Source organism: Staurois parvus, unplaced genomic scaffold (assembly GCF_062004578.1).
Source record: "Staurois parvus isolate SC_StPar_1 unplaced genomic scaffold, SC_StPar_1.0 ptg000574l, whole genome shotgun sequence".
Classification (NCBI taxonomy): Eukaryota; Metazoa; Chordata; class Amphibia; order Anura; family Ranidae; genus Staurois; species Staurois parvus.
Window position 1 is genome coordinate 4,958,727 of NW_028318370.1, and position 72,089 is coordinate 5,030,815.

Below are 72,089 nucleotides of genomic sequence, written 5' to 3' on the forward strand. Positions count from 1 at the left end.
CATGCGACAATTGCAGCAACATCACACTGCATTCGGGGCGCCATGTTGATGGTGAACGTCTCTTTGGTGCCTCTTCAGACATCTCCATAGAGGACGTCACTGGCAGGAAGGGTTCTCATTGGTCCCAGCAGAAAAGGCCTGAAGCTGGAAAGACTCCTCCCACTTCTGAAGCCAATCAGAGTTCCTTTCTTTTCTCCCAAGCTTCATCCTCCAAGAGCAGACCTAAGCCAGGGGCCCAGGTCAGTCACAATCCTGGGGCCCCTAATCCCCAAACCTGCAGACTAGTCCTATTAAACCTCCTGAAGGGATTTCCCTACTTTCTAAAGTGGGGGGACGTCTGTTGGCCTTTGGGGTCACCTGGTCAGCAGACATCTCAGAAGCTCAGGTAAGAGACGTGGTGTCCAGGGGCTACAGACTAGAGTTCATCTCCCTGCCCCCACCCCGCTTCGTGTTGTCCAACCTGCCGGTGTCCCCGCAGGGACTAGCGATCCTCCATGCTGCTCCTGCAGATCTGCTGACCCAAGGAGATCTCCCCATTGGACCAACAGCAGAATAGTTCCCGGTTTTTAGGCCACATTCACAGGGGACATACCAATGTGTACCGCCGTGGGGGGCCGTGTTTATTTGCAGGGGATGTACCGGTGTTCATGCATCCCTGTGCAGGCAGTTCCATTGATGTCAGTTGGGACGTAGTGGTAACATGGACACAGATGCTGATCCCAATCTGACATCCGTATGGATGCATGGCCCTGAACGCACACTATCTGTGTTCACAGCTGTTCACCCGCACAGATGTTACATTGGGAGCAGTGTCTGTATCCATGCAGCCGCTGCATCCCAACTGACATCAATGAACCTGCCTGCACAGGGATGCATGAACACCGGTACATCCCCCAAGTAAACACGGCCCCCCACGGCCCCCCACGGCTGTACGTATTAGTACGCCCCCTGTGACCGGGGCCTTACTCCAACCTTTTCCCTGTTCTAAAGCCTCCCAGCCGGTTCACACTATGTGGTGCGGGACACTGCATGGAGTCTGCACAGGAATCACACCGCATTCCTCTGCGCATTCCATGCACATGTCTGTGCGCTGCGATTTGGGCCATACACTTCCTATGGCTCAAATCACATCGCATCCGCACCACAAAGGTGCAGGACTGTCTTTAGATCCGCACCTGAATCACATGGTATGGGTCTTCTCACCCATGTCATGTGATTTCTGGCAATCACATCGCGTCTTGCCATCTGTTTCGGGTGTCAATAATTTATTACTGACTCCCGCACCAGATCGCATGAACGTGATGCGATTGCAATGCGGTGCGGGAAACGTACAGGATTCGCAGCGTTTCCCGCACCTCATTGGTGTGAACCCGAGCACATAGGCTGCATTCACTCGGGGGATTAGGGGCATACAGGGGATTCCTGCGGATGGGATCACTGTGAACAGTGGGGGATGGGAAGTCTGTACAAAGCAATGACAGGCTGACAGGAGCCGCGACCATTCCCATGTATCCGCACATCCATCGGTCATCTACGGTTAGGGCCAGGATCGCTCATCCTTCCCTGACCACAGATGACCGATGGATGTGCGGATACATGGGAATGGTCGCGGCTCCTGTCAGCCTGTCATTGCTTTGTACAGACTTCCCATCCCCCACTGTTCACAGTGATCCCAGCCCCAGGAATCCCCTGTATGCCCCCTAATCCCCCCAGTGAATGCAGCCTATGTCCTCCTTGAGGCTTTAGAACAAGGAAACGGTTGGAGTAAAAACCCGGAAACCTTTCTGCTGTTGGTCCAATGGGGAGATCTCCTTGGGTCAGCAGATCTGCAGGAGCAGCATGGAGGACCGCTAGTCCCTGCGGGGACACCGGCAGGTTGGACAACACGAAGCGGGGTGGGGGCAGGGAGATGAACTCTAGCCTGTAGCCCCTGGACACCACGTCTCTTACCTGAGCTTCTGAGATGTCTGCTGACCAGGTGACCCCAAAGGCCAACAGACGTCCCCCCACTTTAGGAAATGGGGACTTCCCTTCAGGAGGTTTTATAGGGCTTGTCTGAAGGTTTAGGGATTAGGGGCCCCAGGATTGTGACTGAACTGGGCCCCTGGCTTAGGTCTGGTCTTGGAGGATGGAGCTTGGGAGAAAAGAAAGGAACTCTGATTGGCTTCCGAAGTGGGAGGAGTCTTTCCAGCTGGAGGCCTTTTCTGCTGGGGCCAATGAGAACCCTTCCTGCCAGTGACGTCCTTTATGGAGATGTCTGAAGAGGCACCAAAGAGACGTTCACCATCAACATGGCGCCCCCGAATGCAGTGTGATGTTGCTGCAATTGTCGCATGGCAAGACGCATGAGAATTGCGGGATGACGTGTGTTACATCGCACCTGGCTGAAGGCACCAAAGAGACGTCCACCATCAGAAGACATATATACAATGTTCTCTCTATATTGGGGTGTCCCCCCTCCCCCATCATATCTGTATATACAATGTTCTCTCTATATTGGGGTGTCACCCCTCCCCCATCATATCTGTATATACAATGTTCTCTCTATATTGGGGTGTCACCCCTCCCCCATCATATCTGTATATACAATGTTCTCTCTATATTGGGGTGTCACCCCTCCCCCATCATATCTGTATATACAATGTTCTCTCTATATTGGGGTGTCACCCCTCCCCCATCATATCTGTATATACAATGTTCTCTCTATATTGGGGTGTCACCCCTCCCATCATATCTGTATATACAATGTTCTCTCTATATTGGGGTGTCACCCCTCCCCCATCATCTCTGTATATACAATGTTCTCTCTATATTGGGGTGTCACCCCTCCCCCATCATCTCTGTGTATACAATGTTCTCTCTATATTGGGGTGTCACCCCCCCCCCCCATCATATCTGTGTATACAATGTTCTCTCTATATTGGGGTGTCACCCCCCCCATCATATCTGTGTATACAATGTTCTCTCTATATTGGGGTGTCACCCCTCCCCCATCATATCTGTATATACAATGTTCTCTCTATATTGGGGTGTCACCCCTCCCCCATCATCTCTGTATATACAATGTTCTCTCTATATTGGGGTGTCACCCCTCCCCCATCATATCTGTATATACAATGTTCTCTCTATATTGGGGTGTCACCCCTCCCATCATATCTGTATATACAATGTTCTCTCTATATTGGGGTGTCACCCCTCCCCCATCATCTCTGTATATACAATGTTCTCTCTATATTGGGGTTTCACCCCTCCCCCATCATCTCTGTATATACAATGTTCTCTCTATATTGGGGTGTCACCCCTCCCCCATCATATCTGTATATACAATGTTCTCTCTATATTGGGGTGTCCCCCCTCCCCCATCATATCTGTATATACAATGTTCTCTCTATATTGGGGTGTCCCCCCTCCCCCATCATATCTGTATATACAATGTTCTCTCTATATTGGGGTGTCCCCCCTCCCCCATCATATCTGTATATACAATGTTCTCTCTATATTGGGGTGTCACCCCTCCCCCATCATATCTGTATATACAATGTTCTCTCTATATTGGGGTGTCACCCCTCCCCCATCATATCTGTATATACAATGTTCTCTCTATATTGGGGTGTCTCCCTCCCCCATCATATCTGTATATGCAATGTTCTCTCTATATTGGGGTGTCACCCCCCCCCCCATCATATCTGTATATACAATGGAGAGAAGGGTTGGGATTGGTGGGTCGGAGGCACGGAGGAGACCTTCGCCATCAGAAGACATGGAACCTCGCGTTGGTGGTGTAGTGGTTAGCATGGCTGCTTTCCCAGCAGCTGACTCGGGTTCAATTCCCGGCCAACGCAATATCCAACATGGCTGCCTCCCCTCCTAGGTGATCGGAGTCCCCCGGGGGAAAAGGCCGATGCAAATCCAGTGTGGAGGATATATTACTGGTGGGATCAAATACAAACCAAAACCAATGAAGGGGATGTGTCGTCTGATTGGACAGATTTCATTACACACCCTCCAATAGCAGACTTCCTGCAGATGGATCGCATTGTTCTGTGTTCTCCATTCCAGCCAGTAGGTGGAGAACTCCGCCCCTTTTCTAGTATCTTCTAGGCCAGGGGGGGCCAAACTTTCCAGTACGGGGGCCGAAAAAATAACCCCCCCCAGCAACATAACACTTCTTCCCCCAAGCAAAAATAGACCCCTCCCTCAACAATAGATTCCTCCCACTGCATTAATAAATCCTCCAGCAACCAGTACCAATAGACCCCTCCCACAACCATAGATCCCCCCAGCAATAACCAACCCCCTGAGCAACATAAGACCTCCCACACCATGCAACAATAGACCCCTCCCACAACCATAGATCCCCCCAGCAATAACCGACCCCCTGAGCAACATAAGACTTCCCACACCAGTACCAATAGACCCCTCCCACAACCATAGATCCCCCCAGTAATAACCGACCCCCTGAGACACATAAGACTTCCCATACCATGCAATAATAGGCTCCTCCCACAACCATAGATCCCCCCAGCAATAACCGACCCCCTGAGCAACATAAGACTTCCCACACCATGCAACAATAGACCCCTCCCTCAACAATAGACCCCTTCCTCAAGATTAAATCCCCATCAGCAACGATAGATCCCCCAGCAGTCGGGATCATTGGACCCTTCAGCACCACTTGCCATTACATACATTTTGAACAGGGAAAAAAAAATCTCTGGTCACATGACCACTGATCCTTCCCAGCCCCGGGTGTTCTGAACTGTTTAAAGGGATGGCGGGGGCGGGAAGGGGTTCAAACAGGGGCGGACTGACCATTTGGAAACTCGGGCACTGCTCGAGGACCCGGGGGAAGGAGGGGGCCCCATGAGATGCCCCTGGTACCTTTTTCATAGGCTTTTTTGAGTTTGGGCAAGGACACAGGGGCCCCATGATCTCCTATTGGCCAGGGGCCCCATGAGTCGTTAGTCCGCCCCTGGGTTCAAATCACAAGGATACGAGAGATGGAGATCATCAATAGTGTGCTTCTTCTGCTGTGTGACGGCTGCCTGCCCACCCACATGCAGGAGAAGAACGCACCCCAGGCTGAGGCATTCATGCTTCCGGTTACACAAAAACATTTGAGGGATTATGCTGAGTATTAGAAGCTGCTTCTGCGGAGCGCCCCCACAGGTGAATGGCGGTATGGTGCTCAGTGCTCCGCCCCCTAATTAATCAGAATACATTGTGAGTCGTTATTAAAAAAATTTTTTAAAAAAAGTCCCGACTCTGAGCTCCACAATCTGGGCGTCCATTCTCCTCACCCCCTCCCACCCCCAAACCCCCCCCCCCCCTAATTGGCAGCATTTTCCTGTGAAATCTGTAGTTAAACACTTCATTGTTCAATATTGTATTAGTGCGTTCCGCGCATAATGAGCCCCCCATCCCCTCCCCCGCTCCCCCATCCCGTCCTGACTTTAAATCGCCTTGTGGAAGAAATTCTAAGTGAATTCCTCTGGGATTTAATGGACCTATTACCTGTCAGCGCATATTTAATGTCACCGCCGCCGCCGAATCCTAATAACATCCTCACTAATTGGCGGGTCATTCCTACGGAAGAGCCGCCGCGCTCCTCGCGGGAAACCAACTGAAAGAAAACACGATTATATAATAACGCTGTAATTTCACCATTAACCTTTTTATCTTTTACAAAGTTTCAGGCGGCTTGTGGGGGGAGGGGGAGGGGGAGGGGGAGAGGGGGAGGGGGTGGTCGTAGCCTCCCTAGCGGTCTGATGATGTCAGGATTTCTGTGCTCAAAGCGGTACATTTTTTGGCACGGAAATATGGTGTTTTTTTATTGCCGGCCTGTAATTTTTAGGAATAACTCCCTGAAATCTGTCCGGACAAGAGTCTAGTAACCATCCCGGGGAGGAGAAAACTTGAAACACGAAATCATAAAAAATAATAATATAATAATAAATGTAATTCAATAATATAATCAAACCGAAAACACTGATGGGGCACTACTCCTCCCACTGACACCAATCATGGGACACTACTCCTCCCACTGACACCAATCATGGGACACTACTCCTCCCACTGACACCAATCATGGGACACTACTCCTCCCACTGACACCAATGATGGGGCACTACTCCTCCCACTGACACCAATCATGGAGCACAACTCCTCCCAGTGACACCAATGATGGGGCACTACTCCTCCTACTGACACCAATGATGGGGCACTACTCCTCCCACTGCCACCAATGATGGGGCACTACTCCTCCCACTGCCACCAATGATGGGGCACTACTCCTCCCACTGACACCAATCATGGTGCACTACTCCTCCCACTGACACCAATGATGGGGCACTACTCCTCCCACTGACACCAAGGATGGGGCACTATTCCTCCCACTGACACCAATGATGGGGCACTATTCCTCCCACTGACACCAATGATGGGGCACTATTCCTCCCACTGACACCAATGATGGGGCACTACTCCTCCCACTGACACCAATGATGGGACACTACTCCTCCCACTGACACCAATGATGGGGCACTATTCCTCTCACTGACACCAATGATGGGGCACTATTCCTCCCACTGACACCAATGATGGGGCACTATTCCTCCCACTGACACCAATGTTGGGGCACTATTCCTCCCACTGACACCAATGATGGTGCACTATTCCTCCCACTGATACCAATGATGGGGCACTATTCCCCCCACTGACACCAATGATGGGGCACTATTCCTCCCACTGACACCAATGATGGGGCACTATTCCTCCCTCTGACACCAATGATGGGGCACTATTCCTCCCTCTGACACCAATGATGGGGCACTATTCCTCCTATACTACCCCATACCAGCGTCCTGATCACCCCCATACCCCATACCAGCGTCCTGATCACCGCCATACCCCATACCAGCGTCCTGATCACCGCCATACCCCATACCAGCGTCCTGATCACCCCCATACCAGCGTCCTGATCACCTCCATACCCCATACCAGCATCCTGATCACCCCCATACCAGCATCCTGATCACCTCCATACCCCATACCAGCATCCTGATCACCGCCATACCCCATACCAGCATCCTGATCACCACCATACCCCATACCAGCATGCTGATCACCTCCATACCCCATACCAGCATGCTGATCACCGCCATACCCCATACCAGCATCCTGATCACCACCATACCCCATACCAGCATCCTGATCACCACCATACCCCATACCACCGTCCTGATCACCCACATACCCCATACCAGCATTCTGATCACCCCCATACCAGCATGCTGATCACCGCCATACCCCATACCAGCGTCCTGATCACCGCCATACCCCATACCAGCATCCTGATCACCGCCATACCCCATACCAGCGTCCTGATCACCTCCGTACCCCATACCAGCGTCCTGATCACCCCCATACCCCATACCAGCATCCTGATCACCCCCATACCCCATACCAGCGTCCTGATCACCCCCATACCCCATACCAGCATCCTGATCACCCCCATACCCCATACCAGCGTCCTGATCACCTCCGTACCCCATACCAGCGTCCTGATCACCTCCATACCCCATACCAGCATCCTGATCACCGCCATACCCCATACCAGCGTCCTGATCACCATCATACCCCATACCAGCGTCCTGATCACCGCCATACCCCATACCAGCATCCTGATCACCATCATACCCCATACCAGCATCCTGATCACCGCCATACCCCATACCAGCGTCCTGATCACCATCATACCCCATACCAGCGTCCTGATCACCGCCATACCCCATATCATCGTCCTGATCACAGCAGAAAAAATGCAGCATGTTCTACTTTTTTCTTCTGCATCCGGAACGCACTGGAACTGCAAGTGCTAACGTGAACTATGACACTTGACAACCATATCATCTACTTTCTGTGCATTTTGGATGCAGAAAAAAAACGCACTGAAATGCATGTAGTGTGAACTGGCCCTGAAAAGGAACACCAGGGCGGGCGGGCAAGGGCTGATATAAATACAAATACAAATACAGTCCCTTCACGTGATGAATGTAGAACAAATGTGAAAGGGTAATTGTTAATGTGATGCAATAAATAATCTGCATGGCGGCAATAATATCGCATTGGGCGTTCGTCGAGTGACTTCACATACACAGGACATTCCAATGTAGCGCTGCGACAGGAAGACATCAATTGCAGGAACATTTCAACTGTAAGGCTAAAGGTGCATTCTATAAATGAAGATGAAAAGCCTTCTGCATTCCGCTGCCCCCCAGCCCCCCAAAACCACCTGAGCCCACCCCCCAGCCCCCCAATACCACCTGAGCCCACCCCCTAGACCCCCAGATCCAGCAATGTGCAAGAGAGTCTCAGCTTGTCAAGGACTCTCTCTCTTCATTGGTAGAGGCAGCAGAGGGACCCATTGGCCGTCAATCATAGCCAGTGAGCCAATGAGCAGAGGAAAAGGGTGGGGCTGAGCCGCGGCTTTGTGTGCGAATGGACATGGCTGTGGGCTCGCTGTGGGGGCACTTGACAGTGGGGGGGGGGCCAGAACAACTGGTCGGGAACCCCAAAGACGAAGATCGGGACTGTTCTGTGCAAAACACACTCAGCCATTAATAGAGAAGAAATAAACGCCGCAGTGGTGCAGGACCATAAAACTTCTCATATATATATATATATATACACACATATATATATACACACACACACATATATATATACACACACACACACATATATATATACACACACACACACACATATATATATATATATATATACACACACACACATATATATATATATATATACACACACACACATATATATATACAGTCATGGCCGAAATTGTTGGCACCCTTGATATTTCTCCAGGAAATCATGTATTTCTCACGAAACGTATTGCATTAACACATGTTTTGCTATACACATGTTTATTCCCTTTGTGTGTATTGGGACAAAACAAAAAAAGGGAGGAAAGAAAGCAAATTCGACATAATGTCACACAAACCTCCAAAAATGGGCTGGACAAAAGTATTGGCACCCTTTCACAACTGCGGATAAATAAGAATGTTACAAGCATGTGATGCTCCTGTAAACTCACCTGGGGCAAGTAACAGGTGTGGGCAATATAGAAATCACACCTGAAAGCAGATAAAAAGGAGAGACGTTCACTTAACCTTTGCATTGTGTGTCTGTCTGTGCCACACTAAGCATGGACAACAGAAAGAGGAGACGAGAACTGTCTGAGGACCTGAGAACCAAAATTGTGGCAAAATATCAACAATCTCAAGGTTACAAGTCCATCTCCAGAGAACTAGATTTGCCTTTGTCCACAGTGCGCAACATTATCAAGAAGTTTGCAACCCATGGCACTGTAGCTAATCTCCCTGGTCGTGGACGGATGAGGAAAATTGATGAAAGATTGCAACGCAGAATAGTCCGGATGGTGGATAAGCAGCCCCAAACATGTTCCAAAGACATTCAAGCTGTCCTGCAGGCTCAGGGAGCATCAGTGTCAGCGCGAACTATCCGTCGACATTTAAATGAAATGAAACGCTATGGCAGGAGACCCAGGAGGACCCCACTGCTGACACAGAGACATAAAAAAGCAAGACTACAGTTTGCCAAAATGTACTTGAGTAAGCCAAAAGCCTTCTGGGAAAACGTCTTGTGGACAGATGAGACCAAGATAGAGCTTTTCGGTAAAGCACATCATTCTACTGTTTACCGAAAACGGAATGAGGCCTACAAAGAACAAAACACAGTACCTACGGTAAAATATGGTGGAGGTTCAATGATGTTTTGGGGTTGTTTTGCTGCCTCTGGCACTGGGTGCCTTGACTGTGTGCAAGGCATCATGAAATCTGAGGATTACCAAAGGATTTTGGGTCGCACTGTAGGGCCCAGTGTCAGAAAGCTGGGTTTGCGTCCAAGATCCTGGGTCTTCCAGCAGGACAATGACCCCAAACATACGTCAAAAAGCACTCAGAAATGGATGGCAAAGAAGCGCTGGAGAGTTCTGAAGTGGCCAGCAATGAGCCCAGATCTAAATCCCATTGAACACCTGTGGAGAGATCTTAAAATTGCTGTTGGGAAAAGGTGTCCTTCCAATAAGAGAGACCTGGAGCTGTTTGCAAAGGAAGAGTGGTCCAAAATTCCGGGTGAGAGGTGTCAGAAGCTTATTGATGGTTATAGGAAGCGACTGATTTCAGTTATGTTTTCCAAAGGGTGTGCAACCAAATATTAAGTTAAGGGTGCCAATACTTTTGTCCAGCCCATTTTTGGGGTTTTGTGTGACATTATGTCATATTTGCTTTTCTGCCTCTGTTTTATATTTGTTCCAATACATACAAAGGGAATAAACATGTGTATAGCAAAACATGTGTTAATGCAATACCTTTTTTGTGTGAAATACTTGATTTTCAGGAAAAATATCAAGGGTGCCAACAATTTCGGCCATGACTGTATATATATATACACACACACACATATATATATATATATATACACACACACACATATATATATATATATATATACACACACACACATATATATATACACACACACACACATATATATACACACACACACACACACATATATATATTGTGGGAACTCGCTTCAAAGTGGTAGAGCTTTTCATTTAAAGCACACAGCGACTCGCTTCTTTAAGGGCCTTTTTGCCCAATTTTATTTAAACAAATGTCCCATAACAAAGCTTCCCACGCAGGGGTATCCACCATCAAACAAAACAACGATTCAGCCTCTTGGCTTACACTCAGCTTGATGTCTGTCTCCTGCAGACTTCTTCAGGAATTATGGCTCTTGCACACAGCTAGTCTCTAGCAGCTCCTTGCTGCTTTTGGCTTCCACCTCTCCTAGGTGAAGCCCACCTGACTCCTGTCTTCCAGGTGAAGCCCTCCTGACTCCTGTCTGCCGGGGTGGAGCCCTCCTGACTCCTGTCTGCCGGGGTGGAGCCCTCCTGACTCCTGTCTTCCAGGTGGAGCACTCCTGACTCCTGTCTGCCGGGGTGAAGCCCTCCTGACTTCCAGGTGGAGCCCTCCTGACTCCTGTCTTCCAGGTGAAGCCCTCCTGACTCCTATCTGCCGGGGTGGAGCCCTCCTGACTCCTGTCTTCCAGGTGAAGCCCTCCTGACTCCTATCTGCCGGGGTGGAGCCCTCCTGACTCCTATCTGCCGGGGTGGAGCCCTCCTGACTCCTGTCTTCCAGGTGGAGCCCTCCTGACTCCTGTCTTCCAGGTGGAGCCCTCCTGACTCCTGTCTTCCAGGTGGAGCCCTCCTGACTCCTATCTGCCGGGGTGGAGCCCTCCTGACTCCTGTCTTCCAGGTGGAGCCCTCCTGACTCCTGTCTTCCAGGTGGAGCCCTCCTGACTCCTGTCTTCCAGGTGAAGCCCACCTGACTCCTGTCTTCCAGGTGGAGCCCTCCTGACTCCTGTCTTCCAGGTGGAGCCCACCTGACTCCTGTCTTCCAGGTGAAGCCCTCCTGACTCCTGTCTTCCAGGTGAAGCCCTCCTGACTCCTGTCTTCCAGGTGAAGCCCACCTGACTCCTGTCTTCCAGGTGGAGCCCTCCTGACTCCCGTCTGCCGGGGTGGAGCCCAGAACCCTGATCCTGACTCTCTGAAAAGACCTGCACACACCTGTGCAATCAGTCTCCTGGCCATTCCCAAAACCTGGTCCCAAGATTGGAGATTTCATCCCTCCCAGATCTCTTTGAAATCTCCAGGCTCCAGATCCCAGAACAGACATTACAAAAGGAGGAAAGTGAAAAGCCACTTTCCTCCGTATCAAAAACTTACCCTGGAGCCCCTCAACCTGCCTTGTTGAGAATCCTGGGTGACAGATCGTCACACTGTCACAATATATACACACACACACACATACACTCATACATACATATATATATATACAGTGGGGCAAAAAGTATTTAGTCAGCCACCAATGGTACAAGTTCTCCCACTTACAAAGATGAGAGAGGCCTGTAATTGGCATCATAGGGAGACCTCAACTATGAGAGACAAAATGAGAAAACAAATCCGACAATCACATTGGCTGATCTGGAAAGAATTTATTTGCAAATTATGGTGGAAAATAAGTATTTGGTCGCCTACAAACAAGCAAGATTTCTGGCTCTCACAGACCTGTACCTTCTTCTTTAAGAGGCTCCTCTGTCCTGCACTCATTACCTGTATCAATGGCACCTGTTTGAACTTGTTATTTATTTATTTATTTATCGAGTTTATATAGCGCCAAAGGGTTTGCTCAGCGCTGTACAATAGAGGGGGGGACAATACATGAAACAGTACAGTAACATCAAACAGCACACAAGGGGTTAGAGGGCCCTACTCTTTCGAGCTTACAATCTAGGAGGGAGGGGGTAGAGGCACAGGAGGAAACAGCTGTGGGGGATGGAGTGGTAGGAGGAGGGAAGGGCAGCGGCTGTTAGGTGAGGGTGGGGCAGGCTTCCCTGAAGAGGTGGGTTTTCAGGGAGCGCCTGAAGGTGAGGAGGGAAGGTGACAGTCTGATGGATTGGGGTAGTGAGTTCCAGAGGATGGGGGAGGACCTGGAGAAGTCTTGCAGTCGTACGTGGGAGGAGGAGACCAGGGAGCAAGATAGGAGGTCCTGTGAAGAGCGAAGGGTACGGGTAGGGTGGTACCTGGGAATCAGGTCGGTGAGATAGTTAGGGGCAGTCTTGTGAATGGCCTTATAGGTCAGGGTGAGCAATTTGAATTTAATGCGTTGGGCAATGGGGAGCCAGTGGAGGGAGAGGCAGAGGGGGGTGGCAGAGGTGGAGCGGCTGGTGAGGTGGATGAGTCTGGCAGCTGAGTTCAGGATGGTCTGAAGCGGGGAGAGTTTGCACTGGGGTAGGCCGGTGAGGAGGGAGTTGCAGTAGTCCAGGCGTGAGATAATCAGGGAGTGTACGAGTAGTTTAGTGGTGTCTGGGGTAAGGAACGTACGTATCTTGGCGATGTTCCGGAGGTGGAGCCTGCATGTGTTTGTAAATGATTTGATATGAGGTTGAAAGGAAAGGTTTGAGTCCAGAATGACGCCAAGGACTTTGGCTTGCTGGGCGGGATTGATGGTGGTGGTGTCGGTAGTGATGGAAAGGATGGGGGGGGGGGCGCGGGCTGGGGGGAAGACGAGAAGCTCGGTTTTGGAGAGGTTGAGTAGGAGGAAATGGAGCGACATCCAGTCAGAGATGTCGTTTAGGAGGTGAGTGATGCGGGCGGAGAATGTGGGGGTGAGGTGAGGGGTGGATAGGTAGATTTGAGTATCATCAGTGTAGTGGTGGTAGTTGAAGCCGTGGGAGTGTATGAGTTGGCCAAGGGAGGAGGTGTAGATGGAGAAGAGAAGGGGTCCAAGGACAGAGCCCTGGGGGACCCCAACAGAGAGGGGGAGGGAAGGGGAGGTGGCATCGTTGTAGGAAACGCTGAAGGAGCGTCGGGATAGATAGGACGAGAACCAAGAGAGAGCGGTGTCTCTGATGCCAAGGGAGAGTAGTTTATGAAGGAGGAGGGGGTGGTCGACTGTGTCAAAGGCCGCGGAGAGGTCTAGGAGGAGGAGGACAGAGTAGTCGCCTTTGGCTTTGCGGTTAGTAGATCGTTGGTGATTTTGAGGAGGGCAGTTTCGGTGGAGTGTAGGGGACGGAAGCTGGACTGTAGTGGGTCAAGGAGGTTGCTGTCAGTTAGGTGGGCGCTTAGGCGATCAAAGACCAAGCGCTCAAGGAGCTTGGAAGTGAGTGGCAGCAGGGAAATTGGTCTGAGGTTGTTGAGGTCAGTGGGGTCCAGGGAGGGCTTTTTGAGTATGGGGGTGATGTGCGCATGTTTTAGGGGGGAGGGAAAGACGCCAGTAGAGAGGGAGAGATTGAAGATGTGGGTAAGGGAGCGGATGAGGGAAGAGGGGGGTGACCGGAGGAGTTGAGAGGGGATAGGGTCCAGGGGGCAGGTAGTGAGGCGGGCTTCTGAGAAGACTCTGGTGACTTCCTCAGTGGTAGTAGGGCTGAAGGAGTGCAGTGATGGGGGGGTTACGGTAGGCAGGGCCTTGGGTGTGGTGGGGGTCAGTGCCGTTGCGAGGTCAGAGGAGGGGAGAGATGAGGGGGTGATGGGGGGGGGAGGCTAGGTGGGGAGGTAGATTGCAAGTTGACTACGTCCTTGCGAATTGCGTCAATCTTGTTGTGGAGATGAGTGGCAATCTCGTGGGCGGTAAGTGAGGTACTGAGTGGAGGAGGGGGGGAGAGAGCAGGGAGTTGAAGGTGGAGAAGAGTCGGCGAGGGCAGGTGGAGAGGGTGTTGATCAGGTTAACGAAGTAAGCCTGCTTGGCGGCGAGGAGGGAGGAGGTGTAGGTGAGGAAGGCAGATTTGTAGAGGGAGAATGCATGAGGGGACCTGGTTTTGCGCCATAGTCTCTCCAGCGCACGACTGCGACGTTTGAGGCATTTAGTATGGTCGTTCTGCCATGGTTGGAGCGGTCTGGGTTGGATGTTGCGTGTGGTTAGGGGTGCCAGAGAGTCTAGGGTAGCTGATAGTGAGTCATTGTACGTGTTAGTGGCTAGGTCAGGACATGACAGTGGAAGGATGCTGTCGTGTAAGCGGTCGGCAGCCGAGTGGAGGGGGGCCGGGTGCAGGTTGCGGCTGGTGATGGTTTGGCGCACTGGGGGGGGGGAGTTAGGGGAAGGGGAGGTGGAGAACGTGAGGAGGTGGTGGTCGGAGAGAGGGAAGGGGGTGTTAGTGAAGTGGTTGAGGGTACAGAGGTGGGAGAAGACGAGGTCCAGGGTGTTCCCATTGATGTGGGTGGAGGATTGAGTGTGCTGTGTGAGCGCGAAGGAGGAGGTTAGGTGGAGGAGTTGGGAGGTAGCTGGGGTGTTGTCGTTGATGGGGATATTGAAGTCCCCGAGGATGATGGTCGGTAGCTCAGAGGAGAGGAAGAAGGGAAGCCAGGCGGCGAAGTCATCCAGGAAGCGGGCTATGGATCCGGGGGGCCTGTAGATCACTGCGATCCTTAGGGGGGTGGGGGTGAAGAGCCGGATGCAGTGAGCCTCGAAGGAGGAGAAGGTTAGGGAGGGGGGGTTAGGGAGGACCTGGAAGGTGCTCAGCGGTGATAGGAGCAGGCCGACCCCACCACATTTGTGACCGCTCAGTCTTGGTGAATGGGACCAGACGAGACCTCCATGGGAGAGTGCCGCAGGGGAGGTAGTGTCAGTGGCCTGTACCCAGGTTTCGGTGATGGCTAGGAGGTTGAGGGAGCGGGAGATGAAGAGGTCATGGATGGCAGTTAGTTTGTTGCAAACCGAACGGGCGTTCAGAAGTGCAACCGAGAGAGGGGGGATGGATGCGGGGAGGAGGTGCACAGGTATGAGGTTGAGGGGGTTGCGGCGGCTGGCGGGAGCAGGGGGGTCCCTGGAGGGGGGGTTCCTGGAGGGGGGGAGAGGTGGTGAGGGGCCAGGGTTCGGGGAGATGTCCCCAGCGGATAGAAGGAGAAGGGTGAGGAGGGTGGCATGGGAATGGGAGGTTTAGGAGCGTGTGGGTCTGGTAGTGGTGGCACGTGGGTCGACCGGGGAGTGGAGTACCAGGAGGAGGTGGTGAGTGCCGTAGTGGGGAGAGGGCAGAAGTGAAGGGGCAATGTAGAGCTGTTTTGGGGGGGGGGCGGGTAGAGGGAGGCGATTTTTGGGATGGAGGAGAGGAAAACGAGGAGGAGAAGTGCAGGTGGCATGCTGGGGTGAGTGCAGTGCCGTTCGGGTCAGGGGAGGTGAAGGGATACGGGTCAGGGCGAGGTGATGTGGAGAGTCTGTATCACCGTGGAGGAGTCCACTAGAGTCCTTCTGTAGCTGCAATCTGTGGGTGCAGTATGCTGGCGTCCAAGGGGTCTTCAGTGGGTCCGGTGGATCGGCGAGTGGAGGGGTCGTAGGGTGCGATGTCTGGGGATGTTGGTAGGCACGGCGTCTGGTGATGCTGGCGGCTCGGTGACTGGAGATTGTATGTTATCAGTATAAAAGACACCTGTCCACAACCTCAAACAGTCACACTCCAAACTCCACTATGGTGAAGACCAAAGAGCTGTCGAAGGACACCAGAAACAAAATTGTAGACCTGCACCAGGCTGGGAAGACTGAATCTGCAATAGGCAAGCAGCTTGGTGTGAACAAATCAACTGTGGGAGCGATAATTAGAAAATGGAAGACATACAAGACCACTGATAATCTCCCTCCATCTGGGGCTCCACACAAGATCTCACCCCGTGGGGTCAAAATGATCACAAGAACGGTGAGCAAAAATCCCAGGACCACACGGGGGGGACCTAGTGAATGACCTGCAGAGAGCTGGGACCAACGTAACAAAGGCTACCATCAGTAACACACTACGCCGCCAGGGACTCAGATCCTGCAGTGCCAGACGTGTCCCCCTGCTTAAGCCAGTACATGTCCGGGGCCCGTCTGAAGTTTGCTAGAGAGCATTTGGATGATCCAGAAGAGGACTGGGAGAATGTCATATGGTCAGATGAAACCAAAATAGAACTGTTTGGTAGAAACACAACTCGTCGTGTTTGGAGGAGAGAGAATGCTGAGTTGCATCCTACTACTAACATCACCACCATCAATCCCGCCCCGCAAGCCAAAGTCCTTGGAGTCATTCTGGACTCTAACCTCTCCTTCCTCCCTCATGTCAAATCACTTACAAACACATGCAGGCTCCGCCTCCGCAACATCGCCAAAATACGCTCCTTCCTTACCCCAGACACCGCTAAACTACTTGTACACTCCCTGATTATCTCACGCCTTGACTACTGCAACTCCCTCCTCACCGACCTACCCCAGTGCAGGCTCTCCCCGCTTCAGACCATCCTGAACTCAGCGGCCAGACTCATCCACCTCACCAACCGCTCCACCTCTGCCACCCCCCTCTGCCTATCCCTCCACTGGCTCCACCCCCCTCTGCCTATCCCTCCACTGGCTCCACCCCCCTCTGCCTCTCCTTCCACTGGCTCCCCATTGCCCAACGCATTACATTCAAATTGCTCACCCTGACCTACAAAGCCGTTCACAACACTGCCCCTAACTACATAACCAACCTGATTCCCAAGTACCACCCTACCCGTACCCTTCGCTCTTCACAGGACCTCCTTCTATCTTGCTCCCTGGTCTCCTCCTCACACGCACGTCTGCAAGACTTCTCCAGGTCCTCCCCCATCCTCTGGAACTCACTACCCCAATCCATCAGACTGTCACCTTCCCTCCTCACCTTCAGGCGCTCCCTGAAAACCCACCTCTTCAGGGAAGCCTACCCCACCCTCACCTAACTGCTGCTCTCCTTCATTCCTCCTACCACTCCATCCCCCACAGCCACTTCCTCCTGTGCCACTACCCCCTCCCTCCTAGATTGTAAGCTCGAAAGAGTAGGGCCCTCTAACCCCTCGTGTGCTGTTTATAGTTGCTGTAATGTTTCATGTATTGTCCCCCCCCCTATTGTACAGCGCTGAGCAAACCCTTTGGCGCTATATAAACTCAATGTAATGTAATAATGTAATGTAATGCTGAGTTGCATCCAAAGAACACCACACCTACTGTGAAGCATGGGGGTGGCAACATCATGCTTTGGGGCTGTTTCTCCGCAAAGGGACCAGGACGACTGATCCATGTACAGGACAGAATGAATGGGGCCATGTATCGTGAGATTTTGAGTGCAAACCTCCATCCATCAGCAAGGACATTGAAGATGAAACGTGGCCGGGTCTTCCAACATGACAATGATCCCAAACATACTGCCCGGGCAACGAAGGAGTGGCTTCGTAAGAAGCATTTCAAGGTCCTGGAGTGGCCTAGCCAGTCTCCAGATCTCAACCCCATAGAAAACCTTTGGAGGGAGTTGAAAGTCCGTGTTGCCCAGGGACAGCCCCAAAACATCACTGCTCTAGAGGAGACCTGCATGGAGGAGGAGATCTGCATGGAGGATGGGCCAACATACCAGCAACAGTGTGTGCCAACCTTGTGAAGACACAGGAAACGTCTGACCTCTGTCATTGCCAACAAAGGATATATAACAAAGGATTGAGAGGAACTTTTCATATTCACCAAATACTTATTTTCCACCATAATTTGCAAATAAATTCTTTCCATATCAGCCAATGTGATTGTCTGGATTTGTTTTCTCATTTTGTCTCTCATAGTTGAGGTCTCCCTATGATGCCAATTACAGGCCTCTCTCATCTTTGTAAGTGGGAGAACTTGTACAATTGGTGGGGACTAAATACTTTTTTGCCCCACTGTATATACAGTGGGGATCGAAAGTTTGGGCACCCCAGCTAAAAATGTGTATTAATGTGCATAAAGAAGCCAAGGAAAGATGGAAAAATCTCCAAAAGGCATCAAATTACAGATTAGACATTCTTATAATATGTCAACAAAAGTTAGATTTTATTTCCATCATTTACACTTTCAAAATAACAGAAAACAAAAAAATGGCGTCTGCAAAAGTTTGGGCCCCCTGCAGAGTTAATATCTTGTACTGCCCCCTTTGGCAAGTATCACAGCTTGTAAACGCTTTTTGTAGCCAGCCAAGAGTCTTTCAATTCTTCTTTGAGGTATCTTTGCCCATTCTTCCTTACAAAAGTCTTCCAGTTCTTTGAGATTTCTGAGCTGTCTGTCACGCACGGCTCTTTTAAGGTCTATCCATAGATTTTCAATTATGTTGAGGTCAGGAGATTGTGAAGGCCATGGCAAAACCTTCAGTTTACGCCTCTTGATGTAATCCCCCGTGGATTTCGAGCTGTGTTTAGGATCATTATCCATTTGTAGAAGCCATCCTCTCTTTAACTTCAGTTTTTTCACAGATGGCATCAAGTTACCATCTAAAATTTGCTGAAATTTTATTGAATCCATTTTTCCTTCTACTCGTGAGATGTTCCCTGTGCCACTGGCTGCAACACAACCCCAAAGCATGATTGATCCAACCCCATGCTTCACAGTTGGACAGAGGGTCTTTTCATTAAATTCTGTGCCCCTTCTTCTCCAAACGTACCTTTGCTCATTCCGGCTAAAAAGTTCAATTTTAACCTCATCGGTCCACAGAACTTGTTTCCAAAATGCATCAGGCTTGTCTATATGTTCATTTGCAAAGTTCAAATGATAATTTTTGTGGTGAGGACGTAGAAGAGGTTTTCTTCTGATGACTCTTCCATGAAGACCATATTTGTACAAGTATCTCTTTATAGTGGAATAGTGACCACAACTCCAGTGTCTGCCAGATCTTTCTGGAGGGATCGTGCAGTCAAACGTGGGTTTTGAATTGTTTTTCTTACAATCCTGCGAGCTGTTCTGTCTGATATTTTTCTTGGTCTTCCAGATCTTGCTTTAACTCCCACTGTTCCTGATGACTGCCATTTCTTAATTACATTCCGAACAGAGGATATTGACATCTGAAAACGCTTTGCTATCTTCTTATAGCCTTCTCTAGCTTTGTGAGCGTCAACTATTTTCAGTTTCAGTTTTCTAGACAACTGCTTAGAAGAACCCATGGTGCTGATTGTTGGGGCAAGGTCAGATGAGTCGGGGCATTTAAAACCTTTGAGATTGACATCACCTGGTCTTCCCAGACGATGATTGAGAACAATCCATGACACTGGCAGGTCTCAGCTTGGCAAAGGGGGCAGTGCATGCCTTTAAATTCTGCAGGGTGCCCAAACTTTTGCAGACGCCATTTTTTTGTTTTCTGTTATTTTGAAAGTGTAAATGATGGAAATAAAATCTAACTTTTGTTGACATATTATAAGAATGTCTAATCTGTAATTTGATGCCTTTTGGAGATTTTTCCATCTTTCCTTGGCTTCTTTATGCACATTAATACAAATTTTTAGCTGGGGTGCCCAAACTTTCGATCCCCACTGTATATATATATATATATATATATATATATACACACACACAAACACATATATATATTTAGATGTTATAAATATATAACCCCTCGCCCTCCAGAGGATTCCCTCCCCCCCCCCTTTCTGACCAGGCAATTTTTCCCGTTACAGCGCTGCGTTAATTTAACTGACAATTGCGCGGTCATGCAATACTGCACCCAAATGAAATTTACGTCCTTTTTTTCCCACAAATAGAAATTTCTTTCGGTGGTATCTGAATGACTGTGCGTGTTTTATTTTTTGTGCTATAAACAAAAAAAGACCGGCAATTTTGAAAAAAAGAAAATATTTTTTGCTATAAAAAACATGTCCAGAAAAAACGTAACCACTTTGTACCGGCGCTTCCCGACCCTTTAATCACTTCCAGTCCGGACACTTCCCCCCCTTCCAGTCCGGACACTCCTCTCCCCTTCCAGTCCGGACACTTTCCCCCCGTTCCAGTCCGGACACTCCCCTCCCCTCCCCTTCCAGTCCAGAACCTTTCCCCTCCTTCCAGTCCGGACACTCCCCTCCCCTTCCAGTCCGGACACTTCCCCCCCTTCCAGTCCGGACAGTTTCCCCCCATTCCAGTCCGGACACTTTCCCCCCTTCTAGTCCGGATACCCCCCCCCTTCCAGTCTGGACACTTTCCCCCCTTCCGGTCCGGACACTTTCACCCCCTTCCAGTTCGGACACTTTCCCCCCCTTCCAGTATGGACACTTTCCCCCCCTTCCAGTCCGGACACTTTCCCCCCTTCCAGTCCGGACACTTTCCCCCCCCCCCTCCTTGCCCCCCAGGCCAATTTTCAGCTTTCAGTGCTATCACACTTTGAATGACAATTGCGCGGTCATGCAACACTGCACCCATATGAATTTTTTAGCATTTTTTTGAGACAGATAAAGCTTTATTTTGGTGGTATTTATTCCCCGCTGGGATTTTTATTTTTTTTGCTATGTAAATGAAAATGTCCAAAAATTTTGAAAAAAAGTGTTTTTCTTACAAAATTTTGCAAATAAATAATATTTCATCATAAATCTTGGCCAAAATGTATTCAGTTATCTTTTTAGTAAAAAAAAAACCAAAAACCCAAATTAGTTTATAACCAAAAATTATAATTTTTAAACATTTTTTTTAAATTTTTATTTTATTTTTTATTATTATTTTTTTTTTTCTATCTACTGTCACCCTAGGAGTGCGGTGTTACCATGGTGACACTGTCCTACTTGTCGGGGGTGAGGAAGATTTTTTTTTTTTTACACGGATTGCTTTTACACCCATAAAGGCTGTAAGAGGAATCATTTCTCCTTCTCTCTGGCTGCATTCCTGCAGCCATTGAGAACTACTGTGTGAGCTGTGATTGGTCACAGCTTGTCACATGGTACAAGGCTGTTGTCAATAGCCCTGTACCATGTGATCTCTGTGATCATTCACAGATTTCACACGTAGCAAGCAATGTTGTCAGAAGTGACATCTTGATTACTACTGTTCATGTGATCACTGATTGGCCAATCAGTGATCACATGATCGGGACCTCGCACAGAGGTCCCGTCCGACGATCGGTGTTCCACTGTGTCCTGTGTCCCAGGGAGCACGCACAAGCAGGGGGCGGGGAGGTCGATTATAAACGTCCACCCGCCCCTGCACTGCCACCCTCTGGCCGTTAATATACAACATCCGGAGGGGAGGTGGTTATGAGTTTCAGAAGCCGGGAGGCGTTTTAGGGTCATGTGACCGCCGTGATTCGCCGTCATGGCGGTCACATGTTCGGAAAAGGTCCCGATCGAAAGGGGAAATCGGGACCTTTCCGTGAGTCGTGGACATGTGTTGGGAGTGTGCAGGGCGCGCGCTCTCAGCACATATGTATTTTCTAATTGAACGCAGATATGCGGCCACTCGCCGTCAAGGGGTTAAAAAATTTAGTCATAGATTTCGGCCAAAATGTATTCCGCTCCGTGTCTTCGCTGGAAAAAAATCCCGATACGTGTAAATTAATTGGTTTACGTAAAGTTATAGCGTCTACAAATGGCGGGATAGATACTGGAAATTGTTTTTTTTTGTATACTAGTAATGGCGGCGATCAGCGACTTATAGCGGGACTGCAGTTGGCATTCTGAAACGAGGGGGGGGGGGAACTAACTTGGTGTCACTGACATCCCCAGTGACACCAATACAGTGATCAGTGCTAATAAAAAACACTGACACTGTACTAATGGCACTGGGCAGGAAGGGGTTAACATGAGGAGTGATCAAAGGGTTAACTGTGTGCTGGGTAACCAGTTAGACATGCTGTGCAGAGAGATACAAAGCAGCATGTCCTTGCTGACAGGGGAGAGACCTGTGTTGTTTGCATACAGACCTTTCTCCTGTCAGCTTTCCCCAACAATCACCTAGTGCCAGATGGGAATCGCCAGCCGGGATCCGGTGATTGACATTTGTAGCAGCCAATAGTGATGCAGGTAGGGCAGCACAAGAGCGCCCCCTACCCGGAAATAAAAGTCACGTATGTATATGTGATTTTGTGCAGCCCTGCCACCCTGTAGCAGTACTTCTACTATAGGGCGGCGGGGAAGCAGATAATATACATTTATATATATATGTATTAAAAATCCACTGCTAAAGATAAAACCAATTCAGCAAATAAAATATACCGCCTCCGGGTCTCCTGAGGAAGTCCCGCATCACAGGGACGAAACGCGCTGAGGTCACGGGGCACACCCCTTTAGGCTCATGGGCGTGGAGTGTACGCCAGCCTGCGGTGGTATTTCCAGCCTCTCTGGCACACGCCAACAGGACTTTGTAACCCCCCCAAACACGGTCAGTGAGGAAGGCCTTCACCCCTGGTGCCAGGAGCGGGTGAGGCGGCATTCGTTCTTTCAGAAGTGAGGTGCGGACTGCTGACCGTCTCCGCGGTGCAGCTGAGCCCGGAGCTATTGGCTGGCATGAGATCCCAGTGGACGGCGCTACATGTGACTTCACTGATGATTGGGTCAGTACACAACACCCAACTCCAGGGTATTAGCACCCCCTCTTCACACCCCCATCACCCCCTCAAATGCCCATTGCACTTACCTGGAGCTGCAGTCACATGACCGTCCTGTCTTCTGTTTATTTCTTGGGGTCCTTCTTCAGGTGTCCATGCAACGCCTGAATATTTAAAAAAAAAAATGTGTTTAATAAACATTCTGTCCCTTGCCCCGCCCCCTTCATCCATTTGATTTCAGTTCTTTCGATCGTGGAGGCCCAGCATCATCTCACCCTTTTTTCCCCATCCTGAACGTCCCTAGCCCCGCCCCTTTCATTAACTGGATTTCAGTTCTTTCAATCCTGGGGGCTCGGTGTCATCTCACCCTTTCCTCCCCATCCTGTCCCTGGCCCCGCCCCCTTCATCCGTTTGATTTCAGTTCTTTCGATCATTTTGTGATATGTTACACCCTGAGTATGGGTGTAACATGTAACATATCCTTGAAGGTACACACCACCATACAGAGCCCGGCACCGCAGAGAGCCCGGCACCGCACACACCCCGGCACCGCAGAGAGCCCGGCACCGCACACACCCCGGCACCGCACACACCCCGGCACCGCACAGACCCCGGCACCGCACAGAGCCCGGCACCGCACAGAGCCCGGCACCGCACAGACCCCCGCACCGCACAGAGCCCGGCACCGCACAGAACCCGGCACCACACAGACCCCCGCACCGCACAGACCCCCGCACCGCACACACCCCGACACCGCACAGACCCCGGCACCGCACAGACCCCCGCACCGCACAGACCCCCGCACCGCACAGACCCCCGCACCGCACAGACCCCCGCACCGCACACGCCCCGGCACCGCACACGCCCCGGCACCACACACGCCCCGGCACCACACAGATCCCGGCACCACACACACCCCGGCACCACACAGATCCCGGCACCACACAGACCCCGGCACCACACAGATCCCGGCACCACACACACCCCGGCACCACACAGACCCCCGCACCACACAGACCCCCGCACCACACAGACCCCCGCACCACACACACCCCGGCACCACACACACCCCGGCACCAAACACACCCCGGCACCACACAGACCCCGGCACCACACAGACCCCGGCACCACACAGATCCCGGCACCACACACCCCGGCACCACACACACCCCGGCACCACACAGACCCCGGCACCACACAGATCCCGGCACCACACACACCCCGGCACCACACAGACCCCCGCACCACACAGACCCCCGCACCACACAGACCCCCGCACCACACACACCCCGGCACCACACACACCCCGGCACCAAACACACCCCGGCACCACACAGACCCCGGCACCACACAGATCCCGGCACCACACACCCCGGCACCACACACACCCCGGCACCACACACACCCCGGCACCACACAGACCCCGGCACCACACAGACCCCGGCACCACACAGACCCCGGCACCACACACACCCCGGCACCACACACACCCCGGCACCACACAGACCCCGGCACCACACAGACCCCGGCACCACACAGACCCCCGCACCACACAGCCTAAAAACCGGGAACTATTCTGCTGTTGGTCAAATGGGGAGATCTCCTTGGGTCAGCAGATCTGCAGGAGCAGCATGGAGGATCGCTAGTCCCTGCGGGGACACCGGCAGGTTGGACAACACGAAGCGGGGTGGGGGCAGGGAGATGACCTCTAGCCTGTAGCCTCTGGACACCACGTCTCTTACCTGAGCTTCTGAGATGTCTGCTGACCAGGTGACCCCAAAGGCCAACAGACGTCCCCCCACTTTAGGAAATGGGGGCTTCCCTTCAGGAGGTTTTATAGGGCTTGTCTGAAGGTTTAGGGATTAGGGGCCCCAGGATTGTGACTGAACTGGGCCCCTGGCTTAGGTCTGGTCATGGAGGATGAAGCTTGGGAGAAAAGAAAGAAACTCTGATTGGCTTCAGAAGTAGGAGGAGTCTTTCCAGCTTGAGGCCTTTTCTGCTGGGACCAATGAGAACCCTTCCTGCCAGTGACGTCTTTTATGGAGATGTCTGAAGAGGCACCAAAGAGACGTTCACCATCAACATGGCGCCCCGAATGCAGTGTGATGTTGCTGCAATTGTCGCATGGCAAGACGCATGAGAATTGCGGGATGACGTGTGTTACATCGCACCTGGCTGAAGGCACCAAAGAGATGTCCACCATCAGAAGACATATATACAATGTTCTCTCTATATTGGGGTGTCACCCCTCCCCCATCATATCTGTATATACAATGTTCTCTCTATATTGGGGTGTCATCCCTCCCCCATCATATCTGTATATACAATGTTCTCTCTATATTGGGGTGTCCCCCCTCCCCCATCATATCTGTATATACAATGTTCTCTCTATATTGGGGTGTCACCCCTCCCCCATCATATCTGTATATACAATGTTCTCTCTACAGTTGTGACCAAAATTATTCAACCCCCAATGCTGTAAAGGGGTTTAGGGACTATAGTGTACATTTGGAATTGTATTCAGAATCAAATCCTACAAGGACGTTGTAACTACCCAAATGCAACTAAAATGACATCAATTGTTTATGTAATACAGTAGTAAATGGTTCTTATGTGGTTTCTTCATTGCCACAATTATTCAACCCCTTAAAGACTACCACTCTGAAGAACAGAGGTTCATACAGGTGCTTTCCATCAGGTATTGAAAACACCTGTGGATGTCACCGAGCAGCAATCAAGCATAATAAGCACCAATTAGGCAGCTTTAAAATGACTGTGATACTCAGCTCCTTCTAGACATTTACTGGTGTGGTTACAAACATGGTGAAGGCAAGAGAATGGTCCAGGAAGACAAGAGAAGAGGTGATTTCTCTTCACAGGAAGGGCAATGGCTATAAGAAGATTGCAAAGATGTTAAACATACCAAGAGACACCTTAGGAAGCATCATTCGCAAATTCAAGGCAAAGGGCACTGTTGAAACGCTACCTGGTCGTGGCAGAAAGAAGATGCTGACTTCGACTGCTGTGCGCTACCTGAAGCGTAGAGTGGAGAGAAGTCCCCGTGTGACTGCTGAGGAACTGAGAAAAGATTTGTCAGATGTGGGTACAGAAGTTTCAGCCCAGACAATAAGACGCACACTGCGTAATGAAGGCCTCCGTGCCAGAACTCCCAGGCGTACCCCCTTGCTGTCTCCAAAGAATAAGAAGAGTCGACTGCAGTATGCCAAAAGCCATGTGGACAAACCACAAAAGTTGTGGGATAGTGTTCTGTGGACTGATGAAACAAAATTAGAACTGTTTGGGCCCATGGATCAACGCTATGTTTGGAGGAGGAAGAACAAGGCCTATGATGAAAAGAACACCTTGCCTACTGTGAAGCATGGTGGAGGGTCAATCATGCTTTGGGGCTGTTTTGCTTCTGCAGGTACAGGGAAGCTTCAGCGTGTGCAAGGTACCATGAATTCTCTTCAGTACCAGGAGATATTGGATGGAAACGTGATGCAGTCCGTCACACACCTGAGGCTTGGGAGACGTTGGACCTTTCAACAGGACAATGATCCCAAGCATACCTCCAAGTCCACTAGAGCATGGTTGCAGAGGAAAGGCTGGAACATTTTGGAGTGGCCATCGCAGTCACCAGACTTAAATCCGATTGAGAACCTCTGGTGGGACTTAAAGAAAGCAGTTGCAGTGCGCAAGCCTAAGAATGTGACTGAACTGGAGGCCTTTGCCCATGAAGAATGGGCGAAGATACCCGTAGATCGCTGCAAGACACTTGTGTCAAGCTATGCTTCACGTTTAAAAGCTGTTATAACTGTAAAAGGATGCTGTACTAAGTACTAAGATTGAATGTCACTTGGGGGTTGAATAAAACTGATAATGCTGTGAGCACAGAAAAGACATTTGTGGTTATTTCATTATAACTGTTATGTTATATTTGTCTGACCTACAAGTGCCTCTTTAATGTAAATGTAAGCAAGATGACTGAATGATCAAAAGCAATGTCAAACTGGCCAAAACACTCAATTTCAGTGGGGGTTGAATAATTTTGGTCACAACTGTATATTGGGGTGTCATCCCTCCCCCATCATATCTGTATATACAATGTTCTCTCTATATTGGGGTGTCACCCCTCCCCCATCCCCCAAAGAAGAACAAAAAGATCTGCAGGAGCAGCATGGAGGACCAGTAGTCTATGCGGGGACAAAGGCAGACTGGAACTCCAGCCTGTAGCCTCTGGGCACCACGTCTCTTACCGGAGCATCTGAGATGTCTGCTGACCCTGAACAGGTGACCCCAAAGGCCAACAGACGTCCCCCCACATTGGGAAATGGTGGCTTCCCCTTAGGATGTTTATTAGAACTTGTCTGTAGGTTTGGGGATTAGGGGCCCCAGGATTGTGACTGAACTGGGCCCCTGGCTTAAGTCTGGCCTTGGAGGTTAAAGTCTCAGAGAAATGTCAGGAACGCTTCTTGGCTTCAGAAGTGGGAGGAGTCGTCATCCCAGCTTGAGGCCTTTTCTGCTGGGGCCAATGAGAACTCTGACTACCAGCGACGTCCTATATGAGGTTGTCTAAGGGTCAGGTTGGGGGCACAGAGGAGACCTTCACCATCAGAAGACATGAGCACGAAGCGTTCTTCACATGGCCGCTCCACAGACCAACATCTCACACAAAGAGTTCTCCTCATGTTCACAGACAGGACACTCATGTGGGAAATAAGATGGACGACATCCCCGAACCCGTCCAGCCAATAATGTACAGCTGAAGACATCATCTCTAATCTCTACTGGACATCACTGATTTACCCCGCTCAGCGGGGGCGGGCCTTATACATCAGAGGCCAAAATATGGGCAGCACAGAGGCTTATTGGTTAGCCTTGCAGCACTGGGGTCCTTGGTTGAAATCCTGACCAGGACCCTATCTGCATGGAGTTTGCATGTTCTCCCTGTGCCTGCGTGGGTTTCCTCCGGGTACTCCGGTTTTCTCCCACATTCTAAAAACATGCAACCTCGTGTTGGTGGTGTAGTGGTTAGCATAGCCGCTTTCCAAGCAGCTGACCTGGGTTCGATTCCCAGCCAACGCAATATCCAAGATGGCTGCTTCGCCTCCTTAGTATTGACGTGATAATATTAATAATAGAAAAAATATTTATAATGATAATTATCCGAATAATAATGGCAATAATAGGATTAGAAGTGGAAAAAATATTTTTTTTTTATTTGTAGGTGAGAAGCAAATACAATAAAACATAGAATTCTTTGATCCCTGTCTCCTTCAGCCACAGCTGATCATATGTCCAAGAAAAGTGCCAATGAGAGCAGCCTTTTACCATGTGGTCAGCTGTGCCCAATCACAGCCGATCAGTGTAAATCAGAAATGCTGGATATCGGCAGTCCTCTCCTCCCGCTCACAGCACATGAGGAGAGGAGAGCTGGGAAGCGGCATTTCTCAGAGGGGACAAATACACTGATCATCAGGGCACTTATCAGTGTAGCCCCATCAGTGCTTTGTATCGGTGCCATCAGTGCACGCTATCAGTGCTTATAAGTGTTGAATTTAAGGTCCCATCAGTGCATCATATTGGTGTAGCCTCAACACGGCCTCCTCATCAATACCCATCAGTGCTGACTATCAGTGTCTCCTCAGTGCTGGATGTCAGTACCCATCAGTCCCTCCAATAAATGCCCATCAGGGCCGCTTGTCTGTGCCCATCAGTGCTACCTATCAGTGCCCAGCAGTGCCGTCTATCAGTTCTGCATATTGGTGCAGCCTCAACAGTGCCTCCTGATCAATACCCATCAGTGCTGACTATCAGTGCCTTCTCAGTGCTGGCTGTCAGTGCCCATCAGTCCCACCAATCAATGCCCATCAGTGCTGGCTCTCAGTGCCAATCAGTGCAGCCTCATCTGCACACATCATTGAAGGAGAAACATCACCTATTTACAAAACTTTAGAGAAAATATATATTTTTTTCATAATGTTTGGTCTTTCTTTTGTTTAGCACAAAATAACCCCCCCTTCCCCCCCCCCCCCCCCAGTGATGATTAAATAGCAAAAAAAAGCTCTATTTGTAAAAAAAAAAGCTATAAATTTAGTTTGGAAGCAATGTTGCATGACCGTGCGATTGTTATTCAAAGTGTGACATCTGGCCTGGGCAGGAAGGGGGTAAAAGTGCCCGGTAGGCAAGTGGTTGATGTCACTTTAAAGCGGAATTTCCCCTTTTTGGTGGAGTTGCGCTTTAGTAAAAGGTCTGCATGCTGCATTATTTCCTCTATAACTCGCTGGCTTTAGATCTGTAAGTGTATGGTAATCCTTCCCTTCCTAACCAAACCGTTTATACAAAAAGAGCCGCAGAGGAGGCGGGGCTATAAAGAGAACCTGTTACAAAGTGACAGCTTTTCCCTTTCCCTGAATACTTGAGGCAGAATGAAGCAGAAGACTGAAATCAGGGACTTACATCTCCTCCGCTGTCCTTCATCCCGATGATGTCTGGGGGCGGAGCCAAAGTAACTACGGCGCCCGCAGGTAAGTGCACCCCAGTACTGGCGGGCACGCTGGACGAGATGACGGCGACTGGAGAGGCATCAGCAACCTGGAGGAGAATGTGCAAAATTGTATAACAGAACAAAGAAAACGGTTTGGTTTTTTTTCCCCAATCTTTTTAGCACAAAAAGAAAACAACCCAGTGGGGGCCCATTGGTGGATGTGGGGAGGGAAGTCTCATTGGTGGATGTGAGGAGGAAAGTCTCATTGATGGAGGTGGGGAGGGAAGTCTCATTGATGGAGGTGGGGAGGGAAGTCTCATTGATGGAGGTGGGGAGGGAAGTCTCATTGATGGAGGTGGGGAGGGAAGTCTGGCCTGTTTAGCCAAATCCAAAAACTGACAGGTGGACCTGATTGGAACGGTTATGTGAAAGAGGCCAGAACCAATCACATGGGCAAAAACCACCACAAATTCTATCTATTCCTATTGGTTCCCTCTGATGCTCCTCCATCTCCCAGCCTGAGCTCTGCTGTACAGGAGATTATGAGGATTCATTGATGTTCTTTTCATACCTGGAGTCCAGCTTCAAAGGAGAATCTATAATGTGTATTTCATCCTGAGCTCTAGGTGACAGAGTGCATGTATGTATTACATGTGCTGTAGACTGGGGGCTAGCGTGGCTGACAGCACGCCCCTCTATCCCCCCCCCACCGCTGTCTGACCGTGATGTTTTGAAGAAGAATGGATGAGAGTTGATGGATGGCGCTGATTTTAGCACCAGGCGCTTGCCCAAGACCGATGCCATCCTACATACATGGGGGGGGGGGGACATATCATAGCAGAGGGGGTAGAAGATAGTCAGCTCACCGTGAGCTCCACAATACAAATGCAGTGCAGAGGGTGTATGAACACCGTACCCCCCCCCCCAGGTCCCTCTGTACTTACTTCTGGCCATCCTGAGTTGTCAGGGTTTCTTCAGCAGGTCCAGTGGTCAGGGAATTGGAAATATCCGCTCTTTTCTGTGCAGCGCTCACAAGACGGACCAGATAGACTCCCTGTGACAGCGCCGAGCAATCAGAATCCATCTGCTCCTTCCAGGAAGTGCTGCCCAGAGAATCCCTGGACTACTGGGTCACCTGTGGGAGCCCTGACAGCTCCCACCCCAAAGGTAAGTACAGCAGGTATCGGGGGATGGGAGGGGGGGTTGTACACCTTTACATTTATCCTTTAAAGTTGAAGTAACATTTGATAAACATTTACTGGACGTACACTATCCGGGGGCACTCTCATCCTTGGACACTTTTCTGGGGACCCTCAGGGATACCCCACATTACAGAGCTGCCTCTCTTCATCAAATCTGTTTTCCCATTTGGGATCCAGGCCTCCTAACACGCTATTAGTAATACAGAGAAGAACTGGCCGGGGCTGACAACACTGCTTGGGATTTCAGTGCAGCAGAGACAGTGTTGTCAGCTCAGTGATGAAGGGCATTCCCCATGTGAACTCACCATTGGCTGTCAGAGAAGACAGGGGGCACGCCATCATCCCTTCGCCTACACTGGGGTCTGTCGCCCTCTTCTGAACGCCCCCTTTTATTAATGTTGGGGAGTCAGCAAGGAATGTGTCCGGGAATATTTCCTGATCTTCTAGAAGAATAAAACGGATGGTTAGTTCACAATGGTGACCCATCATAATCACAAACCAAATCATCACAACTCAAAGAAACCTTTTACCAGCATAGAAGATACAAATGCAAACTGACAGCCAGAGAAATATTCTCCAACAATAGAAGTTCACCTTAAAAAACAATGAAATAAATAAATAAATGCCGTGTTTTGCAGGTAAAAAAAATGTGTATTTATAATTGTTTTATTAGCAGCTTGTAAAGCATTGCATCCGCCATCCGTCCTGATTACCCCGGTAAAGGTCATACAGGGGGTCCCAAACATGGGGGGGGGGGTGTACAGCCATGGTGGGGGGGTAGTGTACAGTGATGATGGGGGGGGGTGTACAGCAATGATGGTGGGGGGTGTACAGCGATGATGGGGGGGTGTACAGCGATGATGGGGGGGAGTACAGCGATGATGGGGGGGTGTACAGCGATGATGGTGGGGGGGGGGTGTACAGCGATGATGGTGGGGGGGGGGTGTACAGCGATGATGGGGGGTGTACAGCGGTGATGGGGGGGTATAGCGATGATGGTGGGGTATAGCGATGATGGGGGGGGGTATAGCAGTGATGGGGGGGGTATAGCGATGATGGGGGGGGTATAGTGATGATGGGGGGGTATAGTGATGATGGGGGGGTATAGCGATGATGGGGGGGGTATAGCGATGATGGGGGGGGTATAGTGATGATGGGGGGAATATAGCAGTGATGGGGGGGTACAGCGATGATGATGGGGGGGTATAGTGATGATGGGGGGGGATGTACAGCGATGATGGTGGGGTGTACAGCGATGATGGTGGGGGGGGGGGTGTACAGCGATGACGGTGGGGGGGGGTGTACAGCGATGATGGGGGGTGTACAGCGATGATGGTGGGGTATAGCGATGATGGGGGGTATAGAGATGATGGGGGGGGTATAGCAGTGATGGGGGGGTACAGCGATGATGGGGGGGGGTATAGCCATGATGGGGGGGTATAGTGATGATGGGGGGGGTATAGCGATGATGGGGGGGGGGTATAGCGATGATGGGGGGGTATAGTGATGATGGGGGGGGGTATAGAAATGATGGGGGGGTATAGCGGTGATGGGGGGGGTATAGCGATGATGGGGGGTATAGCGATGATGGGGGGAATATAGCAGTGATGGGGGGGGGTACAGCGATGATGGGGGGGGGTATAGCGATGATGGGGGGGTATAGCGATGATGGGGGGGGGTATAGCGATGATGGGGGGTATAGCGATGATGGGGGGAATATAGCAGTGATGGGGGGGGGGTACAGCGATGATGATGGGGGGTATAGTGATGATGGGGGGGGTATAGTGATGATGGGGGGGGGTATAGCGGTGATGGTTAATGATAACAATAAGTGTGACTATCAGAGGAGTTATGACGATGTATCACTATAACATTATATATGATTACACATCTTATTACCCATAATAATAATGGGGGCTGACCCCCCCCCCCCCCAGTGTCTCCCTTCCCCCAGTGTCTCCCTTCCCCCAGCACTTCCCCTTCCCGGCCACCCCGGGGCGCAGCTTCCCCAACTTCCCCTCCAGACACCATGAAAACACCGATCACTTCCTGCCTGGTCTCCATGGTGATGGGTCTTCCAGGAGGAAATCTATGGTGATGGGACACTACAGGAGGAGCTGAGTGTTGCTGCCCTCTAGCGGCTCCTGTGTGCATTACATCAGGGAAATGTCAGCACAGAGAATGGCCAGGAGATTTCTGTCATCCAAATACACAGAACAGCTTTATTGTATTATAATTATTGGGATTATTAATATTACACCCATTATTGTTTATATTACAATTCATATCAATCATTACAATCCTAATAATACAGTAAAATAAATAAAATGACATTATAATAACATTGTATGAATATAAACAGAGGCGTCTATATTATAAATACAGGGAAATGGTATCAATGTTATATAATAGGATCCAATCCAGATCTGCTCTACATCCCAACATCCAATCCAAAGCCACCTGAGCTGGATCCCAAATGAGCCAATCAGAGTAAAGCAGGCTGAACAGAGGCTGCTGATTGGTCACACATAAACCCCGCCCCCCTCACTGTGACTTTGCACTGTAAACAGACTGGATCCCAGATGAGCCAATCAGAGTAAAGCAGGCTGAACAGAGGCTGCTGATTGGTCACACATAAACCCCGCCCCCCTCACTGTGGTCACATGACCTCCCTCACTGTGAGTCCTCAGTTGCTGTTTTCTCTCACCAGAGACAGCTGCTTCCTTACAGAGCTCCTGTTTTTTTTCTAAAAAAAACAAACAAAAATGTGCAGAATCTTTGCCGCGATTGTTATCCTGTTGCTCCCTTGGGGAGTACATAGGAAGGACATCAAAGACTCCACAAAGACCGGCATGGACAAGGACAATGATATGAAGATTATGGAGGAACAAAGAAATTTCATCAAAGACTCCCCAGATATCCGCATGGAGGGGGGGAGCATGAAGATGATGGAGGAACACCGATATTTCATCAAAGACTCCCCAGATATACGCATGGAGGAGGGGAGGACCATGAAGATGATGGAAGAACTGGAGCAGGAAAAGGTCAGAGAATTGGAAAATGAGTCCCCAGGACCCATCAGTTGGTTTTCACTACTGGCCACCATTCCATTCTGGTATAAGGGGACAGTCCTGATAAGTGTTCTCATTCTGAGGTACATCCTGCGCAGGAATCATCTGGCCACAATATTAGCACAATATTTGATGTTCCTGGAGCTGATTGAATTCTTTTCTCAACTACTCGATGTCTGGTACAGCGAGGGGCCAACCTCAGAGAACACAGCCCCACCCATGCTTATAAATGCCACTGACTGCTACCAATGGATGTTTGCTGGGCTCCAGTCAGTCTGGTCCAATGGGTGGGCGGCCTTAGGGAACACAATCCCACCCATGCTTATAAATGCCACTGACTGCTACCAATGGATGGTTGCTGGGCTCCAGTCAGTCTGGTCCAATGGGTGGGCGGCCTTAGGGAACACAGTGCTACCCATGCTTATAAATACTGTTGCTGAGCACCAATCAGAATGCTTGTTGGGACTTATCATCTTGCTGCTGGTAATGTTCCTAAAATATTTCAAGCCATTTCACCAATGGATCCAACCAACGAAAAGCAACATCAACCCACCGACGATTGACATCAATCTAACAACAGACATCACTATGGACCAGGCTGACTTTCGTACTCCCATCCTCACACCTCCTAGCAATGACGTCCGTGCTCACATAACGGATTTACTCCGGGAAATGAGGAGGAGCGAGCGAAACAAGCGGCTCAGGAACATTAACATCTTCCCATCAACAAGTGAAAGTGTGGACAGTGCTATGGAAGAGACTGACCTTCCCATTCCCAGCGTCGCACCTCCCAGGGATGACATCCGTGCTCACCTACGGGATCTATGCCGGCCAATGGGGAGGCGCAGGCCAACCAAGGAGTTCAGGCACCGCAAGCTCAATCTACCAGAGAGTGACCACATACCACCAAAAGATGAATATGCGGACAGTGCTACGGGAGATTCTGACTTTCCCATTCCCAGCGTCGCACCTCCCAGGGATCCCATCCGTGTTCATCCTTCCAGCACATCAACAAGAGGTTTACTCTTTCCAGCATTAGATAACACTTTACCATCAACGACTTCTGGCGTCTTTCCAACAAAAGACATGATCCTACGATCGAGTTCTGGCAATAGGCGAGAATGGACAACCATGACTGTCCATCCCAGTGTCCAATCCAGAGGTGAAATTCCTAGCGATACCGCCCGTTTTATCCTACGGGATTTATGCCGGGCAATGAAGAGGCGCTGGACAACCACAGAGTTCAGTTATGGCAAAATGTTCTCATCAATGAGTGACGTCATTCCACAGGACGATGATACCGTCCCATTACTGAGTGATGTCATTCTACAGGTTGATGATACCGTCCCATCAACGAGTGATGTCATTCCACAGGGTGATGATGCCGTCCCATCAACGCATGACATCATTCCTAAGAGATATTCTACCATGTCATCAATCAGTGACATCATCCAACCACCAAGCGATGACATTAGTTCTGGGACTGACCAACCGACTGGCCATCCCAGCGGTGCATCTCCTAGTGATGGCACCCGCTTTAATCCACGCAATTTATTCCAGCGAAAGAAGAAGCACAAGCGACGTAAGGTGAAAAATCTCAACAATCCCACCTCATACCAGGTCGCCGTCATCTTGTGCGGGAGACATCCAATTATATGTCCAGCAGACTGTTTCATCTTCGACTGTGTCACCTCCTAAATATCGCAGCCGTATTCACCTATTGTCAGGGGTCGGGTGTTCTGCCGCGATACGCCGGGTGGCGCATGCACAGAACACCGACACGCTCTAGCCAGTGGGCCCTGGGCGATCGTGGCGGCGGCGACGGCCGCGCATGCGCACTCCCGATCGCGGACAGGCGCCTGGCACCAATGACAGCGCAGGGCGCGCTATTTAAACAGGACAGGAGGTATGTCTTATTATCCTGTTCCTGTCATCTGGTTTGTGAAGTTTCCTGTTGCCGACCTCTGCTTGATCCTGACCCTGCTGGTTGTCTCCTGCTTGACCCCTGGCTTGACCTGACCATTCTCTGCCTGCTCCTCTGGTACCTCGCTGCCCGCACGTTGCTGAACCCGGCTCGTGACCCTGACCATTCTCTGCCTGCTCCTCCGGTACCTCGCTGCCCGCACGTTGCTGAACCCGGCTCGTGACCCTGACCATTCTCTGCCTGCTCATCCGGTACCTCGCTGCCCGCACGTTGCTGAACCCGGCTCGTGACCCTGACCATTCTCTGCCTGCTCCTCCGGTACCTCGCTGCCCGCACGTTGCTGAACCCGGCTCGTGACCCTGACCATTCTCTGCCTGCTCCTCCGGTACCTCGCTGCCCGCACGTTGCTGAACCCGGCTCGTGACCCTGACCATTCTCTGCCTGCTCCTCCGGTACCTCGCTGCCCGCACGTTGCTGAACCCGGCTCGTGACCCTGACCATTCTCTGCCTGCTCCTCCGGTACCTCGCTGCCCGCACGTTGCTGACCCGGCCTGCCTGACTACGACTTACGTCACGCTGACTGTCCATCCATCCATCCCGCAAGGATCAGTCCCTGCTGCAAGGCCTACCAGCCTCTTCTCGTCAGGCTCTATTTCCCGCAACACCTCTGACGGTACTCTCTACCACTGCTGGACATACTCAGGGGTCGCGCCCTGGTCTCGGTCTGCTCCAAGTCCATCCCCACCATCAGGGGCCCTGGTGCATAAGCAGATTGGGACTTAGACCCCGCGTGCTGAGGAACCCCGCACTGTGGGCCGCTAGAGATACCGTCAGGTGGTGTCTGACACCTATAGAATGTATTGCGGCTAAAGAAGAAGCGCGGGCCAACCGAAGCCATTGGTATGTCCCCAGGCCTTTTCTGCTGGGACCAATGAGAACCCTTCCTGCCAGTGACGTCCTCTATGGAGATGTCTGAAGAGGCACCAAAGAGACGTTCACCATCAACATGGCGCCTCGAATGCAGTGTGATGTTGCTGCAATTGTCGCATGGCAAGACGCATGAGAATTGCGGGATGACGTGTGTGTTACATCGCACCTGGCTGAAGGCACCAAAGAGATGTCCACCATCAGAAGACATATATACAATGTTCTCTCTATATTGGGGTGTCCCCCCCCCATCATATCTGTATATACAATGTTCTCTCTATATTGGGGTCCCCCCCCATCATATCTGTATATACAATGTTCTCTCTATATTGGGGTGTCACCCCTCCCCCATCATATCTGTATATACAATGTTCTCTCTATATTGGGGTGTCACCCCTCCCCCATCATATCTGTATATACAATGTTCTCTCTATATTGGGGTGTCCCCCCCCATCATATCTGTATATACAATGTTCTCTCTATATTGGGGTGTCACCCCTCCCCCATCATATCTGTATATACAATGTTCTCTCTATATTGGGGTGTCCCCCCTCCCCCCATCATATCTGTATATGCAATGTTCTCTCTATATTGGGGTGTCACCCCTCCCCCATCATATCTGTATATACAATGGAGAGAAGGGTTGGGATTGGTGGGTCGGAGGCACGGAGGAGACCTTCGCCATCAGAAGACATGGAACCTCGCGTTGGTGGTGTAGTGGTTAGCATGGCTGCTTTCCCAGCAGCTGACTCGGGTTCAATTCCCGGCCAACACAATATCCAACATGGCTGCCTCCCCTCCTAGGTGATCGGAGTCCCCCGGGGGAAAAGGCCGATACAAATCCAGTGTGGAGGATATATTACTGGTGGGATCAAATACAAACCAAAACCAATGAAGGGGATGTGTCGTCTGATTGGACAGATTTCATTACACACCCTCCAATAGCAGACTTCCTGCAGATGGATCGCATTGTTCTGTGTTCTCCATTCCAGCCAGTAGGTGGAGAACTCCGCCCCTTTTCTAGTATCTTCTAGGCCAGGGGGGGCCAAACTTTCCAGTACGGGGGCCGAAAAAATAACCCCCCCCAGCAACATAACACCTCTTCCCCCAAGCAAAAATAGACCCCTCCCTCAACAATAGATTCCTCCCACTGCATTAATAAATTCTCCAGCAACCAGTACCAATAGACCCCTCCCACAACCATAGATCCCCCCAGCAATAACCAACCCCCTGAGCAACATAAGACCTCCCACACCATGCAACAATAGACCCCTCCCACAACCATAGATCCCCCCAGCAATAACCGACCCCCTGAGCAACATAAGACTTCCCACACCAGTACCAATAGACCCCTCCCACAACCATAGATCCCCCCAGTAATAACCGACCCCCTGAGACACATAAGACTTCCCATACCATGCAATAATAGGCTCCTCCCACAACCATAGATCCCCCCAGCAATAACCGACCCCCTGAGCAACATAAGACTTCCCACACCATGCAACAATAGACCCCTCCCTCAACAATAGACCCCTCCCTCAAGATGAAATCCCCATCAGCAACGATAGATCCCCCAGCAGTCGGGATCATTGGACCCTTCAGCACCACTTGCCATTACATACATTTTGAACAGGGAAAAAAAAATCTCTGGTCACATGACCACTGATCCTTCCCAGCCCCGGGTGTTCTGAACTGTTTAAAGGGATGGCGGGGGCGGGAAGGGGTTCAAACAGGGGCGGACTGACCATTTGGAAACTCGGGCACTGCTCGAGGACCCGGGGGAAGGAGGGGGCCCCATGAGATGCCCCTGGTACCTTTTTCATAGGCTTTTTTGAGTTTGGGCAAGGACACAGGGGCCCCATGATCTCCTATTGGCCAGGGGCCCCATGAGTCGTTAGTCCGCCCCTGGGTTCAAATCACAAGGATACGAGAGATGGAGATCATCAATAGTGTGCTTCTTCTGCTGTGTGACGGCTGCCTGCCCACCCACATGCAGGAGAAGAACGCACCCCAGGCTGAGGCATTCATGCTTCCGGTTACACAAAAACATTTGAGGGATTATGCTGAGTATTAGAAGCTGCTTCTGCGGAGCGCCCCCACAGGTGAATGGCGGTATGGTGCTCAGTGCTCCGCCCCCTAATTAATCAGAATACATTGTGAGTCGTTATTAAAAATTTTTTTTAAAAAAAGTCCCGACTCTGAGCTCCACAATCTGGGCGTCCATTCTCCTCACCCCCTCCCACCCCCAAACCCCCCCCCCCCTAATTGGCAGCATTTTCCTGTGAAATCTGTAGTTAAACGCTTCATTGTTCAATATTGTATTAGTGCGTTCCGCGCATAATGAGCCCCCCATCCCCTCCCCCGCTCCCCCATCCCGTCCTGACTTTAAATCGCCTTGTGGAAGAAATTCTAAGTGAATTCCTCTGGGATTTAATGGACCTATTACCTGTCAGCGCATATTTAATGTCACCGCCGCCGCCGAATCCTAATAACATCCTCACTAATTGGCGGGTCATTCCTACGGAAGAGCCGCCGCGCTCCTCGCGGGAAACCAACTGAAAGAAAACACGATTATATAATAACGCTGTAATTTCACCATTCACCTTTTTATCTTTTACAAAGTTTCAGGCGGCTTGTGGGGGGAGGGGGAGGGGGAGAGGGGGAGAGGGGGAGGGGGTGGTCGTAGCCTCCCTAGCGGTCTGATGATGTCAGGATTTCTGTGCTCAAAGCGGTACATTTTTTGGCACGGAAATATGGTGTTTTTTTATTGCCGGCCTGTAATTTTTAGGAATAACTCCCTGAAATCTGTCCGGACAAGAGTCTAGTAACCATCCCGGGGAGGAGAAAACTTGAAACACGAAATCATAAAAAATAATAATATAATAATAAATGTAATTCAATAATATAATCAAACCGAAAACACTGATGGGGCACTACTCCTCCCACTGACACCAATCATGGGACACTACTCCTCCCACTGACACCAATCATGGGACACTACTCCTCCCACTGACACCAATCATGGGACACTACTCCTCCCACTGACACCAATCATGGGACACTACTCCTCCCACTGACACCAATCATGGGACACTACTCCTCCCACTGACACCAATGATGGGGCACTACTCCTCCCACTGACACCAATCATGGAGCACAACTCCTCCCAGTGACACCAATGATGGGGCACTACTCCTCCTACTGACACCAATGATGGGGCACTACTCCCACTGACACCAATGATGGGGCACTACTCCTCCCACTGCCACCAATGATGGGGCACTACTCCTCCCACTGACACCAATCATGGTGCACTACTCCTCCCACTGACACCAAGGATGGGGCACTATTCCTCCCACTGACACCAATGATGGGGCACTATTCCTCCCACTGACACCAATGATGGGGCACTACTCCTCCCACTGACACCAATGATGGGACACTACTCCTCCCACTGACACCAATGATGGGGCACTATTCCTCTCACTGACACCAATGATGGGGCACTATTCCTCCCACTGACACCAATGATGGGGCACTATTCCTCCCACTGACACCAATGTTGGGGCACTATTCCTCCCACTGACACCAATGATGGGGCACTATTCCTCCCACTGATACCAATGATGGGGCACTATTCCCCCCACTGACACCAATGATGGGGCACTATTCCTCCCACTGACACCAATGATGGGGCACTATTCCTCCCTCTGACACCAATGATGGGGCACTATTCCTCCCTCTGACACCAATGATGGGGCACTTTTCCTCCTATACTACCCCATACCAGCGTCCTGATCACCCCCATACCCCATACCAGCGTCCTGATCACCGCCATACCCCATACCAGCGTCCTGATCACCGCCATACCCCATACCAGCGTCCTGATCACCCCCATACCAGCGTCCTGATCACCTCCATACCCCATACCAGCATCCTGATCACCCCCATACCAGCATCCTGATCACCTCCATACCCCATACCAGCATCCTGATCACCGCCATACCCCATACCAGCATCCTGATCACCACCATACCCCATACCAGCATCCTGATCACCACCATACCCCATACCACCGTCCTGATCACCCACATACCCCATACCAGCATTCTGATCACCCCCATACCCCATACCAGCATGCTGATCACCGCCATACCCCATACCAGCGTCCTGATCACCACCATACCCCATACCAGCATCCTGAACACCGCAATACCCCATACCAGCGTCCTGATCACCACCATACCCCATACCAGCGTCCTGATCACCGCCATACCCCATACCAGCATCCTGATCACCGCCATACCCCATACCAGCGTCCTGATCACCTCCGTACCCCATACCAGCGTCCTGATCACCTCCATACCCCATACCAGCATCCTGATCACCGCCATACCCCATACCAGCATCCTGATCACCGCCATACCCCATACCAGCGTCCTGATCACCATCATACCCCATACCAGCGTCCTGACCACCGCCATACCCCATACCAGCATCCTGATCACCATCATACCCCATACCAGCATCCTGATCACCGCCATACCCCATACCAGCGTCCTGATCACCATCATACCCCATACCAGCGTCCTGATCACCGCCATACCCCATATCATCGTCCTGATCACAGCAGAAAAAATGCAGCATGTTCTACTTTTTTCTTCTGCATCCGGAACGCACTGGAACTGCAAGTGCTAACGTGAACTATGACACTTGACAACCATATCATCTACTTTCTGTGCATTTTGGATGCAGAAAAAAAACGCACTGAAATGCATGTAGTGTGAACTGGCCCTGAAAAGGAACACCAGGGCGGGCGGGCAAGGGCTGATATAAATACAAATACAAATACAGTCCCTTCACGTGATGAATGTAGAACAAATGTGAAAGGGTAATTGTTAATGTGATGCAATAAATAATCTGCATGGCGGCAATAATATCGCATTGGGCGTTCGTCGAGTGACTTCACATACACAGGACATTCCAATGTAGCGCTGCGACAGGAAGACATCAATTGCAGGAACATTTCAACTGTAAGGCTAAAGGTGCATTCTATAAATGAAGATGAAAAACCTTCTGCATTCCGCTGCCCCCCAGCCCCCCAAAACCACCTGAGCCCACCCCCCAGCCCCCCAATACCACCTGAGCCCACCCCCTAGACCCCCAGATCCAGCAATGTGCAAGAGAGTCTCAGCTTGTCAAGGACTCTCTCTCTTCATTGGTAGAGGCAGCAGAGGGACCCATTGGCCGTCAATCATAGCCAGTGAGCCAATGAGCAGAGGAAAAGGGTGGGGCTGAGCCGCGGCTTTGTGTGCGAATGGACATGGCTGTGGGCTCGCTGTGGGGGCACTTGACAGTGGGGGGGGGCCAGAACAACTGGTCGGGAACCCCAAAGACGAAGATCGGGACTGTTCTGTGCAAAACACACTCAGCCATTAATAGAGAAGAAATAAACGCCGCAGTGGTGCAGGACCATAAAACTTCTCATATATATATATATATATATATACACACATATATATATACACACACACACATATATATATATATATACACACACACACATATATATATACACACACACACACACACACACATATATATACACACACACACACACACATATATATATACACACACACACATATATATATATATATACACACACACACATATATATATACACACACACACACACACATATATATATACACACACACACACACATATATACACACACACACACACACATATATATACACACACACACACATATATATATTGTGGGAACTCGCTTCAAAGTGGTAGAGCTTTTCATTTAAAGCACACAGCGACTCGCTTCTTTAAGGGCCTTTTTGCCCAATTTTATTTAAACAAATGTCCCATAACAAAGTTTCCCACGCAGGGGTATCCACCATCAAACAAAACAACGATTCAGCCTCTTGGCTTACACTCAGCTTGATGTCTGTCTCCTGCAGACTTCTTCAGGAATTATGGCTCTTGCACACAGCTAGTCTCTAGCAGCTCCTTGCTGCTTTTGGCTTCCACCTCTCCTAGGTGAAGCCCACCTGACTCCTGTCTTCCAGGTGAAGCCCTCCTGACTCCTGTCTGCCGGGGTGGAGCCCTCCTGACTCCTGTCTGCCGGGGTGGAGCCCTCCTGACTCCTGTCTTCCAGGTGGAGCACTCCTGACTCCTGTCTGCCGGGGTGAAGCCCTCCTGACTTCCAGGTGGAGCCCTCCTGACTCCTGTCTTCCAGGTGAAGCCCTCCTGACTCCTATCTGCCGGGGTGGAGCCCTCCTGACTCCTGTCTTCCAGGTGAAGCCCTCCTGACTCCTATCTGCCGGGGTGGAGCCCTCCTGACTCCTATCTGCCGGGGTGGAGCCCTCCTGACTCCTGTCTTCCAGGTGGAGCCCTCCTGACTCCTGTCTTCCAGGTGGAGCCCTCCTGACTCCTGTCTTCCAGGTGGAGCCCTCCTGACTCCTATCTGCCGGGGTGGAGCCCTCCTGACTCCTGTCTTCCAGGTGGAGCCCTCCTGACTCCTGTCTTCCAGGTGGAGCCCTCCTGACTCCTGTCTTCCAGGTGAAGCCCACCTGACTCCTGTCTTCCAGATGGAGCCCTCCTGACTCCTGTCTTCCAGGTGGAGCCCACCTGACTCCTGTCTTCCAGGTGAAGCCCTCCTGACTCCTGTCTTCCAGGTGAAGCCCTCCTGACTCCTGTCTTCCAGGTGAAGCCCACCTGACTCCTGTCTTCCAGGTGGAGCCCTCCTGACTCCCGTCTGCCGGGGTGGAGCCCAGAACCCTGATCCTGACTCTCTGAAAAGACCTGCACACACCTGTGCAATCAGTCTCCTGGCCATTCCCAAAACCTGGTCCCAAGATTGGAGATTTCATCCCTCCCAGATCTCTTTGAAATCTCCAGGCTCCAGATCCCAGAACAGACATTACAAAAGGAGGAAAGTGAAAAGCCACTTTCCTCCGTATCAAAAACTTACCCTGGAGCCCCTCAACCTGCCTTGTTGAGAATCCTGGGTGACAGGTCGTCACACTGTCACAATATATACACACACACACACATACACTCATACATACATATATATATATACAGTGGGGCAAAAAGTATTTAGTCAGCCACCAATGGTACAAGTTCTCCCACTTACAAAGATGAGAGAGGCCTGTAATTGGCATCATAGGGAGACCTCAACTATGAGAGACAAAATGAGAAAACAAATCCAGACAATCACATTGGCTGATCTGGAAAGAATTTATTTGCAAATTATGGTGGAAAATAAGTATTTGGTCGCCTACAAACAAGCAAGATTTCTGGCTCTCACAGACCTGTACCTTCTTCTTTAAGAGGCTCCTCTGTCCTGCACTCATTACCTGTATCAATGGCACCTGTTTGAACTTGTTATTTATTTATTTATTTATTTATCGAGTTTATATAGCGCCAAAGGGTTTGCTCAGCGCTGTACAATAGAGGGGGGGACAATACATGAAACAGTACAGTAACATCAAACAGCACACAAGGGGTTAGAGGGCCCTACTCTTTCGAGCTTACAATCTAGGAGGGAGGGGGTAGAGGCACAGGAGGAAACAGCTGTGGGGGATGGAGTGGTAGGAGGAGGGAAGGGCAGTGGCTGTTAGGTGAGGGTGGGGCAGGCTTCCCTGAAGAGGTGGGTTTTCAGGGAGCGCCTGAAGGTGAGGAGGGAAGGTGACAGTCTGATGGATTGGGGTAGTGAGTTCCAGAGGATGGGGGAGGACCTGGAGAAGTCTTGCAGTCGTACGTGGGAGGAGGAGACCAGGGAGCAAGATAGGAGGTCCTGTGAAGAGCGAAGGGTACGGGTAGGGTGGTACCTGGGAATCAGGTCGGTGAGATAGTTAGGGGCAGTCTTGTGAATGGCCTTATAGGTCAGGGTGAGCAATTTGAATTTAATGCGTTGGGCAATGGGGAGCCAGTGGAGGGAGAGGCAGAGGGGGGTGGCAGAGGTGGAGCGGCTGGTGAGGTGGATGAGTCTGGCAGCTGAGTTCAGGATGGTCTGAAGCGGGGAGAGTTTGCACTGGGGTAGGCCGGTGAGGAGGGAGTTGCAGTAGTCCAGGCGTGAGATAATCAGGGAGTGTACGAGTAGTTTAGTGGTGTCTGGGGTAAGGAACGTACGTATCTTGGCGATGTTCCGGAGGTGGAGCCTGCATGTGTTTGTAAATGATTTGATATGAGGTTGAAAGGAAAGGTTTGAGTCCAGAATGACGCCAAGGACTTTGGCTTGCTGGGCGGGATTGATGGTGGTGGTGTTGGTAGTGATGGAAAGGATGGGGGGGGGGCGCGGGCTGGGGGGAAGACGAGAAGCTCGGTTTTGGAGAGGTTGAGTAGGAGGAAATGGAGCGACATCCAGTCAGAGATGTCGTTTAGGAGGTGAGTGATGCGGGCGGAGAATGTGGGGGTGAGGTGAGGGGTGGATAGGTAGATTTGAGTATCATCAGTGTAGTGGTGGTAGTTGAAGCCGTGGGAGTGTATGAGTTGGCCAAGGGAGGAGGTGTAGATGGAGAAGAGAAGGGGTCCAAGGACAGAGCCCTGGGGGACCCCAACAGAGAGGGGGAGGGAAGGGGAGGTGGCATCGTTGTAGGAAACGCTGAAGGAGCGTCGGGATAGATAGGACGAGAACCAAGAGAGAGCGGTGTCTCTGATGCCAAGGGAGAGTAGTTTATGAAGGAGGAGGGGGTGGTCGACTGTGTCAAAGGCCGCGGAGAGGTCTAGGAGGAGGAGGACAGAGTAGTCGCCTTTGGCTTTGCGGTTAGTAGATCGTTGGTGATTTTGAGGAGGGCAGTTTCGGTGGAGTGCAGGGGACGGAAGCTGGACTGTAGTGGGTCAAGGAGGTTGCTGTCAGTTAGGTGGGCGCTTAGGCGATCAAAGACCAAGCGCTCAAGGAGCTTGGAAGTGAGTGGCAGCAGGGAAATTGGTCTGAGGTTGTTGAGGTCAGTGGGGTCCAGGGAGGGCTTTTTGAGTATGGGGGTGATGTGCGCATGTTTTAGGGGGGAGGGAAAGACGCCAGTAGAGAGGGAGAGATTGAAGATGTGGGTAAGGGAGCGGATGAGGGAAGAGGGGGGTGACCGGAGGAGTTGAGAGGGGATAGGGTCCAGGGGGCAGGTAGTGAGGTGGGCTTCTGAGAAGACTCTGGTGACTTCCTCAGTGGTAGTAGGGCTGAAGGAGTGCAGTAATGGGGGGGTTACGGTAGGCAGGGCCTTGGGTGTGGTGGGGGTCAGTGCCGTTGCGAGGTCAGAGGAGGGGAGAGATGAGGGGGTGATGGGGGGGGGGGAGGCTAGGTGGGGAGGTAGATTGCAAGTTGACTACGTCCTTGCGAATTGCGTCAATCTTGTTGTGGAGATGAGTGGCAATCTCGTGGGCGGTAAGTGAGGTACTGAGTGGAGGAGGGGGGGAGAGAGCAGGGAGTTGAAGGTGGAGAAGAGTCGGCGAGGGCAGGTGGAGAGGGTGTTGATCAGGTTAACGAAGTAAGCCTGCTTGGCGGCGAGGAGGGAGGAGGTGTAGGTGTGGAAGGCAGATTTGTAGAGGGAGAATGCATGAGGGGACCTGGTTTTGCGCCATAGTCTCTCCAGCGCACGACTGCGACTTTTGAGGCATTTAGTATGGTCGTTCTGCCATGGTTGGAGCGGTCTGGGTTGGATGTTGCGTGTGGTTAGGGGTGCCAGAGAGTCTAGGGTAGCTGATAGTGAGTCATTGTACGTGTTAGTGGCTAGGTCAGGACATGACAGTGGAAGGATGCTGTCGTGTAAGCGGTCGGCAGCCGAGTGGAGGGGGGCCGGGTGCAGGTTGCGGCTGGTGATGGTTTGGCGCACTGGGGGGGGGGAGTTAGGGGAAGGGGAGGTGGAGAACGTGAGGAGGTGGTGGTCGGAGAGAGGGAAGGGGGTGTTAGTGAAGTGGTTGAGGGTACAGAGGTGGGAGAAGACGAGGTCCAGGGTGTTCCCATTGATGTGGGTGGAGGATTGAGTGTGCTGTGTGAGCGCGAAGGAGGAGGTTAGGTGGAGGAGTTGGGAGGTAGCTGGGGTGTTGTCGTTGATGGGGATATTGAAGTCCCCGAGGATGATGGTCGGTAGCTCAGAGGAGAGGAAGAAGGGAAGCCAGGCGGCGAAGTCATCCAGGAAGCGGGCTATGGATCCGGGGGGCCTGTAGATCACTGCGATCCTTAGGGGGGTGGGGGTGAAGAGCCGGATGCAGTGAGCCTCGAAGGAGGAGAAGGTTAGGGAGGGGGGGTTAGGGAGGACCTGGAAGGTGCTCAGCGGTGATAGGAGCAGGCCGACCCCACCACATTTGTGACCGCTCAGTCTTGGTGAATGGGACCAGACGAGACCTCCATGGGAGAGTGCCGCAGGGGAGGTAGTGTCAGTGGCCTGTACCCAGGTTTCGGTGATGGCTAGGAGGTTGAGGGAGCGGGAGATGAAGAGGTCATGGATGGCAGTTAGTTTGTTGCAAACCGAACGGGCGTTCAGAAGTGCAACCGAGAGAGGGGGGATGGATGCGGGGAGGAGGTGCACAGGTATGAGGTTGAGGGGGTTGCGGCGGCTGGCGGGAGCAGGGGGGTCCCTGGAGGGGGGGTTCCTGGAGGGGGGGAGAGGTGGTGAGGGGCCAGGGTTCGGGGAGATGTCCCCAGCGGATAGAAGGAGAAGGGTGAGGAGGGTGGCATGGGAATGGGAGGTTTAGGAGCGTGTGGGTCTGGTAGTGGTGGCACGTGGGTCGACCGGGGAGTGGAGTACCAGGAGGAGGTGGTGAGTGCCGTAGTGGGGAGAGGGCAGAAGTGAAGGGGCAATGTAGAGCTGTTTTGGGGGGGGGGCGGGTAGAGGGAGGCGATTTTTGGGATGGAGGAGAGGAAAACGAGGAGGAGAAGTGCAGGTGGCATGCTGGGGTGAGTGCAGTGCCGTTCGGGTCAGGGGAGGTGAAGGGATACGGGTCAGGGCGAGGTGATGTGGAGAGTCTGTATCACCGTGGAGGAGTCCACTAGAGTCCTTCTGTAGCTGCAATCTGTGGGTGCAGTATGCTGGCGTCCAAGGGGTCTTCAGTGGGTCCGGTGGATCGGCGAGTGGAGGGGTCGTAGGGTGCGATGTCTGGGGGTGTTGGTAGGCACGGCGTCTGGTGATGCTGGCGGCTCGGTGACTGGAGATTGTATGTTATCAGTATAAAAGACACCTGTCCACAACCTCAAACAGTCACACTCCAAACTCCACTATGGTGAAGACCAAAGAGCTGTCGAAGGACACCAGAAACAAAATTGTAGACCTGCACCAGGCTGGGAAGACTGAATCTGCAATAGGCAAGCAGCTTGGTGTGAACAAATCAACTGTGGGAGCGATAATTAGAAAATGGAAGACATACAAGACCACTGATAATCTCCCTCCATCTGGGGCTCCACACAAGATCTCACCCCGTGGGGTCAAAATGATCACAAGAACGGTGAGCAAAAATCCCAGGACCACACGGGGGGGACCTAGTGAATGACCTGCAGAGAGCTGGGACCAACGTAACAAAGGCTACCATCAGTAACACACTACGCCGCCAGGGACTCAGATCCTGCAGTGCCAGACGTGTCCCCCTGCTTAAGCCAGTACATGTCCGGGGCCCGTCTGAAGTTTGCTAGAGAGCATTTGGATGATCCAGAAGAGGACTGGGAGAATGTCATATGGTCAGATGAAACCAAAATAGAACTGTTTGGTAGAAACACAACTCGTCGTGTTTGGAGGAGAGAGAATGCTGAGTTGCATCCTACTACTAACATCACCACCATCAATCCCGCCCCGCAAGCCAAAGTCCTTGGAGTCATTCTGGACTCTAACCTCTCCTTCCTCCCTCATGTCAAATCACTTACAAACACATGCAGGCTCCGCCTCCGCAACATCGCCAAAATACGCTCCTTCCTTACCCCAGACACCGCTAAACTACTTGTACACTCCCTGATTATCTCACGCCTTGACTACTGCAACTCCCTCCTCACCGACCTACCCCAGTGCAGGCTCTCCCCGCTTCAGACCATCCTGAACTCAGCGGCCAGACTCATCCACCTCACCAACCGCTCCACCTCTGCCACCCCCCTCTGCCTATCCCTCCACTGGCTCAACCCCCCTCTGCCTATCCCTCCACTGGCTCCACCCCCCTCTGCCTCTCCCTCCACTGGCTCCCCATTGCCCAACGCATTACATTCAAATTGCTCACCCTGACCTACAAAGCCATTCACAACACTGCCCCTAACTACATAACCAACCTGATTCCCAAGTACCACCCTACCCGTACCCTTCGCTCTTCACAGGACCTCCTTCTATCTTGCTCCCTGGTCTCCTCCTCACACGCACGTCTGCAAGACTTCTCCAGGTCCTCCCCCATCCTCTGGAACTCACTACCCCAATCCATCAGACTGTCACCTTCCCTCCTCACCTTCAGGCGCTCCCTGAAAACCCACCCTCACCTAACTGCTGCTCTCCTTCATTCCTCCTACCACTCCATCCCCCACAGCCACTTCCTCCTGTGCCACTACCCCCTCCCTCCTAGATTGTAAGCTCGAAAGAGTAGGGCCCTCTAACCCCTCGTGTGCTGTTTATAGTTGCTGTAATGTTTCATGTATTGTCCCCCCCCCTATTGTACAGCGCTGAGCAAACCCTTTGGCGCTATATAAACTCAATGTAATGTAATAATGTAATGTAATGCTGAGTTGCATCCAAAGAACACCACACCTACTGTGAAGCATGGGGGTGGCAACATCATGCTTTGGGGCTGTTTCTCCGCAAAGGGACCAGGACGACTGATCCATGTACAGGACAGAATGAATGGGGCCATGTATCGTGAGATTTTGAGTGCAAACCTCCATCCATCAGCAAGGACATTGAAGATGAAACGTGGCCGGGTCTTCCAACATGACAATGATCCCAAACATACCGCCCGGGCAACGAAGGAGTGGCTTCGTAAGAAGCATTTCAAGGTCCTGGAGTGGCCTAGCCAGTCTCCAGATCTCAACCCCATAGAAAACCTTTGGAGGGAGTTGAAAGTCCGTGTTGCCCAGCGACAGCCCCAAAACATCACTGCTCTAGAGGAGACCTGCATGGAGGAGGAGATCTGCATGGAGGATGGGCCAACATACCAGCAACAGTGTGTGCCAACCTTGTGAAGACACAGGAAACGTCTGACCTCTGTCATTGCCAACAAAGGATATATAACAAAGGATTGAGAGGAACTTTTCATATTCACCAAATACTTATTTTCCACCATAATTTGCAAATAAATTCTTTCCATATCAGCCAATGTGATTGTCTGGATTTGTTTTCTCATTTTGTCTCTCATAGTTGAGGTCTCCCTATGATGCCAATTACAGGCCTCTCTCATCTTTGTAAGTGGGAGAACTTGTACAATTGGTGGGGACTAAATACTTTTTTGCCCCACTGTATATACAGTGGGGATCGAAAGTTTGGGCACCCCAGCTAAAAATGTGTATTAATGTGCATAAAGAAGCCAAGGAAAGATGGAAAAATCTCCAAAAGGCATCAAATTACAGATTAGACATTCTTATAATATGTCAACAAAAGTTAGATTTTATTTCCATCATTTACACTTTCAAAATAACAGAAAACAAAAAAATGGCGTCTGCAAAAGTTTGGGCCCCCTGCAGAGTTAATATCTTGTACTGCCCCCTTTGGCAAGTATCACAGCTTGTAAACGCTTTTTGTAGCCAGCCAAGAGTCTTTCAATTCTTCTTTGAGGTATCTTTGCCCATTCTTCCTTACAAAAGTCTTCCAGTTCTTTGAGATTTCTGAGCTGTCTGTCACGCACGGCTCTTTTAAGGTCTATCCATAGATTTTCAATTATGTTGAGGTCAGGAGATTGTGAAGGCCATGGCAAAACCTTCAGTTTACGCCTCTTGATGTAATCCCCCGTGGATTTCGAGCTGTGTTTAGGATCATTATCCATTTGTAGAAGCCATCCTCTCTTTAACTTCAGTTTTTTCACAGATGGCATCAAGTTACCATCTAAAATTTGCTGAAATTTTATTGAATCCATTTTTCCTTCTACTCGTGAGATGTTCCCTGTGCCACTGGCTGCAACACAACCCCAAAGCATGATTGATCCAACCCCATGCTTCACAGTTGGACAGAGGGTCTTTTCATTAAATTCTGTGCCCCTTCTTCTCCAAACGTACCTTTGCTCATTCCGGCTAAAAAGTTCAATTTTAACCTCATCGGTCCACAGAACTTGTTTCCAAAATGCATCAGGCTTGTCTATATGTTCATTTGCAAAGTTCAAATGATAATTTTTGTGGTGAGGACGTAGAAGAGGTTTTCTTCTGATGACTCTTCCATGAAGACCATATTTGTACAAGTATCTCTTTATAGTGGAATAGTGACCACAACTCCAGTGTCTGCCAGATCTTTCTGGAGGGATCGTGCAGTCAAACGTGGGTTTTGAATTGTTTTTCTTACAATCCTGCGAGCTGTTCTGTCTGATATTTTTCTTGGTCTTCCAGATCTTGCTTTAACTCCCACTGTTCCTGATGACTGCCATTTCTTAATTACATTCCGAACAGAGGATATTGACATCTGAAAACGCTTTGCTATCTTCTTATAGCCTTCTCTAGCTTTGTGAGCGTCAACTATTTTCAGTTTCAGTTTTCTAGACAACTGCTTAGAAGAACCCATGGTGCTGATTGTTGGGGCAAGGTCAGATGAGTCGGGGCATTTAAAACCTTTGAGATTGACATCACCTGGTCTTCCCAGACGATGATTGAGAACAATCCATGACACTGGCAGGTCTCAGCTTGGCAAAGGGGGCAGTGCATGCCTTTAAATTCTGCAGGGTGCCCAAACTTTTGCAGACGCCATTTTTTTGTTTTCTGTTATTTTGAAAGTGTAAATGATGGAAATAAAATCTAACTTTTGTTGACATATTATAAGAATGTCTAATCTGTAATTTGATGCCTTTTGGAGATTTTTCCATCTTTCCTTGGCTTCTTTATGCACATTAATACAAATTTTTAGCTGGGGTGCCCAAACTTTCGATCCCCACTGTATATATATATATATATATACACACACACAAACACATATATATATTTAGATGTTATAAATTATAACCCCTCGCCCTCCAGAGGATTCCCTCCCCCCCCCCTTTCTGACCAGGCAATTTTTCCCGTTACAGCGCTGCGTTAATTTAACTGACAATTGCGCGGTCATGCAATACTGCACCCAAATGAAATTTACGTCCTTTTTTTCCCACAAATAGAAATTTCTTTCGGTGGTATCTGAATGACTGTGCGTGTTTTATTTTTTGTGCTATAAACAAAAAAAGACCGGCAATTTTGAAAAAAAGAAAATATTTTTTGCTATAAAAAACATGTCCAGAAAAAACGTAACCACTTTGTACCGGCGCTTCCCGACCCTTTAATCACTTCCAGTCCGGACACTTCCCCCCCTTCCAGTCCGGACACTCCTCTCCCCTTCCAGTCCGGACACTTTCCCCCCCTTCCAGTCCGGACACTCCCCTCCCCTCCCCTTCCAGTCCAGAACCTTTCCCCCCCTTCCAGTCCGGACACTCCCCTCCCCTTCCAGTCCGGACACTTTCCCCCCCTTCCAGTCCGGACACTTCCCCCCCTTCCAGTCCGGACACTTTCCCCTCTTCTAGTCCGGACACTTTCCCCCCCTTCCAGTCCGGACACTTCCCCCCCTTCCAGTCCGGACAGTTTCCCCCCATTCCAGTCCGGACACTTTCCCCCCTTCTAGTCCGGATACCCCCCCCCCTTCCAGTCTGGACACTTTCCCCCCTTCCAGTCCGGACACTTTCCCCCCCTTCCAGTCCGGACACTTTCACCCCCTTCCGGTCCCGACACTTTCATCCCCTTCCGGTCCGGACACTTTCACCCCCTTCCGGTCCGGACACTTTCCCCCCTTCCAGTCCGGACACTTTCCCCCCCTTCCAGTCCGGACACTTTCCCCCCTTCCAGTCCGGACACTTTCCCCCCCTTCCAGTCCGGACACTTTCCCCCCCTTCCAGTCCGGACACTTTCACCCCCTTCCGGTCCGGACACTTTCCCCCCTTCCAGTTCGGACACTTTCCCCCCCTTCCAGTATGGACACTTTCCCCCCCTTCCAGTCCGGACACTTTCCCCCCTTCCAGTCCGGACACTTCCCCCCCCCCCCCCCCTCCTTGCCCCCCAGGCCAATTTTCAGCTTTCAGTGCTATCACACTTTGAATGACAATTGCGCGGTCATGCAACACTGCACCCATATGAATTTTTTAGCATTTTTTTGAGACAGATAAAGCTTTATTTTGGTGGTATTTATTCCCCGCTGGGATTTTTATTTTTTTTGCTATGTAAATGAAAATGTCCAAAAATTTTGAAAAAAAGTGTTTTTCTTACAAAATTTTGCAAATAAATAATATTTCATCATAAATCTTGGCCAAAATGTATTCAGTTATCTTTTTAGTAAAAAAAAAACCAAAAACCCAAATTAGTTTATAACCAAAAATTATAATTTTTAAACATTTTTTTTAAATTTTTATTTTATTTTTTATTATTATTTTTTTTTTCTATCTACTGTCACCCTAGGAGTGCGGTGTTACCATGGTGACACTGTCCTACTTGTCGGGGGTGAGGAAGATTTTTTTTTTTTTACACGGATTGCTTTTACACCCATAAAGGCTGTAAGAGGAATCATTTCTCCTTCTCTCTGGCTGCATTCCTGCAGCCATTGAGAACTACTGTGTGAGCTGTGATTGGTCACAGCTTGTCACATGGTACAAGGCTGTTGTCAATAGCCCTGTACCATGTGATCTCTGTGATCATTCACAGATTTAACACGTAGCAAGCAATGTTGTCAGAAGTGACATCTTGATTACTACTGTTCATGTGATCACTGATTGGCCAATCAGTGATCACATGATCGGGACCTCGCACAGAGGTCCCGTCCGACGATCGGTGTTCCACTGTGTCCTGTGTCCTAGGGAGCACGCACAAGCAGGGGGCGGGGAGGTCGATTATAAACGTCCACCCGCCCCTGCACTGCCACCCTCTGGCCGTTAATATACAACATCCGGAGGGGAGGTGGTTATGAGTTTCAGAAGCCGGGAGGCGTTTTAGGGTCATGTGACCGCCGTGATTCGCCGTCATGGCGGTCACATGTTCGGAAAAGGTCCCGATCGAAAGGGGAAATCGGGACCTTTCCGTGAGTCGTGGACATGTGTTGGGAGTGTGCAGGGCGCGCGCTCTCAGCACATATGTATTTTCTAATTGAACGCAGATATGCGGCCACTCGGCGTCAAGGGGTTAAAAAATTTAGTCATAGATTTCGGCCAAAATGTATTCCGCTCCGTGTCTTCGCTGGAAAAAAATCCCGATACGTGTAAATTAATTGGTTTACGTAAAGTTATAGCGTCTACAAATGGCGGGATAGATACTGGAAATTGTTTTTTTTTGTATACTAGTAATGGCGGCGATCAGCGACTTATAGCGGGACTGCAGTTGGCAGTTGGTTCTGAAACGAGGGGGGGGGGGAACTAACTTGGTGTCACTGACATCCCCAGTGACACCAATACAGTGATCAGTGCTAATAAAAAACACTGACACTGTACTAATGGCACTGGGCAGGAAGGGGTTAACATGAGGAGTGATCAAAGGGTTAACTGTGTGCTGGGTAACCAGTTAGACATGCTGTGCAGAGAGATACAAAGCAGCATGTCCTTGCTGACAGGGGAGAGACCTGTGTTGTTTGCATACAGACCTTTCTCCTGTCAGCTTTCCCCAACAATCACCTAGTGCCAGATGGGAATCGCCAGCCGGGATCCGGTGATTGACATTTGTAGCAGCCAATAGTGATGCAGGTAGGGCAGCACAAGAGCGCCCCCTACCCGGAAATAAAAGTCACGTATGTATATGTGATTTTGTGCAGCCCTGCCACCCTGTAGCAGTACTTCTACTATAGGGCGGCGGGGAAGCAGATAATATACATTTATATATATATGTATTAAAAATCCACTGCTAAAGATAAAACCAATTCAGCAAATAAAATATACCGCCTCCGGGTCTCCTGAGGAAGTCCCGCATCACAGGGACGAAACGCGCTGAGGTCACGGGGCACACCCCTTTAGGCTCATGGGCGTGGAGTGTACGCCAGCCTGCGGTGGTATTTCCAGCCTCTCTGGCACACGCCAACAGGACTTTGTAACCCCCCCAAACACGGTCAGTGAGGAAGGCCTTCACCCCTGGTGCCAGGAGCGGGTGAGGCGGCATTCGTTCTTTCAGAAGTGAGGTGCGGACTGCTGACCGTCTCCGCGGTGCAGCTGAGCCCGGAGCTATTGGCTGGCATGAGATCCCAGTGGACGGCGCTACATGTGACTTCACTGATGATTGGGTCAGTACACAACACCCAACTCCAGGGTATTAGCACCCCCTCTTCACACCCCCATCACCCCCTCAAATGCCCATTGCACTTACCTGGAGCTGCAGTCACATGACCGTCCTCTCTTCTGTTTATTTCTTGGGGTCCTTCTTCAGGTGTCCATGCAACGCCTGAATATTTAAAAAAAAAAATGTGTTTAATAAACATTCTGTCCCTTGCCCCGCCCCCTTCATCCATTTGATTTCAGTTCTTTCGATCGTGGAGGCCCAGCATCATCTCACCCTTTTTTCCCCATCCTGAACGTCCCTAGCCCCGCCCCTTTCATTAACTGGATTTCAGTTCTTTCAATCCTGGGGGCTCGGTGTCATCTCACCCTTTCCTCCCCATCCTGTCCCTGGCCCCGCCCCCTTCATCCGTTTGATTTCAGTTCTTTCGATCATTTTGTGATATGTTACACCCTGAGTATGGGTGTAACATGTAACATATCCTTGAAGGTACACACCACCATACAGACCCCGGCACCGCACAGAGCCCGGCACCGCAGAGAGCCCGGCACCGCACACACCCCGGCACCGCACAGAGCCCGGCACCGCACAGAGCCCGGCACCGCACACACCCCGGCACCGCACAGACCCCGGCACCGCACAGAGCCCGGCACCGCACAGAGCCCGGCACCGCACAGAGCCCGGCACCGCACAGAGCCCGGCACCGCACAGAGCCCGGCACCGCACAGACCCCCGCACCGCACAGACCCCCGCACCGCACACACCCCGACACCGCACAGACCCCGGCACCGCACAGACCCACGCACCGCACAGACCCCGGCACCGCACAGACCCCCGCACCGCACAGACCCCCGCACCGCACACGCCCCGGCACCGCACACGCCCCGGCACCGCACACGCCCCGGCACCACACAGATCCCGGCACCACACACACCCCGGCACCACACAGATCCCGGCACCACACAGACCCCGGCACCACATAGATCCCGGCACCACACACACCCCGGCACCACACAGACCCCCGCACCACACAGACCCCCGCACCACACACACCCCGGCACCACACACACCCCGGCACCAAACACACCCCGGCACCACACAGACCCCGGCACCACACAGATCCCGGCACCACACAGACCCCCGCACCACACACACCCCAGCACCACACACACCCCGGCACCACACACACCCCGGCACCACACAGACCCCGGCACCACACACACCCCGGCACCACACACACCCCGGCACCACACACACCCCGGCACCACACAGACCCCGGCACCACACAGATCCCGGCACCACACAGACCCCGGCACCACACACACCCCGGCACCACACAGACCCCGGCACCACACAGACCCCCGCACCACACAGCCTAAAAACCGGGAACTATTCTGCTGTTGGTCAAATGGGGAGATCTCCTTGGGTCAGCAGATCTGCAGGAGCAGCATGGAGGACCGCTAGTCCCTGCGGGGACACCGGCAGGTTGGACAACACGAAGCGGGGTGGGGGCAGGGAGATGACCTCTAGCCTGTAGCCTCTGGACACCACGTCTCTTACCTGAGCTTCTGAGATGTCTGCTGACCAGGTGACCCCAAAGGCCAACAGACGTCCCCCCACTTTAGGAAATGGGGGCTTCCCTTCAGGAGGTTTTATAGGGCTTGTCTGAAGGTTTAGGGATTAGGGGCCCCAGGATTGTGACTGAACTGGGCCCCTGGCTTAGGTCTGGTCATGGAGGATGAAGCTTGGGAGAAAAGAAAGAAACTCTGATTGGCTTCAGAAGTAGGAGGAGTCTTTCCAGCTTGAGGCCTTTTCTGCTGGGACCAATGAGAACCCTTCCTGCCAGTGACGTCTTTTATGGAGATGTCTGAAGAGGCACCAAAGAGACGTTCACCATCAACATGGCGCCCCGAATGCAGTGTGATGTTGCTGCAATTGTCGCATGGCAAGACGCATGAGAATTGCGGGATGACGTGTGTTACATCGCACCTGGCTGAAGGCACCAAAGAGACGTCCACCATCAGAAGACATATATACAATGTTCTCTCTATATTGGGGTGTCACCCCTCCCCCATCATATCTGTATATACAATGTTCTCTCTATATTGGGGTGTCATCCCTCCCCCATCATATCTGTATATACAATGTTCTCTCTATATTGGGGTGTCCCCCCTCCCCCATCATATCTGTATATACAATGTTCTCTCTATATTGGGGTGTCACCCCTCCCCCATCATATCTGTATATACAATGTTCTCTCTATATTGGGGTGTCATCCCTCCCCCATCATATCTGTATATACAATGTTCTCTCTATATTGGGGTGTCACCCCTCCCCCATCCCCCAAAGAAGAACAAAAAGATCTGCAGGAGCAGCATGGAGGACCAGTAGTCTATGCGGGGACAAAGGCAGACTGGAACTCCAGCCTGTAGCCTCTGGGCACCACGTCTCTTACCGGAGCATCTGAGATGTCTGCTGACCCTGAACAGGTGACCCCAAAGGCCAACAGACGTCCCCCCACATTGGGAAATGGTGGCTTCCCCTTAGGATGTTTATTAGAACTTGTCTGTAGGTTTAGGGATTAGGGGCCCCAGGATTGTGACTGAACTGGGCCCCTGGCTTAAGTCTGGCCTTGGAGGTTAAAGTCTCAGAGAAATGTCAGGAACGCTTCTTGGCTTCAGAAGTGGGAGGAGTCGTCATCCCAGCTTGAGGCCTTTTCTGCTGGGGCCAATGAGAACTCTGACTACCAGCGACGTCCTATATGAGGTTGTCTAAGGGTCAGGTTGGGGGCAAAGAGGAGACCTTCACCATCAGAAGACATGAGCACGAAGCGTTCTTCACATGGCCGCTCCACAGACCAACATCTCACACAAAGAGTTCTCCTCATGTTCACAGACAGGACACTCATGTGGGAAATAAGATGGACGACATCCCCGAACCCGTCCAGCCAATAATGTACAGCTGAAGACATCATCTCTAATCTCTACTGGACATCACTGATTTACCCCGCTCAGCGGGGGCGGGCCTTATACATCAGAGGCCAAAATATGGGCAGCACAGAGGCTTATTGGTTAGCCTTGCAGCACTGGGGTCCTTGGTTGAAATCCTGACCAGGACCATATCTGCATGGAGTTTGCATGTTCTCCCTGTGCCTGCGTGGGTTTCCTCCGGGTACTCCGGTTTTCTCCCACATTCTAAAAACATGCAACCTCGTGTTGGTGGTGTAGTGGTTAGCATAGCCGCTTTCCAAGCAGCTGACCTGGGTTCGATTCCCAGCCAACGCAATATCCAAGATGGCTGCTTCGCCTCCTTAGTATTGACGTGATAATATTAATAATAGAAAAAATATTTATAATGATAATTATCCGAATAATAATGGCAATAATAGGATTAGAAATGGAAAAAATATTTTTTTTTATTTGTAGGTGAGAAGCAAATACAATAAAACATAGAATTCTTTGATCCCTGTCTCCTTCAGCCACAGCTGATCATATGTCCAAGAAAAGGGCCAATCAGAGCAGCCTTTTACCATGTGGTCAGCTGTGCCCAATCACAGCCGATCAGTGTAAATCAGAAATGCTGGATATCGGCAGTCCTCTCCTCCCGCTCACAGCACATGAGGAGAGGAGAGCTGGGAAGCGGCATTTCTCAGAGGGGACAAATACACTGATCATCAGGGCACTTATCAGTGTAGCCCCATCAGTGCTTTGTATCGGTGCTATCAGTGCTTATAAGTGTTGAATTTAAGGTCCCATCAGTGCATCATATTGGTGTAGCCTCAACACGGCCTCCTCATCAATACCCATCAGTGCTGACTATCAGTGTCTCCTCAGTGCTGGATGTCAGTACCCATCAGTCCCTCCAATAAATGCCCATCAGGGCCGCTTGTCTGTGCCCATCAGTGCTACCTATCAGTGCCCAGCAGTGCCGTCTATCAGTTCTGCATATTGGTGCAGCCTCAACAGTGCCTCCTGATCAATACCCATCAGTGCTGACTATCAGTGCCTTCTCAGTGCTGGCTGTCAGTGCCCATCAGTCCCACCAATCAATGCTCATCAGTGCTGGCTCTCAGTGCCAATCAGTGCAGCCTCATCTGCACACATCATTGAAGGAGAAACATCACCTATTTACAAAACTTTAGAGAAAATATATATTTTTTTCATAATGTTTGGTCTTTCTTTTCTTTAGCACAAAATAACCCCCCTCCCCCCCCCCCCCCCCCAGTGATGATTAAATAGCAAAAAAAGCTCTATTTGTAAAAAAAAAAGCTATAAATTTAGTTTGGATGCAATGTTGCATGACCGTGCGATTGTTATTCAAAGCGTGACATCTGGCCTGGGCAGGAAGGGGGTAAAAGTGCCCGGTAGGCAAGTGGTTGATGTCACTTTAAAGCGGAATTTCCCCTTTTTGGTGGAGTTGCGCTTTAGTAAAAGGTCTGCATGCTGCATTATTTCCTCTATAACTCGCTGGCTTTAGATCTGTAAGTGTATGGTAATCCTTCCCTTCCTAACCAAACCGTTTATACAAAAAGAGCCGCAGAGGAGGCGTGGCTATAAAGAGAACCTGTTACAAAGTGACAGCTTTTCCCTTTCCCTGAATACTTGAGGCAGAATGAAGCAGAAGACTGAAATCAGGGACTTACATCTCCTCCGCTGTCCTTCATCCCGATGATGTCTGGGGGCGGAGCCAAAGTAACTACGGCGCCCGCAGGTAAGTGCACCCCAGTACTGGCGGGCACGCTGGACGAGATGACGGCGACTGGAGAGGCATCAGCAACCTGGAGGAGAATGTGCAAAATTGTATAACAGAACAAAGAAAACGGTTTGGTTTTTTTTCCCCAATCTTTTTAGCACAAAAAGAAAACAACCCAGTGGGGGCTCATTGGTGGATGTGAGGAGGAAAGACTCATTGATGGAGGTGGGGAGGGAAGTCTCATTGGTGGATGTGAGGAGGAAAGTCTCATTGATGGAGGTGGGGAGGGAAGTCTCATTGATGGAGGTGGGGAGGGAAGTCTCATTGATGGAGGTGGGGAGGGAAGTCTGGCCTGTTTAGCCAAATCCAAAAACTGACAGGTGGACCTGATTGGAACGGTTATGTGAAAGAGGCCAGAACCAATCACATGGGCAAAAACCACCACAAATTCTATCTATTCCTATTGGTTCCCTCTGATGCTCCTCCATCTCCCAGCCTGAGCTCTGCTGTACAGGAGATTATGAGGATTCATTGATGTTCTTTTCATACCTGGAGTCCAGCTTCAAAGGAGAATCTATAATGTGTATTTCATCCTGAGCTCTAGGTGACAGAGTGCATGTATGTATTACATGTGCTGTAGACTGGGGGCTAGCGTGGCTGACAGCATGCCCCTCTATCCTCCCCCCACCGCTGTCTGACCGTGATGTTTTGAAGAAGAATGGTGAGAGTTGATGGATGGCGCTGATTTTAGCACCAGGCGCTTGCCCAAGACAGATACCATCCTACATACATGGGGGGGGGGGGGGACATATCATAGCAGAGGGGGTAGAAGATAGTCAGCTCACCGTGAGCTCCACAATACAAATGCAGTGCAGAGGGTGTATGAACACCGTACCCCCCCCCCAGGTCCCTCTGTACTTACTTCTGGCCATCCTGAGTTGTCAGGGTTTCTTCAGCAGGTCCAGTGGTCAGGGAATTGGAAATATCCGCTCTTTTCTGTGCAGCGCTCACAAGACGGACCAGATAGACTCCCTGTGACAGCGCCGAGCAATCAGAATCCATCTGCTCCTTCCAGGAAGTGCTGCCCAGAGAATCCCTGGACTACTGGGTCACCTGTGGGAGCCCTGACAGCTCCCACCCCAAAGGTAAGTACAGCAGGTATCGGGGGATGGGAGGGGGGGTTGTACACCTTTACATTTATCCTTTAAAGCTGAAGTAACATTTGATAAACATTTACTGGACGTACACTATCCGGGGGCACTCTCATCCTTGGACACTTTTCTGGGGACCCTCAGGGATACCCCACATTACAGAGCTGCCTCTCTTCATCAAATCTGTTTTCCCATTTGGGATCCAGGCCTCCTAACACGCTATTAGTAATACAGAGAAGAACTGGCCGGGGCTGACAACACTGCTTGGGATTTCAGTGCAGCAGAGACAGTGTTGTCAGCTCAGTGATGAAGGGCATTCCCCATGTGAACTCACCATTGGCTGTCAGAGAAGACAGGGGGCACGCCATCATCCCTTCGCCTACACTGGGGTCTGTCGCCCTCTTCTGAACGCCCCCTTTTATTAATGTTGGGGAGTCAGCAAGGAATGTGTCCGGGAATATTTCCTGATCTTCTAGAAGAGTAAAACGGATGGTTAGTTCACAATGGTGACCCATCATAATCACAAACCAAATCATCACAACTCAAAGAAACCTTTTACCAGCATAGAAGATACAAATGCAAACTGACAGCCAGAGAAATATTCTCCAACAATAGAAGTTCACCTTAAAAAACAATGAAATAAATAAATAAATGCCGTGTTTTGCAGGTAAAAAAAATGTGTATTTATAATTGTTTTATTAGCAGCTTGTAAAGCATTGCATCCGCCATCCGTCCTGATTACCCCGGTAAAGGTCATACAGGGGGTCCCAAACATGGGGGGGGGGTGTACAGCCATGGTGGGGGGGGGGGTGTACAGTGATGATGTGGGGGTGTACAGCGATGATGGTGGGGTGTACAGCGATGATGGTGGGGGGGGGGGTGTACAGCGATGATGGTGGGGGGGGTGTACAGCGATGATGGGGGGTGTACAGCGATGATGGTGGGGTATAGCGATGATGGGGGGTATAGAGATGATGGGGGGGTATAGCAGTGATGGGGGGGGTACAGCGATGATGGGGGGGGGGTATAGCGATGATGGGGGGGGGTATAGCGATGATGGGGGGGTATAGCGATGATGGGGGGGGGGGGTATAGCGATGATGGGGGGGTATAGTGATGATGGGGGGGGTATAGAAATGATGGGGGGATATAGCGGTGATGGGGGGGGGTATAGCGATGATGGGGGGTATAGCGATGATGGGGGGAATATAGCAGTGATGGGGGGGGGGTACAGCGATGATGGGGGGGGGTATAGCGATGATGGGGGGGGTATAGTGATGATGGGGGGGTACAGTGATGATGGGGGGGGGTATAGCGGTGATGGTTAATGATAACAATAAGTGTGACTATCAGAGGAGTTATGACGATGTATCACTATAACATTATATATGATTACACATCTTATTACCCATAATAATAATGGGGGCTGACCCCCTACCCCCCCAGTGTCTCCCTTCCCCCAGTGTCTCCCTTCCCCCAGCACTTCCCCTTCCCGGCCACCCCGGGGCGCAGCTTCCCCAACTTCCCCTCCAGACACCATGAAAACACCGATCACTTCCTGCCTGGTCTCCATGGTGATGGGTCTTCCAGGAGGAAATCTATGGTGATGGGACACTACAGGAGGAGCTGAGTGTTGCTGCCCTCTAGCGGCTCCTGTGTGCATTACATCAGGGAAATGTCAGCACAGAGAATGGCCAGGAGATTTCTGTCATCCAAATACACAGAACAGCTTTATTGTATTATAATTATTGGGATTATTAATATTACACCCATTATTGTTTATATTACAATTCATATCAATCATTACAATCCTATTAATACAGTAAAATAAATAAAATGACATTATAATAACATTGTATGAATATAAACAGAGGCGTCTATATTATAAATACAGGGAAATGGTATCAATGTTATATAATAGGATCCAATCCAGATCTGCTCTACATCCCAACATCCAATCCAAAGCCACCTGAGCTGGATCCCAAATGAGCCAATCAGAGTAAAGCAGGCTGAACAGAGGCTGCTGATTGGTCACACATAAACCCCGCCCCCCTCACTGTGACTTTGCACTGTAAACAGACTGGATCCCAGATGAGCCAATCAGAGTAAAGCAGGCTGAACAGAGGCTGCTGATTGGTCACACATAAACCCCGCCCCCCTCACTGTGGTCACATGACCTCCCTCACTGTGAGTCCTCAGTTGCTGTTTTCTCTCACCAGAGACAGCTGCTTCCTTACAGAGCTCCTGTTTTTTTTCTAAAAAAAACAAACAAAAATGTGCAGAATCTTTGCCGCGATTGTTATCCTGTTGCTCCCTTGGGGAGTACATAGGAAGGACATCAAAGACTCCACAAAGACCGGCATGGACAAGGACAATGATATGAAGATTATGGAGGAACAAAGAAATTTCATCAAAGACTCCCCAGATATCCGCATGGAGGGGGGGAGCATGAAGATGATGGAGGAACACCGATATTTCATCAAAGACTCCCCAGATATACGCATGGAGGAGGGGAGGACCATGAAGATGATGGAAGAACTGGAGCAGGAAAAGGTCAGAGAATTGGAAAATGAGTCCCCAGGACCCATCAGTTGGTTTTCACTACTGGCCACCATTCCATTCTGGTATAAGGGGACAGTCCTGATAAGTGTTCTCATTCTGAGGTACATCCTGCGCAGGAATCATCTGGCCACAATATTAGCACAATATTTGATGTTCCTGGAGCTGATTGAATTCATTTCTCAACTACTCGATGTCTGGTACAGCGAGGGGCCAACCTCAGAGAACACAGCCCCACCCATGCTTATAAATGCCACTGACTGCTACCAATGGATGTTTGCTGGGCTCCAGTCAGTCTGGTCCAATGGGTGGGCGGCCTTAGGGAACACAATCCCACCCATGCTTATAAATGCCACTGACTGCTACCAATGGATGTTTGCTGGGCTCCAGTCAGTCTGGTCCAATGGGTGGGCGGCCTTAGGGAACACAATCCCACCCATGCTTATAAATGCCACTGACTGCTACCAATGGATGGTTGCTGGGCTCCAGTCAGTCTGGTCCAATGGGTGGGCGGCCTTAGGGAACACAGTGCTACCCATGCTTATAAATACTGTTGCTGAGCACCAATCAGAATGCTTGTTGGGACTTATCATCTTGCTGCTGGTAATGTTCCTAAAATATTTCAAGCCATTTCACCAATGGATCCAACCAACGAAAAGCAACATCAACCCACCGACGATTGACATCAATCTAACAACAGACATCACTATGGACCAGGCTGACTTTCGTACTCCCATCCTCACACCTCCTAGCAATGACGTCCGTGCTCACATAACGGATTTACTCCGGGAAATGAGGAGGAGCGAGCGAAACAAGCGGCTCAGGAACATTAACATCTTCCCATCAACAAGTGAAAGTGTGGACAGTGCTATGGAAGAGACTGACCTTCCCATTCCCAGCGTCGCACCTCCCAGGGATGACATCCGTGCTCACCTACGGGATCTATGCCGGCCAATGGGGAGGCGCAGGCCAACCAAGGAGTTCAGGCACCGCAAGCTCAATCTACCAGAGAGTGACCACATACCACCAAAAGATGAATATGCGGACAGTGCTACGGGAGATTCTGACTTTCCCATTCCCAGCGTCGCACCTCCCAGGGATCCCATCCGTGTTCATCCTTCCAGCACATCAACAAGAGGTTTACTCTTTCCAGCATTAGATAACACTTTACCATCAACGACTTCTGGCGTCTTTCCAACAAAAGACATGATCCTACGATCGAGTTCTGGCAATAGGCGAGAATGGACAACCATGACTGTCCATCCCAGTGTCCAATCCAGAGGTGAAATTCCTAGCGATACCGCCCGTTTTATCCTACGGGATTTATGCCGGGCAATGAAGAGGCGCTGGACAACCACAGAGTTCAGTTATGGCAAAATGTTCTCATCAATGAGTGACGTCATTCCACAGGACGATGATACCGTCCCATTACTGAGTGATGTCATTCTACAGGTTGATGATACCGTCCCATCAACGAGTGATGTCATTCCACAGGGTGATGATGCCGTCCCATCAACGCATGACATCATTCCTAAGAGATATTCTACCATGTCATCAATCAGTGACATCATCCAACCACCAAGCGATGACATTAGTTCTGGGACTGACCAACCGACTGGCCATCCCAGCGGTGCATCTCCTAGTGATGGCACCCGCTTTAATCCACGCAATTTATTCCAGCGAAAGAAGAAGCACAAGCGACGTAAGGTGAAAAATCTCAACAATCCCACCTCATACCAGGTCGCCGTCATCTTGTGCGGGAGACATCCAATTATATGTCCAGCAGACTGTTTCATCTTCGACTGTGTCACCTCCTAAATATCGCAGCCGTATTCACCTATTGTCAGGGGTCGGGTGTTCTGCCGCGATACGCCGGGTGGCGCATGCACAGAACACCGACACGCTCTAGCCAGTGGGCCCTGGGCGATCGTGGCGGCGGCGACGGCCGCGCATGCGCACTCCCGATCGCGGACAGGCGCCTGGCACCAATGACAGCGCAGGGCGCGCTATTTAAACAGGACAGGAGGTATGTCTTATTATCCTGTTCCTGTCATCTGGTTTGTGAAGTTTCCTGTTGCCGACCTCTGCTTGATCCTGACCCTGCTGGTTGTCTCCTGCTTGACCCCTGGCTTGACCTGACCATTCTCTGCCTGCTCCTCTGGTACCTCGCTGCCCGCACGTTGCTGAACCCGGCTCGAGACTCTGACCATTCTCTGCCTGCTCCTCCGGTACCTCGCTGCCCGCACGTTGCTGAACCCGGCTCGTGACCCTGACCATTCTCTGCCTGCTCATCCGGTACCTCGCTGCCCGCACGTTGCTGAACCCGGCTCGTGACCCTGACCATTCTCTGCCTGCTCCTCCGGTACCTCGCTGCCCGCACGTTGCTGAACCCGGCTCGTGACCCTGACCATTCTCTGCCTGCTCCTCCGGTACCTCGCTGCCCGCACGTTGCTGAACCCGGCTCGTGACCCTGACCATTCTCTGCCTGCTCCTCCGGTACCTCGCTGCCCGCACGTTGCTGACCCGGCCTGCCTGACTACGACTTACGTCACGCTGACTGTCCATCCATCCATCCCGCAAGGATCAGTCCCTGCTGCAAGGCCTACCAGCCTCTTCTCGTCAGGCTCTATTTCCCGCAACACCTCTGACGGTACTCTCTACCACTGCTGGACATACTCAGGGGTCGCGCCCTGGTCTCGGTCTGCTCCAAGTCCATCCCCACCATCAGGGGCCCTGGTGCATAAGCAGATTGGGACTTAGACCCCGCGTGCTGAGGAACCCCGCACTGTGGGCCGCTAGAGATACCGTCAGGTGGTGTCTGACACCTATAGAATGTATTGCGGCTAAAGAAGAAGCGCGGGCCAACCGAAGAGGCCGGCCAGCAGACTCAGAGAGAACATTAGATACACAGATATGATGGGGGAGGGGTGACACCCCAATATAGAGAGAACATTGTATATACAGATATGGGGGAGGGGTGACACCCCAATATAGAGAGAACATTGTATACACAGATATGATGGGGGAGGGGAGACACCCCAATATAGAGAGAACATTGTATATACAGATATGATGGGGGGGGACACCCCAATATAGAGAGAACATTGTATATACAGATATAATGGGGGAGGGGAGACACCCCAATATAGAGAGAACATTGTATATACAGATATGATGGGGGGGACACCCCAATATAGAGAGAACATTGTATATACAGATATGATGGGGGAGGGGAGACACCCCAATATAGAGAGAACATTGTATATACAGATATGATGGGGGAGGGGTGACACCCCAATATAGAGAGAACATTGTATACACAGATATGATGGGGGAGGGGAGACACCCCAATATAGAGAGAACACTGTATACACAGATATGATGGGGGAGGGGAGACACCCCAATATAGAGAGAACATTGTATATACAGATATGATGGGGGGGGACACCCCAATATAGAGAGAACATTGTATATACAGATATGATGGGGGAGGGGTGACACCCCAATATAGAGAGAACATTGTATATACAGATATGATGGGGGAGGGGTGACACCCCAATATAGAGAGAACATTGTATACACAGATATGATGGGGGAGGGGAGACACCCCAATATAGAGAGAACATTGTATATACAGATATGATGGGGGGGGTGACACCCCAATATAGAGAGAACATTGTATATACAGATATGATGGGGGGGGACCCCAATATAGAGAGAACATTGTATATACAGATATGATGGGGGGGGGTGACACCCCAATATAGAGAGAACATTGTATATATGTCTTCTGATGGTGGACATCTCTTTGGTGCCTTCAGCCAGGTGCGATGTAACACACACGTCATCCCGCAATTCTCATGCGTCTTGCCATGCGACAATTGCAGCAACATCACACTGCATTCGGGGCGCCATGTTGATGGTGAACGTCTCTTTGGTGCCTCTTCAGACATCTCCATAGAGGACGTCACTGGCAGGAAGGGTTCTCATTGGTCCCAGCAGAAAAGGCCTGAAGCTGGAAAGACTCCTCCCACTTCTGAAGCCAATCAGAGTTCCTTTCTTTTCTCCCAAGCTTCATCCTCCAAGAGCAGACCTAAGCCAGGGGCCCAGGTCAGTCACAATCCTGGGGCCCCTAATCCCCAAACCTGCAGACTAGTCCTATTAAACCTCCTGAAGGGATTTCCCTACTTTCTAAAGTGGGGGGACGTCTGTTGGCCTTTGGGGTCACCTGGTCAGCAGACATCTCAGAAGCTCAGGTAAGAGACGTGGTGTCCAGGGGCTACAGACTAGAGTTCATCTCCCTGCCCCCACCCCGCTTCGTCTTGTCCAACCTGCCGGTGTCCCCGCAGGGACTAGCGATCCTCCATGCTGCTCCTGCAGATCTGCTGACCCAAAGAGATCTCCCCATTGGACCAACAGCAGAATAGTTCCCGGTTTTTAGGCCACATTCACAGGGGACATACCAATGTGTACCGCCGTGGGGGGCCGTGTTTATTTGCAGGGGATGTCCCGGTGTTCATGCATCCCTGTGCAGGCAGTTCCATTGATGTCAGTTGGGACGTAGTGGTAACATGGACACAGATGCTGATCCCAATCTGACATCCGTATGGATGCATGGCCCTGAACGCACACTATCTGTGTTCACAGCTGTTCACCCGCACAGATGTTACATTGGGAGCAGTGTCTGTATCCATGCAGCCGCTGCATCCCAACTGACATCAATGAACCTGCCTGCACAGGGATGCATGAACACCGGTACATCCCCTGCAAGTAAACACGGCCCCCCACGGCTGTACGGATTAGTACGCCCCCTGTGACCGGGGCCTTACTCCAACCTTTTCCCTGTTCTAAAGCCTCCCAGCCAGTTCACACTATGTGGTGCGGGACACTGCATGGAGTCTGCACAGGAATCACACCGCATTCCTCTGCGCATTCCATGCACATGTCTGTGCGCTGCGATTTGGGCCATACACTTCCTATGGCTCAAATCACATCGCATCCGCACCACAAAGGTGCAGGACTGTCTTTAGATCCGCACCTGAATCACATGGTATGGGTCTTCTCACCCATGTCATGTGATTTCTGGCAATCACATCGCGTCTTGCCATCTGTTTCGGGTGTCAATAATTTATTACTGACTCCCGCACCAGATCGCATGAACGTGATGCGATTGCAATGCGGTGCGGGAAACGTACAGGATTCGCAGCGTTTCCCGCACCTCATTGGTGTGAACCCGCGCTCAAGGAGGACATAGGCTGCATTCACTGGGGGGATTAGGGGCATACAGGGGATTCCTGCGGATGGGATCACTGTGAACAGTGGGGGATGGGAAGTCTGTACAAAGCAATGACAGGCTGACAGGAGCCGCGACCATTCCCATGTATCCGCACATCCATCGGTCATCTACGGTTAGGGCCAGGATCGCTCATCCTTCCCTGACCACAGATGACCGATGGATGTGCGGATACATGGGAATGGTCCCGGCTCAGCCTGTCATTGCTTTGTACAGACTTCCCATCCCCCACTGTTCACAGTGATCCCAGCCCCAGGAATCCCCTGTATGCCCCCTAATCCCCCCAGTGAATGCAGCCTATGTCCTCCTTCAGGCTTTAGAACAAGGAAACGGTTGGAGTAAAAACCCGGAAACCTTTCTGCTGTTGGTCCAATGGGGAGATCTCCTTGGGTCAGCAGATCTGCAGGAGCAGCATGGAGGATCGCTAGTCCCTGCGGGGACACCGGCAGGTTGGACAACACGAAGCGGGGTGGGGGCAGGGAGATGACCTCTAGCCTGTAGCCCCTGGACACCACGTCTCTTACCTGAGCTTCTGAGATGTCTGCTGACCAGGTGACCCCAAAGGCCAACAGACGTCCCCCCACTTTAGGAAATGGGGGCTTCCCTTCAGGAGGTTTTATAGGGCTTGTCTGAAGGTTTGGGGATTAGGGGCCCCAGGATTGTGACTGAACTGGGCCCCTGGCTTAGGTCTGGTCTTGGAGGATGAAGCTTGGGAGAAAAGAAAGGAACTCTGATTGGCTTCCGAAGTGGGAGGAGTCTTTCCAGCTTGAGGCCTTTTCTGCTGGGGCCAATGAGAACCCTTCCTGCCAGTGACGTCCTCTATGGAGATGTCTGAAGAGGCACCAAAGAGACGTTCACCATCAACATGGCGCCCCGAATGCAGTGTGATGTTGCTGCAATTGTCGCATGGCAAGACGCATGAGAATTGCGGGATGACGTGTGTTACATCGCACCTGGCTGAAGGCACCAAAGAGACGTCCACCATCAGAAGACATATATACAATGTTCTCTCTATATTGGGGTGTCACCCCTCCCCCATCATATCTGTATATACAATGTTCTCTCTATATTGGGGTGTCACCTCTCCCCCATCATATCTGTATATACAATGTTCTCTCTATATTGGGGTGTCCCCCCTCCCCCATCATATCTGTATATACAATGTTCTCTCTATATTGGGGTGTCACCCCTCCCCCATCATATCTGTATATACAATGTTCTCTCTATATTGGGGTGTCCCCCCTCCCCCATCATATCTGTATATACAATGTTCTCTCTATATTGGGGTGTCACCCCTCCCCCATCATATCTGTATATACAATGTTCTCTCTATATTGGGGTGTCACCCCTCCCCCATCATATCTGTATATACAATGTTCTCTCTATATTGGGGTGTCACCCCCCCCCCATCATATCTGTATATACAATGTTCTCTCTATATTGGGGTGTCACCCCTCCCATCATATCTGTATATACAATGTTCTCTCTATATTGGGGTGTCACCCCCCCCCCCATCATATCTGTATATACAATGTTCTCTCTATATTGGGGTGTCACCCTCCCCATAACATCTGTATATACAATGTTCTCTCTATATTGGGGTGTCACCCCCCCAATCATATCTGTATATACAATGTTCTCTCTATATTGGGGTGTCACCCCTCCCATCATATCTGTATATACAATGTTCTCTCTATATTGGGGTGTCACCCCTCCCCCATCATATCTGTATATACAATGTTCTCTCTATATTGGGGTGTCACCCCTTCCCCATCATATCTGTATATACAATGTTCTCTCTATATTGGGGTGTCACCCCTCCCCCATCATATCTGTATATACAATGTTCTCTCTATAATGGGGTGTCACCCCCCCCAATCATATCTGAATATACAATGTTCTCTCTATATTAGGGTGTCACCCCTCCCCCATCATATCTGTGTATACAATGTTCTCTCTATATTGGGGTGTCACCCCTCCCCCATCATATCTGTATATACAATGTTCTCTCTATATTGGGGTGTCACCCCTCCCCCATCATATCTGTATATACAATGTTCTCTCTATATTGGGGTGTCACCCCTCCCCCATCATATCTGTATATACAATGTTCTCTCTATATTGGGGTGTCACCCCTCCCCCATCATATCTGTATATACAATGTTCTCTCTATATTGGGGTGTCACCCCCCCAATCATATCTGTATACAGTGAGGAACAGAAGTATTTGAACCCCCTGCGATTTTGCAAGTTCTCCCACTTAGAAATCACCTGTCTGAGCTCTTTATAGACACCTGTCCACCCCACAGTCAGTCAGACGCCAACTACTACCATGGGCAAGACCAAAGAGCTGTCAAAAGACACCAGAGACAAAATTGTGGACCTCCACTAGGCTGGAAAGGGCTACGGGGCAATTGCCAAGCAGCTTGGTGAAAATTGATCAACTGTTGGAGCAATTGTTAGAAAATGGAAGAGGCTGAAGACGACTGTCAGTCTCCCTCTGTCATGGAAATTTTGTATTGTTGGTCGAACTTTAAATGTGTCATGTATTCGTGTTATTCATATGTCTCTCGTGTGGCTTAATTAAAGCTCTGAAGGCTGCAATTGGGCCATGCGCATGTACAATGTATGTATTACAGTACTCTGCTTGGTAATGGATGAGATGGCAGATCTGCGCTTATAGACCGGCGTGTATACCACCACGGCATTCCATGCGAATGCTGCTGTCAGTAGACCGTGGGCCTGTATCCACATATCAGCAGCATGGTACCACATGGGCTTCATAACGCAATGCGCAAGCGGTGTGAACTCCACGTGTAGGCTTATGTATATCTTACAACCCATTACCAACTTGAAACTGTATCTTGGATGGATGTGTTTTAATAAAGATCGTATCGGGCCCATCCAGGTACAGACTGATATTTTTAGGGAGTGCTTGTGCAGAGAATTTTACATACCAATAGAAGCTAGTAGGACAGGAAATATGACCTCAGATGGCTCATAGGGGGGAAGGGGAGGAAGTCTGCTGACCTCAGAAGGTTCATGGGGGAGGACCAGTGATAGATAATAGCAAAGGCTATGCTCCAATTGGAATGTACATCTTCTGTATAGGTACTCCCCATTGCATTGTTCGGTGGGAGGGGTTTGACTTTATTCATGTGGGGGGCATGTGTGTATTTTTAATAAAAACAGAGAGCTGAGCCTAAAGCCGGCCCTTATGTGGATTGCAACCAGCCTTAGAGTGTCGTGTGATCATTCTAGGGTAACGGAGCTCCAATCACCCACAAATTCAACAGAACCAAAGTATTTGGATGGGCAGGAATCGTGTAGTTTGGCTGCAGTCGTGGTAAGCGAGATTCGCACAGCTTTATGGGGGATTTCTGCGCATCCAACTGCGAGTACTCACGGTAAGGAGAAATTCGTTAAAGCGAATTTCCAAGACAGTTTGGCGAGCCTGGTGGATACTAACGCGTATTCTTGCGTAGCTAACCTAGAACGAGGGGGGAATGG

The 72,089-nt window shown here is 50.7% G+C and overlaps 1 long non-coding RNA gene across 1 annotated transcript; it reads right to left on the bottom strand.

The window, feature by feature from the left end:
- Positions 1 to 30,890: 30,890 nt before the first annotated feature.
- LOC149450480 (uncharacterized) lies at positions 30,891 to 59,635 on the bottom strand. The gene is made up of 3 exons (XR_016315244.1): positions 59,529 to 59,635; positions 54,977 to 55,051; positions 30,891 to 31,025 (listed from the first exon to the last, which is right to left on the bottom strand). It is a non-coding gene; the product is annotated as an uncharacterized LOC149450480 (long non-coding RNA).
- Between the last annotated feature and the right edge of the window lie 12,454 nt (positions 59,636 to 72,089).